At 38.1% G+C, this 63,026-nt stretch overlaps 6 protein-coding genes across 11 annotated transcripts; 2 read left to right on the top strand and 4 right to left on the bottom strand.

The window, feature by feature from the left end:
- Positions 1 to 2,433: 2,433 nt before the first annotated feature.
- LOC116245727 (transcription factor bHLH87-like) lies at positions 2,434 to 4,715 on the bottom strand. Its single transcript, XM_031617240.2, has 2 exons — positions 4,317 to 4,715; positions 2,434 to 4,001 (listed from the first exon to the last, which is right to left on the bottom strand). The coding sequence occupies exon 2, from the start codon at positions 3,911 to 3,913 to the stop codon at positions 2,708 to 2,710; it is 1,206 nt and encodes a 401-aa protein (XP_031473100.1). The 5' UTR covers positions 3,914 to 4,001; positions 4,317 to 4,715; the 3' UTR covers positions 2,434 to 2,707.
- Positions 4,716 to 9,094: 4,379 nt separating this feature from the next.
- On the bottom strand, positions 9,095 to 17,499 carry LOC116246041 (uncharacterized). Its single transcript, XM_031617725.2, has 10 exons — positions 17,292 to 17,499; positions 15,517 to 15,692; positions 14,804 to 14,935; positions 14,674 to 14,724; positions 14,117 to 14,213; positions 11,832 to 11,878; positions 10,966 to 11,182; positions 9,917 to 10,046; positions 9,763 to 9,805; positions 9,095 to 9,301 (listed from the first exon to the last, which is right to left on the bottom strand). Exons 1-10 carry the CDS (start codon positions 17,350 to 17,352, stop codon positions 9,230 to 9,232), a joined length of 1,026 nt encoding a protein of 341 aa, XP_031473585.1. The 5' UTR covers positions 17,353 to 17,499; the 3' UTR covers positions 9,095 to 9,229.
- A 2,955-nt stretch (positions 17,500 to 20,454) lies between these two features.
- LOC116245537 (mitochondrial dicarboxylate/tricarboxylate transporter DTC-like) lies at positions 20,455 to 25,508 on the bottom strand. Its single transcript, XM_031617027.2, has 6 exons — positions 25,239 to 25,508; positions 24,666 to 24,749; positions 24,275 to 24,336; positions 22,191 to 22,552; positions 20,890 to 21,104; positions 20,455 to 20,797 (listed from the first exon to the last, which is right to left on the bottom strand). Exons 1-6 carry the CDS (start codon positions 25,350 to 25,352, stop codon positions 20,741 to 20,743), a joined length of 894 nt encoding a protein of 297 aa, XP_031472887.1. The 5' UTR covers positions 25,353 to 25,508; the 3' UTR covers positions 20,455 to 20,740.
- Positions 25,509 to 30,399: 4,891 nt separating this feature from the next.
- On the top strand, positions 30,400 to 36,125 carry LOC116257508 (single myb histone 4). Of its 2 annotated transcripts, none has more exons than XM_031634348.2 (6): positions 30,400 to 30,792; positions 32,351 to 32,541; positions 33,372 to 33,456; positions 34,787 to 34,870; positions 35,545 to 35,821; positions 35,892 to 36,125. In XM_031634348.2, exons 1-6 carry the CDS (start codon positions 30,643 to 30,645, stop codon positions 35,921 to 35,923), a joined length of 819 nt encoding a protein of 272 aa, XP_031490208.1. In that variant the 5' UTR covers positions 30,400 to 30,642; the 3' UTR covers positions 35,924 to 36,125. The 2 variants fall into 2 exon arrangements, with proteins under 2 accessions (XP_031490208.1, XP_031490200.1); XM_031634340.2 differs by having other exon boundaries at positions 35,545 to 35,826.
- Positions 36,126 to 37,054: 929 nt separating this feature from the next.
- Positions 37,055 to 52,509, bottom strand: LOC116257499 (THO complex subunit 6). The gene is made up of 13 exons (XM_031634326.2): positions 52,248 to 52,509; positions 52,117 to 52,148; positions 51,884 to 51,988; positions 51,230 to 51,306; positions 49,502 to 49,547; positions 49,102 to 49,162; positions 46,469 to 46,522; positions 41,929 to 42,009; positions 41,167 to 41,206; positions 40,329 to 40,453; positions 39,744 to 39,854; positions 38,805 to 38,921; positions 37,055 to 37,630 (listed from the first exon to the last, which is right to left on the bottom strand). Exons 1-13 carry the CDS (start codon positions 52,440 to 52,442, stop codon positions 37,541 to 37,543), a joined length of 1,134 nt encoding a protein of 377 aa, XP_031490186.1. The 5' UTR covers positions 52,443 to 52,509; the 3' UTR covers positions 37,055 to 37,540.
- Positions 52,510 to 53,878: 1,369 nt separating this feature from the next.
- On the top strand, positions 53,879 to 56,051 carry LOC116246256 (glycylpeptide N-tetradecanoyltransferase 1). Of its 5 annotated transcripts, none has more exons than XM_050075706.1 (3): positions 53,882 to 54,039; positions 54,115 to 54,330; positions 54,480 to 56,051. In XM_050075706.1, the coding sequence occupies exon 3, from the start codon at positions 54,502 to 54,504 to the stop codon at positions 55,801 to 55,803; it is 1,302 nt and encodes a 433-aa protein (XP_049931663.1). In that variant the 5' UTR covers positions 53,882 to 54,039; positions 54,115 to 54,330; positions 54,480 to 54,501; the 3' UTR covers positions 55,804 to 56,051. The 5 variants fall into 5 exon arrangements, with proteins under 5 accessions (XP_031473885.1, XP_031473886.1, XP_049931663.1 ...); XM_050075707.1 differs by having other exon boundaries at positions 54,115 to 54,336; XM_050075708.1 differs by having other exon boundaries at positions 53,899 to 54,032.
- The last annotated feature ends 6,975 nt before the right edge of the window (positions 56,052 to 63,026 follow it).

Below are 63,026 nucleotides of genomic sequence, written 5' to 3'. Positions count from 1 at the left end.
ACAAATTTCAAGCTCTTGTCTAAAACTACCATCTGTCGGCTCCAATTTCAAACATACTAAAGGTTTAAATAGCTCCAAGTTGGAATTGATCAGTCGTCTGTCCTGCCGAAGGTACCATATCGGTTCAAATACTTCCCTGGTATACATATGAGATATCTTAAACTAATTATAACTAGCTGATTTAGAATATGACCAAGATCAGTATGCAACCACATCAATGTTCAATCTTGGATCATTAAGAATTTTATTAGTTTCGTTAGTTAAAATCGAAAAGAAAAGGCAGCGTTAATCAGTTGGTGGGGGCCGGGACCGACTCTAGAGATTGGAACTTTACAGCATTTGATCCATTTAATTTACACACAACTTTTCCGTTCAATAGTTCCAATCTGGATAACGATTCCCCTCCGCCGCGAATTGCTAAACACAGACCAGGTTAGTTTTCTTCATGTCTTCCCATTTGTTGCCGGAATAAATGATATAGATTTTTGGCGGGTTCAGTGCCCACTACAATATATGCAACGAAACCGGCAACCATTTTCATCCTTTGCTTAAAACAACAACAAATTGAACCGATAAATTAAACTCTCTCTCTCTCTCTCTCTCTATCTCTATCTAGCTAGAGAGAGAGAGAGGGGGGGAGAGAGAGTTTTCAGATGTATTTAAGTTGTTGGTGCTCTCTCTCTCTCTCTCTCTCTCTTTTGTTCTTAAGATGTATTTAATTCAGCTATTTGCTGAAAACTTCAAACATTAGCAGACATTCACCCACTAATCTGTGTCTGAGGAATGGTCAGCCTCCAGTTCATAAATTTTTGTCCTTTCCTTTTTCAATTGACAAGTTGGAGTTAGGCGGACCTGTAGAATCTTCTGTATTAGTTCTACTTTTTTTATCTGTTCTTTCTTGAATCTTAGTTACTCTGGTTGAATAATTCCCTTTTCCTCATAGAATACTGTGTGTACGGCATTGTTAAACCAGCAAAATTAGGTCTCTCGCTCCAAAGACTTTCCTCCATTCTCGAAAAACTCTCCACTATAAAAAAAACCTTAAATTAATTAATTAATTAATATTCTCTGCCAGACAATGTTAAAATATTGAAGTAGTAGTTTTTTAGTTTTCACCTTTTGATATGAATTCTCTCCAACCAGGTGCACGTGTGAAAGGACTCCTGATGCAACTCTCTCATGCCCAACTCTGATTGAATTGTTAAGATGGGAGTTTAAAAGAACACATAAAATAAGCACCAAAAACTACCGAAAAAAGGAAAAAAAAAACCGTGAACTCAGTTTACCATCCCATGGGCACCAATTCCAACTGCACTTCATAGAGAAGCGTGTCAATGTCTAGAGCCACACGTTTGATTCCACACGTGCCATCCTCTGGTCTTACCAAAATTCCCTCACATGCTCCCCTCCCTTCAATGGGACTCAACAGATTTAAGGGTTTTAAGGGCACGCCTGGTTGCCCTAGTGAGAGACAGACACTGGGACACTTGTCCCTCAGTACGAAGGGAATGTCTCCTTTGCATTGGATAGTGAAAAAATGTCAGGCCATAAAAGTAATGCTAAACAGATAACATGGTAACATAAACTAAACACAATTTGCATGCACCATGGAGCTAAAGAAATTGTTAACGTTCATTTGGGAAAAGTCTTCATCGTAAAGGTAATTATGAAAACTTTTGAATGCCAGCCGTAGTTAGGTATACGAACTAAAGTCTGGCAATCATAGTTTGATTATACACATTTTGCTTTTGATGTTTGGCTTTTCTTGATTGATGGTGAAATGATGATGATGGAAATAGTGGTCGTAATTCCTTATTCCCTTATGACAAACAAGGAAATAAGTTCAAAAAGTTTTACGCATCAAGAAAAAGTTTAAAGCAAAAGTGTAACAGTACAAAAGATGTGGAAACTTTCAGATGTTGGTAATTTTGTCTACTATGAAGTTTTACATAATCTTTTCGCTCACCCTTCTGAGGAACGGAAAAATTACCATGATCGATCATTTTCAATCTCATCGATTCACTGTGACTAACCGGCCATGTTTTTGTAACGCAGGCATGCGTGGATATGAACATTAGCGGATATGTGACTATTTTTAGTGTTTTTACTGTTGCCTTAAAAGTGTAAAAAAATTGTTTTCAAGGTTAAAGACTATCAAAAGCATTGTCACTGAAAAGTTTGAGGTGCTCGCTTGGTCACACTTCCGAAATAACTTTTCTGATCTCTTGTCGTGTCGTTGTGCCTCTGTGACACGCCAATGGCGACAATGAGAGTGGCTTTTTGCTGAATTCTCTTAAAGCAGTTACAGGAATGGCCTCATGACGGCCCAACAAAGAAATTCCAACAAACAAAGAACAGAAGCGAAAAGAATGAGAAGATGTTGTCACCTTTAATCACTAAAATAACTACTTCTTGAATTGAAGCGAACAAGAACAAGAATTTCAAATCTTATGCACCGTTGATGATACTCGGGCTGAAGTAAAAAGGAAAAAAAAATAATAATTCATATCTTTGGATGGTCTGCATTTCTTGTCACTGAAAGTGAAAAGCTGCAGATCACCAACAATGGAAATGTACATATCCTAGGGACAACATACACCAAAAGAACAAGCGTGCTTCCTGCTGTTTGCATCACATTAGTAATGATGAACCTAATTATTCAAATTTCTTCCTCATATTCAGCAACATGATCAGTGAACCACATGGATTAAGGCCTGTTAATGGTGAACGATGTCGATTGGTGTTGATAATTCATGTTGTTTGTGACTGTTCCTAGTGATTGAAGAGCAGAAACATGGGATTTAAGAAACTTGAGATAATTTGCAGCTTCGTCAAGCATAGTTGCCGTGTCCATCTTGGTACCTCCAGGGACCAACCTCTGCAGTGTCCTGATTCTATCACTGATCCTTTCTCTCCTGTGCCTTGCCGCTACCGTCTGTGGATCACTTGAGATCCTCACATTCTTCCTCTTGGGCTTCTCCATCGTTCCCTCCGTGGCCAGATTGATAGGTCTCAGTGCTGCTGCGATATATATCATTTCCTTCATGCTAGCAATTGCTTCCGTGTCAGGCTCCATGAAGGGTGAATTTGGGTCCAGGAAATTGATGCTGGATGATTTCTCTTGCTTGTCCGGTCTGGGTTTCTTTTGCTTGTGTGAGTTCTCGGTGATGAGCCGGAAACCGCCGTCTTGAGCTGGCGGCGAAGTGGAGTTGAAGGCGTCGAACCGTAGATAATTCTCACCTCCAAGGCTGAAGCTGCAACTCGCTCCTTCCGGGGATTTTCTTTTCTTGCTTTGTTGAGAAGATGATCGAGAAACTGATTCATCCTGCTCAGCAGAATCAGACGAAATTGCACCACTAGCGCCAGCTCCCCAACTCACTGTCCAAAAGCTATTCTTATTCGGCGAGAATAAAGAGTTTTCTGGAACGAGAGTCTGAATTTGAGAAGAGACACCATCGTGCTCAACCGGCGCAGTTCTGCTCCCATTTGCTAAAGCAATGATGCAATTCAGAGAGTCCGCCGACAACCCAAGCCGTGGATCGAGATCTGTTTCTTGCTGAACTGAAGGCTTGTTGAAGCAATGCCCACCTGGTGGTAGTTTCAGCTGATCTTCCTGCTGAACTTTGTCGACGAATCCAACACCATAAAACTTCATATGATCAATTTCTGGGCTCGAGTAAAAGAATTTGCTGTCCAAGGCCACAGTTTGGTCTACCGTTCTCTCCTCCATACCGGATTCAATTGATGAGTTGTTGGTGAGAGCTTGTTGTCGATGATAATCACCAACACCAGAAAACTGCGACAACGTTGGGAGGTCATAAGAACTCTCACCCGTGAAACTCCAAGGAATTAGGCCTATTGCATTCAAGAGAGTAGCAGCAGAAGGCTGATCCTCCCAGCCGGATCCTTCCATTTCCCAAGCTGTAGAACTCCTGGGATCGATGACTTTGCTCTGTGTATCAGTTCTTTGCTATTAGCAGCTAATTTCAAACCTGCAAAATCTATTGCAGAAAAAGCATAAAATGACCACTGAGCTGAAAACCATAACCACTTAAAAAGGAGAAAAAAAATAGAAAGAGAAATGAATGATTGGAGGGCCGGTTGAAAACTTTGATGTGGCGAGATAAACGAGGTAAGATGGAAAAGAGAATCTCTCTGCATAAAAAGTGAGGAACGTCTAGTTTTATGACTTCAAAACATTCTTCTCTACAAATCTATTTTCTCATGGAATAGCAAGTGGCTGATGACCTCAACAGCTTCTATACAAAAGATGTAATCCACGAAGATGAGAAAATTGTGCAAGACTAGAAGCATACCAAGTATACGTTCTGGTTGTGTAGATCACTGGGATTTTTCTGCACCACCTTTTTGCAGGAAAAGCTCAACGAGTACCACAGTGAGATCTGCAGAAGCCAGCTTCTGAAACCATCATTTTTGTCATCAGAGGTAGTACAGGACAAGAATGATGGATCCCAGAGGATTTTGAACCGCAGATGACATAAATTTTGGTCATGTGAGTAGGCAGAAAAGCTTAACTATCCAAAAGGAAAACATGGGTCTTGCTGCACTCAACACCACCTTCAGATCTCTCTCTCTCTCTCGCAGCCTCGCTCTCGCTTTCTCTCTCTCTGTGCCCCCTTGGTTTGATAAGCATCGCAAAAAGAGAGAAAAAGGTTGGCTTTTAAAGGAGAAGGGACGTCTATACCTGGACTGCTAGGACACATGCTTCCTAAATTACTTTTGGAAAGAAACAAATTAATAAAGTATACGATAACTTAGAACCTTGGGATAAGTATTTGAATAGAAGCGTGTATTTTACTGCTGGGGAGGGTAGTAGAGGCACTTGAATAATCTGGAAAAAGGTCCTTCATCTCTTTTGGTCGCTTCTGGCATTCCATGCGCTCTGCCATGGTTACAGTCATATTACAGATATAAAATTCTTCTCAACCTTCCAGCCAGAGTTCTCCATTTCACCACCACCATAACTGGTCCACCACAATCATCACCATCATCCGGATGCATGGATGGCATGTCAGCATGATATAGTAATACATGAAGCACCATTTATGAAATAGTATTAATTTCATAACAGTTATATATGTGCCGCATGGTCATGTTTTGCATCTCCAACATCATACTTAAAGTTAATTATTTAAATGAAAAAAGATGGTAAGCTCGATTATTTCCAAAGTATAATCCGCAGAAGCTAAATGTACTTTTGGGGAATTTAATTTCACTGTAGCAAGGGAAAGAAAAATGTGGTTGTACTTTTTATATAAGCCTCATGCATAGTATCGTACTATTAATAACAGAAATTAAAAATCTGCTTCAGTATTTAGCAGTATAAGGACATGAAAAAGATAGCCTTTGATTTTTAGGATGAGAATCTTAACTAACTTGGTCCATGTATTTAAGAATTATCACCAGAAAGCCTGTCGCTGCAGCCAATGTGAAGCACCTTTTGGAAATTAGTAGTAAAAGGTCTCCCACCAAAGAAATTCTCTCTTTAAAAATGGGCAGATATGTAGGCTCTGGTTTCAGCCACATGCATGTCATGAATACTGTTCAGTGGGTGAGAAGATCTCTCTCTCTCGCATCATTGGTTTATCATTTAGGTCGACATGCATCATTGGTTTATCATTTATGTTGACATATCAATTTGCTCACCATCACCTTCCCCAGCACATTCCCTGGGAGAAACAACTGTAAATCAGGCATTCTTTGGAGCCAATCCTGTTCAAACTTCTGCTATTTACTCTTCACAAGCACACCCAAGTTTCCATTCTCTAAGAAAGAAAAATAAAACCCATTTACCATTGATTATTCTACAATTAAGATGCCCTTCTATTCAATATCCGAGTGACAATGTTCTTGAGTAGCTTACAGGTACTGGAGTGGCTTCTTTCTGCTACTGTTCACCTGATGAACCATGTTGATTGATTGATCATGGGATCTGGAATATGCGGAGAAAAAAGTATAGTCAGATTTCATAAATAAGAGTCCATAGTTTCGTTGGGTGGCTCAGGACTCAGGATGTGACTGTTATAAGATTATTAATTAACCCACCCAATAAAAGACTATATGATCTTCTGAGCAATAAAATATTTTGCAAATTTTTCGAGAAAAATCTGTGCACAGGATAGCAAGAGCTCCATATATCTGGCCGGTGGTTGGGCTTAAGACCCACAGTGAATTACATATATAGGTGCTAGGATAATTGTGTGGTTGTCAGGCCTACCCCACCTTGTCAATAAGGGGATGAAAAAACATTCAAACTTTAAATGTCTCCCTCCCTCTCTCTCTCTCTCTCTCTCTCTCTCTCTCTCTAAAACATGATCGATCAAGGTTCAGGACTGGCCCTGGAGTCAAGCACAGCTAAATTCAGTATAGAACTTCTTATAGCTGTAATATTTGGATTGCACGAGAAGTTGGATGCATCTTTTAAAAGAACTCAAGCTAATCTGATACTGGCTTCCTGGATTGGAAGTCTGTTGGACTTGGATGGAAAGAAAGGTAGTAGTGAATCAGGGGATATAAACACTCCAAAGTTTACTATTTACGCAGAAGTTGGCGTTCGGTCCCTTGCCGTGATCGCGAAGTCCTCTTGATCATCGGCTCAAATCTCAATGGGGGAGAACTTGCATGCCTTTTATAGAGATCGGTTCCCGCCACAGTCAACTTTGTATCAGATAGACAGGTTAACTAGCTTGCCATCAGAGAAAGGTTCTTTCTCATTGAAAAGAAATAACAATAATAATATCGTGGTGCAGGAAAACTTTCTCGAAAAAGAAAAGATCATGGTAATGAAATTCTTTAAAAAGGATGATGTTATTTTATCAGTGAATGGCCTTTCCAGCTCTGGTTTATATCTGGGTATTTGGAAAGAATACAGATTTCATAAGCAAATAAGGATCAAAGTGTAATAAACAAGTAATTGACAGTGACTTGAGGTCTACTGTTGAGGAGTCTGTAAGTAGGGGCTTTCACTTCTTTAAGTGAAGGCAGTTGGCCGCATTCTGCTGACAATAAAAAACCATATCAAAGCTTATTGTCGTTTTCAGCGGTAATCTCTCTCTCTCTCTCTCTCTCTCTCACACACACACACACAACGTTTGGTATGGACCAACAACGATTCTTTGCTCGGGGAAACTGAACCTGGCTCTGCTCGCTTTTCTAGGCAATTTATCTACCCTCCAGTGAAAAAGGCTCCCCGTGCTCATTTCTTTCATCAACACGGTTTCAAGACTGGTAAATTTAAAAATAGAACCCTGAGCTGCAAAACTGAATGCTTTTCTCCAAGTTTTGGGGTTCCTATGGACGACCCAGCTTTTGAAATAGTTGTCTCATATATTTTTGATGTTACAGCTTCGGCTCATCTTCTTTTTTTGTCAGAAGCATGCTCTAGGGATAAATCTAAGCAATGAAATCATGATTTTTAAAAGTGTACAGTTTCGAAGCACTGTCGACTGTTGATCTTTGTTGCTCATTTTGCTTCCTACACATTAAAAGAGAGAGAGAGAGAGAGAGAGAGAGAGAGAGATCCAAAGCTTGTTCTTTGTTCAATAAACTATGTAGGCCAATTACTTTTGTAAGCTCCTCTAAGCTTATCGAGGGAACCCCTGGATATGCAAACTTGTTTTCACGGTCCATAAAAAGCCTGCATGCTAGAAACAAAAGACATAAGAACAAATCCCTTTTAAGTATTTCTTCTACCTTTACTATTACTTACGAAGTGATGCAATAACTTAAACCGAGCCTACTCGCTTCATAATCTTTTGCCAAAGCATAATATATCAGTTGAATAATCAGTTCTTTGAAAGCATAACCATGAGCAGTATTTTCTCGTTTACTATCTTAAACGGGGGAACATGCCCTACAGCCATACAGGCCCATGCTGCACCATCTCCAAGGTGCTTGTTCCCGTCGTGTGGGTATATATATATATATATATATATATATATATATATATATATATATATATATATATATATATATATATATATATATATATATATATATATATATATATATATATATATATATATATATATATATATATATATATTCTCTTTAATATATAAGCTGGAGCCAAGCATACCCAAAACAATATTATGCCAAGAGACTAAGGTGAAGCACTTCTTGCTACAATCCGAGGTCATACCAAGAAAATGTTACTGAATTCTTGATTTTATCGAGTCCAGCCCCGACCCAACAGGACGATGCCTTATTGGCAGAAGAATTGGAGCTTTGAAGTAAGAAAAAGCCTTTATCTTTCGTAGGCTGTACCACCATCCACGAGCACTCGATTGCTCCTTATAAAATGGAGGACACGCAAAGAGCCTAAGCTAGTAAAGACAGCTAAACTGGCAGCAGATCTCACAATCTTGTGTCAAAATATGCCTTTGGCGCATCACATGACTCTTCCTAAATAACTTATATGGAAAAACATATGGTGAATTTATGAGAGAAAGGGTTCCGAGGAGCATAACTCTGGCGAACTTAAGCGAATGGGTTGTATATGTAAGTTGAAACTTAAAGATATCTCGCCACCTATTACCAACGTAGCCTGTAAAGTAAGGGCAAGGAGAAAAAGAAGAGCTTTGGCTCTCACCCAGGCAGTGAGACAAACCTTAAAGCTCACCCGAACTTCAGAGGAAAAGGACGATCATAAGTCCATTCCCATTAACCATATTCGACCCACGAAGGGACAGAAGCCTTGGTTTTAGCAGCACCACTTTGAAGAAGAAATCTGGAATTCAACATCCCATTGAGGATATTGACTTGGCTAATACAGCGTCATTTTCAAATTATAATATTTGTTAGACGGGTTCCCTTGCTGTGACAGAATAATATATGCACCAGCGTCTACTAGATAACAAATGTAACGGTAAGGCTTGGTCTGGCTTTGCACGTCAAAGCTGGTTGGTTATTAAAGGACCTTTTTGCAAGATGACGAGCCAAAAGTAGCCTCATTCATTAAAAACAACCTCAAAGTCTCTTTCCTAGTGCGTGCGCAACTGAGAATGATTCCCCAATTTCATGGACTCTCTCTCTCTCTCCCTCTCAAACACACACACGCACAAAATTTGGAAGCTGTAGCAGAATGATCCTGGTGCAAATGCACTATTGATGGGTAGAATGTAGCCTTACATGGAGGGAAACCACACATCAAGCCTGAGTTAGTCAAAACATGCACAAGTAAAGCAGATTGGGCAATATAAGTTCGCCATTAGTCCAACATCCGGCCACGAATGATGGCTTCTGCTTTCCGCACCTCCTTCACAGACCCTATCACAAAAATCTGCTCCACATAATGGGGAAAAAAATTACCATATAAGTATCATGCGAACCCAATATGTGTCTGTGAAATCCACATATTATAAGCATCATTTATATCTATAAACAAAGCTAAAAATTTTGACCAGACTCGTTAGAGAGACCTCTGACTCGACATATTGCTACCATATGATGATGCAATATCATGTACTGTGGTTCACATATTTTAGCTTTTTTGTGTATTTTCCTTGATCTCTAATGAAGCTTTCTTTTCGATACTCTAATGGAGTTTTCTTCTTTTTTGGGGGGTACAATCTCCTTGCTCTCTATGAAGCTTTCTGATGTGTCGATAGTTTTTCAGATTTTATAACCCAAAAGAATTCGAACATTTGAGGGCAGTCAACTATTCACTTTACCACTATAGTAAGTTGAAAAGGTTCAGATCAAAGAAGCAAAAAGTAGGAAAGTTAGGAGTTTAATAACTACCTTGTCTGGCGGCCCTTTGTCACCTCCAATTAAAATCTCCGCACTGTTGTGAATGAAGGGGGGAAATTAAAGTTTCAGGAGCTTGTTGCCACCTATTGAATTGAGAAACTTTACATAATATAAAGTTCTGGCTCATTAAAAATGAGCAACTTACTTGCAACACTGTTTGATAGAGAGAATAGATGCCCCTCGTCTTCCAATAATCCGCCCCATTTTGCCGAAAGGTACACTTATAACAGAGAGAATCTCGCCCTCAGGAACATTGCCCTCAGTAAGTAGGTTATCTGTCAAGGAAAAAGAGATGGACAAATTCAGAAAAACATTCCTGATATGCATGTAGACATTTCACATCATTTGGCCAGGAAGAAAATAAAAAGATAGTATGGGGAAAAGAGAAAGAAAAGTGATTTGTTGTCCAACCTAATGGATATTATATCTACCAACTATGAAACACTTGACAAGAAAATCACTCTAGTAGTCCAATCAGAAAAAAGGCAGCTGTGGCTCTTCTTCCTTAATTGTATCATGGTATGCCACAGAATTTGCAATTAGGCATCATTAAAGAATGAACAAGGCATTGAAAATACACATAGACAAAACAAGGGAAATAAAGTTGATAGTTTCTCAACTACACACGTCTATGTAGAATATGGATGTCTCTAGACTCTCGATGTTGGGGCTGGCCATTCCAATCGTTTGGCACAACCCTTAGTAGTAAGATGGATAGGCCAGGAACTCGATATCATAGTGATGCCATAAACAACAACATAGATTATCTTAATCTTTACTGGAAGGAATCAGGTAAAGTTACAGTGTTAGCACCCCCACTTGGATATAACTAAATATGATCCAAAATTCTTTTGATTTCTTATGGACTTTGATAGTAAGCCTTGGAAAAATATGGATTGATTACTCCCAATCAAGCTGATATTGTTTGTTGATTTTGGGGTCTTCATTCCTAATGAATTTCAGGTAAGATTATCGAAAAGGGGAGTTGGGTAAAGCAAATTTCTTCCTTGGATGAACACTTCAGGCATTGAACTGGATCGTGCAACAAAAGCAAAGCCTGATATTAAAAGAATCTCAAGAATTTCTTATGGCCAGTCAAGCCATAGTGAACACTAAAGGATCATCAGTTTCAATTCTTAGAAAAGAGCAAACTGGCTAAATCAATTCAACATAGAAATTTAAAAATGTGAACACCTGGAATAGAAGGAAGAGCTGGCCAATCTGCAAAATCATTATCGCTGATACAGAAGCAACGGCAATATAGAGCACCACGCACTTCAAGCTGCCATAAGGATTGCTCATTCAACTTTTCCATCATCTTGTGATAGATGTAAAGAAGAAAACGAACATCATCAGCAGCACCACGGATCATCATCTCTGTTAATGGTCTGTAACTCCAGAATGCAGGGTCCTGAAAAGGAAGAAACATAAATTATGTAGGACCAAGAATTGAAATGAAACATGTTCAGGTTTATCTTGTAATCTAGATAAACAAATGAACTATGCATTATATGAAAGTATACTAGTATAGGTGATATAAATTTTTCTCCAGATCTGTATTTTGAATAAATCCACCACTTCAGAGAATTACTTTCAGAAAAGTCCTTTAACCAGATACCACCTGCTATATATGGATACCATTGGTCCCGCATTCCAAAACAAGGTCAATTTTTGGTGTGCTACTCAGAACCTAGTAGATGATACCTACTCAATTATAGTTTTGTGTATCTGCAAGGCTGCGGATCATGTCACATATTTATGAAGTATATTACATATTCAAACATTCAGGGCAGGATATTGGGAAAAATCTTACTTGATGATCTAATACCAAACCAATGAGCATTATGATTAAAGATATATAATAGTTAGAAACTACTTGTAATTCAAAATCAAGAGTGCACAAGAAAACAACAAGACATTTCTCTCATTTTCTCTTTTTATTGATGGCACTGATGCTTTATGAGCATGTGTCAGTGTAATGCATATATATTTTGATAAGCAGACCAGAGGAATTGTTCAACAATGTAATTATCAATAATAACGATGTTCAGAAAACTAACCTTTCGAAGAAGGTTGCGCACTTCTTGTTTCTCATGGTATGATATACCTACAATCATACCATCAAAAGAGGACAAGCGTATCAATCTGGAGACATGTGTATCAAAAGCCAAACCCATATGAGTTGAAAATGCCACATTACTCAATCAGTGGAAAGCAAAACTAAAGTCAAACTAAGATACATCTAATGAAGATCACAAGGTCCATTGTAGAAAAAGTCATGCTCAACATTATCCAGCAGAGGTGCAAGTCCAACTAAAGGATAAAAGGACTAATGCTAGATGTCAAACACAAAAATGTGAGAAAAGAGCAGGAGACGAGACCTATGTTGTATAAGGTCATGTTCTACAAGATAAGTTGTTGCCAGATAATAACTCATGTCTGACAGAAACAAGTTAGAAATGCTACCACAATCAACATTTACATCACTACGAACCAATGTTGCAAGTATTGGGATGTACCGAAAGACAATTGATGATTGGTGTAGTAACTATGGGGAAACCCATACTGTGTTCCAATTTAGAGATGTAAGTGTACTTATCACATGCAACCAATGATACAACCAATGGGTGAGATTATGGTATGATATGCACGTCGCTTGACCTTCAAGACACATAAAGGTGAAGTTACGTAAATCCCTTAAGCCTGAATTTAGGTTTGTTGTGGGGTATACTGTATACCTTTAAGGTAAACATAATGCTAAAGTTGATTTCATAAATCAAAATTAGGGTTATTTATATAATCGACAAGTACAATGTATACACATGAAAGCTCATTTACTTCATAGTTCATACTTCATACCCATTTAAGTACTAGAAGTAATTTAAGTTATTAATTTGGTTTATTTCTAATGAAAACGTGCATGTCAATTTCATTGATACTCATGCAATTTCCTGGCCATTTGAAGGTGAAATTGTAGCTTCACTGTGTAGGTAACATAAATTTTTGATGAGATGTTTCTTTTCAGTTAATTTATAAGCAATTTGTTGATTTGTTGGATTAAAAATGTTTTTTATCAAAAATTGTGACGGCAATATGTTACCTTATGGTACATATCTTATCTTGGATGCAACTTATAGAGGTTATGCTACACATTTGACAACATTGCTATGAACACCGAACTCACTTTACCTCTGGACTCTTAGATCTAAACTCATGAAGAATTATACAGGATGAAAATGATTACAAGAATTTTAATGCCCCAATCTTACAAGCACCAATCATAAGGATAACCTCCACATTAAAATGTCATAATGCACAGACCAACATAAACATAACTAGACACAGCAAGACATGAACTAGGTCTCCCTATTTTGTGTTCCAGTCCACTAACTAACAGACTAACAGAAGGAATCATCTGAACAATCACAAGAATATCCAACCTGATATGTTGTACTTTAACGGCAAGACAATGTTGACAATTATCCAACTAAATACACCATAACCAATCAAACCCAGACTTCCTGCAAAAGACAAATTTTACCCACTCCTGAACCTTTTTATTACATTACACTAGAACAAGCGACAATGTGGATTTCAATGGTTGACCTTCCGGTGAGGAAAAAAATGCTAACAAGACTCACTGAAATGTATATGCCATTTTATAGTGATGAACAAATGAATGTGTATGGCCCTACCCTCTTTTACCTAGGAAGATCAGGATATTCACCTTTAAGTTATGCCTGGTTATCCAATCTAGGGTATACAACCAGACAAAGGAACAAACACTCAATAGCTTACCAAACCACTGACAATTTGCCAATCGGAAGTCACTAATACTGATTGACAAAGGATGACCAACTTAACCTTCAGTCAGCATTTCCTTGTGCCATAGACTTTTTACCCTTATAAGCAATCATATACATTGCCATTATCTTCACGCTAACTTAAAGCAGCTTTCTTGCTCTTGCAATTCTACATGCTAGTTGCACCATTGCTATTTCATTTGGACAAAAAGCCAATTGGATTTAGCAAATTGAAAATAGTTCACATTAACTAAAATGGCTTTGGATATGGATCTTCGTTGCAAGTTCTGGAGTTGGACCTAAAATGCATAACACCATTCAAAAGTTGGACCAAGGATCAGGTTCTATTCTCACCCAACCCATCAACTGTTATTCTCAGCGTACAAAGAACATTAGAAAAATTGAAAGAAGGCATGTATATGTATTTGTACACATGATACTTAATCAACTTCTCTTCTCAACCAACTCATCATTCTACAACATAGTAATGACATAATCCAGGATAAATAAAATGAAAAGCAAAAGGAAAGAAAGGTAAATACCACAATAGCGGGGATCTGCAAGCAAGCTCACAAAGGAAATGTAGTCATCAGGGGACCGCTTCCTTCCTTCTTGTTCCTCTATCAGGGTATAGGCAATCTGCAAATAGGAAAAAATTTTGCTGACCATGTCAGCATATGAAAAAGCGTGCCAAATAGCCATTATACTTGAGACCAAGTAAGGCATTATTAGCCTGAAAACGTTGACAAGTTTTCTGGTGGATGAAGAAGTATTCAGCTTTCCAGTATGCCAAAAAGTAAAAATCAAAACTTTAAGATTTGTGTACTTTGTGATAACTATGTGTTTAATCTGGTGCCTCCCCACTGACCATCAAGACCAGCACAGGTGACTACTTCATTAAAATCATAGTCAGAAATTGAATAAAGAGCATACAGAAGCCTCCACTATAAGTGGTCAAAGGAAAATTTACATAGATTATTTGCAAAAAAAAGAAAATGTTAAGAATAATTTGTGAAACTGCTGTGCATATGTAATTGTAAGAACATTTTTTGGAAACTGACATGGATACATACCTTATGCAACAACAATGAATGCTCACCTGGGTATCCATCACATTTTGCAATTTAATGCCAAACTGAAAATACAGTGCCTGCAAGTAGGCAGTGTTTTGTTAATTAACCAAACACTAAATGACTAATGGACTACAACATAATGCAGGTAAAGCAAACCTCACTATCCCGTTTGCAGTCATGAACAACTTTTTTGACATAACTTGATTCAAGAGCAGGCTTACAAGCTTGAATAAGCAGCTCCCCTCCTTCAATAGCATCCACCAAGTATATAGCATCTTTAAATGCAAGCTGCACAGTGCACATATATTACTAAAAGAGGTTAGCCGTTTCAGAATACCTTCTAGTTACTCTCATGCAAGAATCATCCAAAATAATGCATTAATTAATGGATAGGTGGTTCGTTCCTTCCAAAAGGCCGCATCCGTTCTGATGATAGGATAGCTCATATTATTTGATTGTTAATGTCAAGATGGCTCATACTACTTATGAATGGATCGAACAATATATGATCAACATCTCAAATATGGGAATTAGCATAAAGGACAACCGTCCAAGTATATAAAGTGCATACCTGCAGTTGCTTTTGTTTTTTGCTTTTATTTATATTTACACAAAGTGTATTTCTAAATCAATAATATGATTAAACAACAAAATTACATTGGTTATTTCATATTTATATTTTTTTTTCAACTATGATAAGGAATATTCAATTTTGAAGGCTTCTTCCACTCTATGATGTCACGTGTTTCTCTTCTAAACCAAGAAAACGAATATGAATAGTGTGAAAAATGCGCACAATAACATGCAGCAAAAAATAAGTGACTATAAAATTATTTAATGCAATAAAGCCAGGTTAACATAAGCATTACCTGCATGACACAAAGAGCACCAGTCCGACAAAGATCAGCACCCTCACAGTCAAAGCCAATGATCAGTTGACTATCCACGCAGGGCTCCAAAAACGCAGAAGGGAGTTGAGACGCATGAGTAACTATGTAAATGGGAGCTTGTGGGAAATCAGCCTCATTGATTGGACTGCTGATACCTAGCAAATTTTAAGCAAATGATCACACATCCAAGAAGTGAACCATTACCAACAAGCATAATCAACATGTAATGTAACTTGAATTGCATAAAAAACATATATCATAAGAGAACTTAAGAATTAGAAGGATTTGAAAGAATCAAACATGACATGTCAAGACCAAGAAAGAATTGTGTGCCACCAAATAAGACCAGCCTGGTAAATCAGCAATAATATTTTAAAATAACAAAAGAAACCAAACATGCAGAACGACATTTTTGGCCCATAACAGCTTCATTGATTTGAGATTGTCACGGGCTGTGAGATAACATTCATAGTCCCCAAGCATAACTGCAGCCTATGGAGTTGGACAAGAAGTACCTTGTTTTCCAATAAAACATTGTAGCAATATCCAAACTACGGAACTATTTGTGAGAAAAACAAGAACGGAAAACCCCAAACAAAAATAAGTAAAAAGTTAAAATTTTAACAAAAATAGATGCGTCTATGCAGTAAAATTTAGTTGCCTTCCAATATGATGCTCTAGGAGACCATTTTCTTATCTAGTTGCAATCAGAAAGATGGACGGCAACAGAGCATCTTTAAAATCTGGCAGTTTCTTGACAGCGATCAATAGCCCCTGGCCAACAAGACGAACAAAAATAACAACATCTTCCTCAATTAGAAAAAGGATGCGAAAAATGCCAATATAGATCTTTGTTGTCATGAAGATAGCATAAATAATATAAGCCAAGCTACATGCTGACACGGCAATTGGAGTGAAGGCTCAGCATTCCCGCAGCATGGTCATAACCTATTCAAGCCAAAAAATAACTAAAGAAAACTAAAAAAAAATGAGATGAAACCATCTAAATGCAATTTTCGTAAAGATCGATCAGGTTAAGATCTTCCGTAATCTGTTATTAGCGGAAGATGATAAGAGCGCACCAAGGTTGCTGGTGCCCGTAAAAGTTTTTGTTTTAAGTCCCGAAAACAAACTGAGGAAATAACACAAATGAACTGCTTAAGAAAGAAAGAGAACGAAGCAGTCCCGGAAGACAAACACGACAGGTTCATAATTCGATCAAATAATTCCTAAAATGATTCCTCACCGGGATATCCCTTCCCGCCAAATTCGGTTCAGCGCGGTAAAAGCAAACGCGAGGGAAGAAGAATAATTAGAAGAATGCAAGCTCACTCAATAATCACCAAAATATCGACGAAACCTCATAAGACCAACGAAATCATGAAAAGGAAAATGGAACAAAGTCGCAAAGTCGATCACGCAATCCATGCGACGATTTCTTTCCCGAGAAACAGGAGGTGAACCAAGCAGAAATATAACCCCAAGAAAGAAAAAGGTTGAAGATCACACGCTCTATTAGTATCCCCCTTCGAAAATTTCACGATGAAATCCACCAACAAAAGAGCTTCTGAACATAAAAAGAGAAACGACAAAACTGAACAATCCCGCAAAACCCAAAGAAAAAGCTCTCGAATTTCATCTTCCATCCAACGAATCAGGAAGATCTCCACAAACAAAAAACACCACCAAAAAAGGAATAAAAGAACTCTTCGAAGAGCAGATCAAATCAACGACAACAAGCAATGAAGCAATACCAGATTTTGCAGGAAGAGGGATACAAGTATGGTGGTCGGAGGAGGGAGCTCCGGAAGACATTTTTCTCGATCGACCAACTTCTCTTCTCCTATGCCTCCTCAAATTCTCATCGTCCACACTCTCCCTCGCAGGAAAAGGAAGAAATGAAATATGAAGAGGCCACTGAGTACAGAAAGGGGACCAAAAAGCGCAAAATGGAATCTACTGGAGTCAAAGGCCTCGCTTCTCATTTAATTAACCCATTCTGATTTGTGGGGTGTCTCCTTCATCGATCCGTACAGCTGGATCAAGTTTTCTGGGTTTGAGTTTGAGCAATGGCCACTTGGTTCGAGCCCACTCCTATTATGAGACATCCCACAAAATTGGAACGATACAGAGCCCACGCCTATTGAAAAGGTTTATAAACACCCAAGCGTTCATTCTTTTATTAACTAATACCATATGCTTAAATTTGCGCAAAGACTTAGATAATTATCATAAGTTTCAGTAAGCATATTATTAATCTCCAATACTTTGTCAAAGCAAGATCAATTTCGTGAAAGATACGAGATCTGGAACTTGAGAAATAATAATACATAATCTTTGGTGAGCTCATCAATATTGTACCGAGGGTGCAATTAGAGTATATTGAATCAATATAGTCATCCTTCCTCTAACGCAGCAACGTTGTTATGATCTTCATCAGAAAAGATAGCATATGAATAGCTGAAGCTAATTTGAGTAAATCAAAGGGCGAGAGAGAAATAATTGATTCAAAGTAGAGGCTATCAATGTTATTTTGCAGTAGCTGATTCTCATAATCCATAAAAATAAAAAGGTTCTGTTGATACATTATATAGAACTTTACACAATCAAGTATAATCTATTGACTAAGCAGGACGGAAATAAGCGAAACATGCAAAATCGGTCAAGGAAATCTGGGTAGGAAGACCTTATTAGGTGCCATTCATAGACTGGTATCCAATTCATTCATGCCTACCATTGGAACTGCACCAATGACATGTAAGAAAGATAAATTTTAACCACTGGATTAAGTAGGTCATTTATCATTACAAAGAGAAAGAATGTATATTGTATCAATATGGCTTCTAAGCAATACTAATCATTCCCAAGAAATTAATCATTGGCAGAAAAATTATTAGGATACCATGTTAAATCATGCAATGTCTTTGTTGACCAAAAAAAAATTATTTGTAAGATAAGATATATATGGCCAGGTCTATACCTCAATTGGTAGAGCACCTTGTTTACAAGTGTGTCGATGATTTTTGTAATGCAATCAAAGAAATTGTCCTTCTCTTGTTGAAATGAAGAATCTATCTCTTACTCCGCTAATTCAATAGAATTGGGTCCGATTCAGTTTCAATAGGAATGAAATTGAGCCAACCATTGTATCATTGATGAGGTGAATATCCTATTAGCTCAGTGTTAGGCCTATGGGTATAACAGGGAATTTAAAATAACCTCCTCTCATTGTTTGAACTTTAAGGTGCATGAATATCGTATTTTACACTTAAAGCAAAAGAATAGGTACCATATTGACTTTGTCCTAGGCCTAATTCAAACCTACGCTAAGATAAAATACTTTGAAAGACTTTGGTATTACTCCTCAATCAGAATATAAATAAACAATCGAGTGCATGGAGTCGTCTTGTTATATTTATATAAAGATAAAATGTGGTCCATCGATTGAATGAAGAATCTTTTTCTAGTTGATATGGAACAATTATGGAATTAGGATGAACGTGAGATAGGGTATTTTAGCATGCGCTTCGAACAAATATTTAAGAATGGCAAATTTTGCTAACAATCTACTTTTTTATTTAAATTTCTAATATTTCCCCCACTTTTTTCATTTTATTTTCGGATGAGCCAAAGAAACTCACCAGCCAACTGAAGGCCAAAGCCTCATCCAACCTCTCACCCCCCTAAGGTACAATGTCTACTTTTAGTGTCTTGAGGTGCCACTCTAACCGCATTTTAATTTGTGCATCGATGGCCTTCTTTTTACAGCAAAGAGAGTTGATACCTTAGGAGTTTAAAATGAAAACTCAGCCCCACTCCGTCCATTGCTCTGATCTCTTCAGGCACATAACTCTTGTTTTATTTTGCCGGTACAAACAACACCCATGCCAAAAGAAACCCATAAAACCTACTCTGCTATCCCTCAAGTGAGAACTTCGTCAGCTTGAATGATATAGCAGTACCACCATTATGCAGACTACAAAACTTCTGAAGTTTTCCAAGAGGCCAGACTTCACCTTCATGCCCCTGCTTGACCATTTTTGACGAAAAAACCGGCCATATAAAAGAAACTACGACAATGCTCAAGTTTGTTCTATAGTCAAGCATTAAATGAAACAAAAGCTCATCTTTTTGTCCTCTTTTGGATGGTTTTAGGTCAATGTCATCAGCATGCTTTTATGAGTATGATATCTCTGAACATCATAAGCCAACAGTAACGATGACGTAATCCGTGACAACCTTATGACATTAAAGGACACTCCAAGTGAATATAATAGCATTATGTGTGGAAATCCACTATCTATGTCCTTAAAGGGAACCCAAGCCCAAAAGTTCACTTTAAGGTCAGAGCTTTCCTCAGTCCAAAGATAAGTCTATTGTTCCTGTTGCAATCTGGCTAAATGGATTTCCCTCAACGTTACAACTGAAAGAGTAAATTTTGGCTTTCGAAAGAAAAAGGAGTACCTTATTTTAGGCCCAAATGAGAGAAAGACCTGAACATACAACCGCAAGGATACAGAAACTAATCTGTGAGCATTGGTCATTAAATTAGATCAAAGCACAGTGATGATGGGGCTCAATAGGACCGGAATTAATTGGACCATCATCTTCATAACCACTCTAAAGAGGCCTCTAACGTGGAAATCCAGTAGGAAAACGGCATATTCAATTCTGAATGTTTTTGGATTATACTTAAATTAACATCACACCAAAGTGGAAAAAGAAACCGAGTACTTCAAGCACACAATCCAGTAGTACTGCAGGAAAATGTCAGTCGCTCCTCGACTGAATCTCATTCACAAGAAAGACAATCTTCAAGCAATCCTAACTATTCACCTAGCAAATCGATGACCAGAAGCTTATTACACCATACACAAAGCTTGAATTATAGTAGCCACAGGAAAAAGATACATCAAATGAAAAACCAACAGCCTAAATCACAGTGCCGCTCTTCATTCTTGAAAACTTATTCAAAATCTCTTCTCAGTGCTATTGCAGACTACTGAATAAATATGGTTTACCGAGTGCTAATAGAGATCTGGTTAACCAGTTGCGCACTCCGACGAAGTTCAGTGCCCCAGAGAAGAGAAAATCTGGGCACAGTTAATAACAACAAAAACAAAACAGACTTCCATAAAACTGAAGACGCCCCTCAATTGGAGGAACAAGAATTTGTGAAATACAAACATTGATACGGGCACCCTTACAACCCAATAGTCTTCTCGAATTTCTGGATTTGGTTCAAGAATATCCACGTCATCTGCAATCCCAAACAATAGTACGTCCATCAGTACAACATAAAGTTTTAGCAAATTATGGAGCATCTAACCACAAAGTTCCAGTGCAACATACCATCACATGTGGTGCAATTCGAACACAGTAAACAGGAAATCCAGTGTAAAACTTGAAAGGTCCTCCAGACTTTAAAGTTTTCATTGCACAATCAAAAGAACCAGTATATGGATACTTCCCAGTAGCATCAGGCTGCATTTTCTGTATTTGGGTTTTCACATAGTCAAAAGGCAGACTGCAAGCAGATGCAAAAAACCCAGAAACAGCACTTGCCCCTGCACACCCAAAAATAAATAAATAATAATAAACTGCTAGGATCTTTGCTTAAGGAGCAACCAAATGTGCATGGGCAGCCAGGTTGGTGCACCATAATAAAGAGTTCCAAACACCGGAAAAAGATGTTTCAGAACCCAAAGTCACAGCAATAATAACACCATATTGAATAGCATAAGACAATTGATTGACTCTACCACCTGAAATGCATGTCTACCGACACTGAGATACCCCCAATATACAAAACAAGGGTTCAACTTCAGAATTGTCCATGACAAATAATGTTCACCATCAGAATGTCACTGTATTATCTTCACAGTGAAAATGCTAGCAATGTTCTACTAGATCATGCAAAATCAAGAAACAACTAACTGGTTATATGTTTTCGAAGAATCTTGTTGATGGTATATCACTAACAGGGGCACCCACATAGCAGCCACTGGTAAAGAAACAAATTACTCTGATAGAAAAGACAGCCTCTCCAGATTACATAAATGGTCTCTTACTACCGGCACAAAAACAAAAAGCTTATACTTCAAGCAAGGAGGGTATGACAGTCTTCTCTAGCATCTCAGCTTGCTATCAAAAAAAGGCATGTAGAACTGGAAATTATGCCCCAGCACAAAAAAAGTATTGATTTTACAGGTCTGGAATCATCATTAAGGGATAAGAAAATGGAGAAAGCAGCATCAGTGTTGTAACCATGTGAGAATCAAAGAATTATGCCAAACAGTCAGTGCACACAACAAAAGAGACACCAAAAACATGTTAAACTTGAATAGAGAACTGGCTTTAACCAAACAACAATTTTATATGTCATCAAGTTAAATCAAGAAAAAAGGGCTCTAAACAATGATCTCATAAGTGATGCTTACAAATGGAAAATTGATCATAAAATGTTCAGTATATTCTAGTGTTAGATCAGATGTGATTTCCTTGTTTAGTTTATTAGAAGGATAAACCTATAAGTCCAAACCCATCACTGAAGCATAATAGAAAATTTTAAAAGAATGAACCGATGCCAATCTGCACAACTTCCATAACCAAGACAGAAAATAGAACGCAAATACAAGTATGCTCAATCGTACCAATCACAGTGCTAACTTCTGAGAACCCAAGGTTATCCCTGAAAAATTCAACACTCTGATCATAAGAGGCAAGCATGCCCATATTCAAAGCCATGGCCCTCACAACAGTGGGACCTGCTCCTTTCCAGAGGGCCAGAACACCTTCATCACTAACAATACGGTACAGAGCATGAAAAGCATTTGTGTAGTTTCGGCGTTGAGCAACTGGCAAGGTAGCATCAGCTTGCATGCGGATAAGTGCCAAATCAGCTGGACTGCCAACACATGCACCAATTGCTCCAGCTGTAAGCCCACAAAGAGCTTTTTGATAAAGTGGAAGGGGCTTCCCGTCATTAGCTGCAACAGCTTTGTTTGTCAAAACCCTGTAATCAAAACGAAGGAATGCTTCATTTAACAAGTCATCTAACATAAATCATGTGACCATCGAAGAACAAGCAACTAGATCAAGAAACTCGAGTGAAGTGTGCACCAAAGATGTAATATTGCCACTAAGATAAGTCCACATTTCAAGTGTACTAAGCAATGAGAAACCATCTGCGTCATTATCACACATGCATATATGCGCATACATATATACACCACCAGTAATAACAAATAAACAATTAACATTAGACAGTTGATAGAAACACATTATATTGAGCATAAAACACCATCTCATAATTCTACCTCTGAAATATATATATAAACCATATACATACATATATACATGAAGACTAGATGGTTAAATACTCAAACCACTATTAATTCATTTTCACTACTTAGGTTCAAAAAATGATTAAAGCATTAGTAGCTAATTTTGGCTTGGGTTTGGAATTTGAGCCAAACCTAATCTGAATGATAATAATTTTCAAGCATGCTACAACTTTTCCTCTTTTTCCAATTGGAATAAGAAAAATGCATACTTTTCATTAGCTTGTGAGTAGCAAAAACCAAAGAAATGCCGTACACTACCAATGGAAAAGTTCAGTATGTCACATAGGTACGGGTACAAGCACAGCATTTTTGCCAATGGTCCGGCGGTACGGCAATAATTATATATTTTTAATTCCAAAAAACAAAATTGCTCATCACATCATTAAGACAAGGTTCCTTTCATAGATCCTACATATAATCTCATAACATAAATAGACTAATACAATGTTATTTTGTGGTTTGGATCAGTTCCGACCCATAACCGATCCAAACATACCCAGTCGTACCCCCGTACACTGGTACGGGTACGTGGGCCTCCCCCACGTACCAACTACCATGTGACTTAGGTTCAGTTGGTTTAAAACTTCAAATATGCATCAAATAATATGAAAATCATTAGATCATTCAAATAAACAAACCCTATGTTCGTCCCCATACAAGAAAAAGCAAAGGACAAATTGCATCTTGAAATCCTACCTCTAGCCTAGGAAGACTACCTGTAAGTGAAAAATTCTTCAACCCTTATGGTGTCTGATAGAAAGTATTTGAAGACTGGTGGAACGGAAATGGCTTTGGGGGTGAATGGGTAGGGTAATTAAAAGAAATGCATTTCTGGAAATGAAGGACTATGGTTACCAATTCTTTGGCTACCTCCAGCTGATTAACTTATAAAAGGATTGAAACTATAACCTGACAAATGCTTATCCAAAACTACATATATTTAGGATTCAGCTTCTAAGGTCCAGCAAGCTGTTCAGAGTTTTAGCTTGTCGTTATCCCAATATTGCATTAGAAATAACTCAATTAAAATATAAAAAACAAACAAAGGTTGGCAGCTTGAATACAATGATATTCATGTTTCTTCCCCTATGAAATAAATGCAAAAATTATAAATAAACAAGAAGCTGCAATTCTGACATCCATATTACATACATAAAAGCATAACTAACCACAATAATGGTCAATGCTTTCAAAGAAAGATTTCTTTAGTATAACTACTAAAAGCAGAGCAGATTTTTCATTAAATATTACTCAAATTGTTGTTCCATAGGGAAGAAGATTTTCATATATGCCACAAGCTATGCATCTCAGGACAGTCATCAGAAAAAGTGAAACTCCACTGGACATAATAGGAACGGACTATGGTTCACGTCAAAGCATTCGCAGTATACCTGAAAGAGCCAAGCCGCGCTGTGGTGTAAGTAGCTTGTCTCAGTAATCCTGCTGACAACCCCTGTTACAACAAATCACAAATCATAGGAAGATAATCTCCGCATTTTCTATGCCTCTAACTACTTCCAAATTCATGAAAAGCATTAAAAGGAAAAGGTAGCCTAAGTAATACGCATGTACAGAGATTCAGATGTCTTCAAAATGGTAAAAGAACAAAACTTCTATGACCTACCATGCAAAATCTGTGGTACTTTGCATTCAAATTCAATGATATTATCATCATGACTAACTAACCATGAAATTCAAAGATGCGCATTCCTACAACTACGTAGAATGGAATCAAGAGTTCGGAATCATATTAAACTATTGATCCAAAAATATGCGCCGAACCTTGTAGAAAGCACCCATACCCTCTTCTCGCAGCATAGTCTTCGCAACATGAAGCCCTGATCCTTGACCCAATTGGATTCTGACCTGCAAATCAGAAATATCAAGATAAGAAAGGAAAAGTCATACCCCATGCTACTGGTACATCATACAATAGAAAATAACACATGCCCGAGGGAGGTGGTGGGGGTTGGGGGTGGAGGAAGAGAGAGAGAGAGTTCACACGCCCAACCCAATCAAATTCCCGCCCTTGAAACGGGTTATCCTCGAGAGAAACGTAAATCAAAAGACAGTCTCCGGATCTGAACATCTACAACACACAGACAACGCCAATATCTAGAGCCTAAACACGCAAACGAAAACGCATCACCAAAATATGCAGATCTTTGAAGGAAACCCAAGAAAAGGAAAAAAAAAAAAAAAAAGAACATGGTTGTTATGGATTCACCGCCATAACCCATTTATACACCTAAATCGACGTCATGAAAACGAACCAATCCCCAACTAGCAGCGACCAAAACGACATCCAAAACTTCAAGATGAACTGCAAAACCAAGCATCACCAAAATGGGTCACCTTGATCATATCGATCGGTTGAATGACGCAGGTGGCCAGCATCCCCGACATCCCTCCATTCACGAACGGCTTCACGCCCTGCCAGACTCCGGATTTGGGCTTCGCTTCTCCCATTCTCCCTCTCTCTCTTCTGCGACAAGACGACCCGAGGGAGACTCTAGAGGAGCGCTTAAAGGGAAGAGGAAGAGATCTGAGGAGCGCAAAAAACGCGGCAGTGGCTGGCAAAGCTAGCGAACCCTCCCTCCCCAAAAGAAGAGGAAAGCAAGAGGGAGGAGAGGGTAAATGTAGGGTGACATAATGACCATAAAAGTCCTCGGGAAACTCGCGTTTCACTATAATTTCTTCTTGCCTTGAAGTAGTAATCTTACATTAATGAGGGCATTTTTCTTAACGAAAGCGTTGGTTGCTTGCACGGTGAAGGCAAGGTACATGTGAAAGAATTGACTTTGGGTCGGGTTCCTGGTTTGGTGTAGTGCAGCTGATGGTCCTACTCGGGTTTGGTGGTAGACCATGATATGTGCTCCATTGAACCTACCACCTACCTATTCTATCATATCAATAAATGATGTTAAAACTTACCATCGCTACCTCAAGAGATCTAGGGGTTATAGTAACGTAGGTGGTAAAATAATCTATCTTATAAAAAATAAATATGAGATTTAAATCTTATAGTCGTTATCAACCATTTAAAAGGTCTTTAAGCATGCTCTTGTAGTCTTTCTTCGAAGCAGTAATACACTAGAATGAAAACAAGTAGTCTTTCTTCGAGACAGTAATACACTAGAATGAAGCACAGCAGTGGAATAAACTACTCACCTTAAAATAAAAAAAGAGAAACATACCATCGATATGTACGATGTTTGAATGGTTGAGACCTTGTGAGATGGCTATCTATGCTAGGTGCAATTGGGCATTCATACCATCAACAATGTTTTTTTTTTTTATATAAAAGAAAAAACTCAATGGCTAAGCTTCTTGGGTTGGATAGTATTTAGATTATACTTTAAAACATTTTTTTTAAGGCAAAACAATTTTTTAAGAGTGTTTGTATGACATCAAAATCAGGTTTCATCAGAAATCATTTTTAAGAAAGCCTGGTTCTAAAAAATAGATTAAATAAACTCATCCTTCCCAAGTTATTTACAAAACTAAAAGGAGATATTAGGTTTATGTTTCTATTCAAATCATTTAGTCCCGTGTGAGCCGTTTGGAAATGCATGAAATTGGTTAGATTTATTGGACACTTAAAAAAAAAATTATCATCATGAATCTGTCTTACTTTTTGAGACAGATGCAACCTACATTTAGTAGCACTCAGGCAAGTTCCTGACTGCTAATAAATATGCTCCGCAACTTCTACAACCATCTAAACTCTATATATTAAAGATAGGTATATGGTGTATACCTTACTTCATATATAGCCGATGGCTTGGTTACTCTGACTAGATTCATAAACAAATGCTAATTGAGCATGATAATGAAGCAACAAAGCATGATGAATTAAAGAAGTCTTGGATCCATAACCCACTGCTTACATCTTTCTCTTGGATGCAATGCTCCAGCCATCCAAAAGGCCCCTCAATTTATTCAGCTCAAAGGAACCAATCGGATCCATGGCGACCCAGATGAAGATCATACATATAAAATAGATTAGATCCCAAAGCAGTAGAGCAAAGCTGATATGCATCAGAAACACAGATCCAGATCTAGTCCTAAGATCCATATTTCGGCCATGCAAGTTGGATTTGGATGGGCCATTGTCCTAAAGCAGCTCACACTACAAAATGATTCAGCTTTCCAAAGTCACTGTCTTATGCACATCGTTCCTGTGGTGAGCGTGCTCTGTGATGTCATGAACAAGCGAAGCAGCGTCACGAATGACATTTTATGCTGCAACTGTCTTTTGTTTTATTACCAACCTTAACCAAATTAGATCAGCGGCAGAGTTAGAAATTTTATTTATTCGGAATGTGTCAAATTATATTTTTAAAATTTTCAAAAAGGCCGAATTAAGTTTTCCTAGAATTTTAAAGGAGTTTCCAATGTAATTTTTTCAAAATTTTAACAAAATTTTGTTTTCTTTCAAGTTTGAAGGTTGTTAGAGGGGAGGCTATGGCCCCCTGGGCCTGCCCTTACCTCATATATATAAACGTAGACTTTATATTTCCAAATTCTTCTTTCTCTCTCTTACTTTTCCTCTCTCTTTTTTTTTTTATTTTTTGTTTTTTCGTTTGACAAATGACAACCATCTTTTTTTTTTAATTGGAGAATCCTAAGAAGAAGAAAAAAACTATTTTTTTTTTTAAGTGAGATGTCCATTCCACTGTCCCGAACCCGAAGAACCATTGAAAACTCGTCTTCTTAATCCCTTTTTCCTCTTAAACTCTCGCTTGAAAATCCAGTTTCAATTTAGACTGGTTTTGCTCTCTCTCTCTCTCTCTTACGGGCCAAGAACCAGCTGAATCTTGCAAAAGCCGGCAGTGATATTTTTTCCAAAGGTTTGGGGATTACCTGATGTGAGAGAGTAGATGTACCTTCTGCAAAAGTGAAGGCAAGGCCATAGTCCACCTTCCTACACCAACCCCCACAGGTCTTTACCAACTGAATCTCTACCATCCGTTCAAGTAGACTTCGTACCAGTCATGGAATGGCAGCTCGGGCTGAAGGGTTGTAGATCGTGACTGATAAGCAGGCAGCAGCAGCAGCAGATAGTTTATATTCTTTGTCTATATTTTTCTTTCGACCGTCTATCTATTTTAATGAACAGTTTTGGTTAGATGATTAGAACTATATATATAAAGAGAGAGGAAGAATAGTGACACTAACTCACAGCCTTTACATAGTCACAGGTATCGTTAATAGTGAGATTTTTCTCAGTTATTTGTCAGCAAAGCTGAAACTATTGCAAAATATTCAGCCAGAAAAGAAAAAATCTAAAAGTTAGAAAAAATAAGTAGAGTGAATGAGAAACTAAGAAAAAAACATAACAAAAAAACAACTTGATCAAACGATAAAGAAGATAAAGTGAATCGGCATAGTTAAGGAAGCGTTTGCTTGAGCTCTTTCATTCGAAAATTTGTGAGTCTTAATGGCAAGTGACAAGATTTACAGGACGAGAACATCATATATGAACCACAATCAATCATGGACCAGTGAAAGAAAAGAACAAGAAAATTAGATTAGAATTCCTATGCAATTGTAAAAATATTATGTTCGACTAGAGCACCATATCAATCGCTCATCGAACTCATTGCCAATAAAAAGTGAGAGAGAGAGAGATAGAGAAAGAGCGCAAGAGACTACTGAAAACCCAAATCTAATCAAATATACAGAGGATGAATCTTCATATACTCGCATCAACGAAATCACATCATCAAACAACCGGCAAAGAGACGATTACAGCAACAACGCACATGAAAAAACAAACCAAAATCTACAACGTTGAAACAGACGTAAAACATTCAGAGTCCCAACAAAATCTCCAACCCAGAAATGAAGGAAAATGAAGCGGAAACTCACCACCACCCTGAAGATGGCGGAGTCGAATACCATAAAATTGGAAGTTTGGGAATTGTATCTTCAATAAGGACCCCAAAATGGACGACGTGACGTCCGCTTTGCGGATTCGATGCGCCAGCGGTAGAACCCTTACTGACTGAGGCCTTGTCCCCCAGTTAGGGTTTATCAGCGACCTTCCTATCCTTCCCAGGCCGCGTTCTCACTACTCCAGTGGAGCGCAAATGTATTCCCATTCCGTCTGTTACCTGGTAAAGACGGTCCAACTGTCCGAGGAAGAAAAACGGGTGGAAGAACCTGGATGGTCTGGAGACATTGTGTTCGGATCAGTACCCCTTTTTAGTTGCAAAACCCCATTTTCATCCTCAGTTGGATCCTATCCTGTGATCATACCACTAGTTCTTTCTGCAGAAGTTGTGGACCTGTGGTTAAGAATGGTTCATTTTGAACTTTGATCTCTGTTTTGGAACAAACTTTTTGTATGATCTTTATCTCTCTCAACAGTTTCGATCGAGAATATGAAATGGAAATGGAATTTATGCACATGTCATCATCACAAAAACGTTTTGTTCCACCGGTACGATGCCACTTTCATAATTTTTTAGCATATTCAACAAGGAATTTGTGCTTCTCAATAAATTCTATCTTTTAAGAACATGCCAATTTGAATAAGCTCCTTCAATCATCAATGGCTGAAATTGCTTACAGTGAACTGCCATCTGCTTACAGTACAAAAGAAAAGAAGCGACATGCGGAACATTTGAAGGGGCAGGACTGTTTTCAGCACATCGCCGACTATTTCAATGAATGAGGAATCCTAATTTTTGATGCGTGGAGAGATTCAGTCCTAAAACTATCTTCAAAAGGTCTTCGTCTTACTCTCCTTGAAGTAGTTCTAGTTTCTGCTATAAAGTTCAAAGAAACAACTTGTTGCAATAAAAACATCACAATAGCCTATGCGGTATTGCATTTGAGCAAATGAATTCAAGACTTCACAAGTGATCCCCAATTGGTAAGTTGTCAGTTGTACATATTATCAATTCGCAATGTATAGACAGAATGCCAAACCATATACTGCAGCTTTTCACTTAGAAAATTATTACTTTACCATAAAATATTTGGTGTCGAACAATTAAGAGCATAGATAATAGACAACAATGCTTGTTTCTCAATTGTAAACTCATAAATTTTAAAATATGAGGTTGAGGTGAGTGAATTCAGAAATCCTTTTTTCTTGGGGATCCTTAAGATTTGAGGAGCTTCCATAACAGTTTTTACAAACTCACATAAAACGTAAGTGTAAAATCTAATAAAGCTTCAAACATAAACACAACATCAATGCTATAAATGGGTTCAGTCAATAATTTGTCGATCCAATACTTTCGTAGTGATACCAAGAAAGATTGTGCTATGGGTGAAATTATTGGGAGGGTTCTCAAAAGTTTTCAAAACTGTGAATAAGTGAACCAAAATTAACAGATGCAGTAAGATGAGAAGGCATTGCTTAAGTACTTACAACTGTCAAATAAACAGTTGACACAGGTAATAAAAACCATGTAATTTTCATTTGAATGTAAAGTTTTTTCTTTTTCTTTTTCCTTCCAAATCGTCGGGAAAGATACTCCTATAAGGCTATTAGTCGCCCTAAGAACAGAGGCAGAGAGGGAGAGAGAGACCCCACCAAACCAGTCCCTCCCTCCAAAGCACATCATCATCCACCACGCCAGTCTCCCCTGCGAAGCTACAAAACCCTAATTTTAAAGACCAACTGGAACATGAAACCCTAGCTGTCTCTCTCTCCCTTCAATGTAACCACTCTTTTAATTTTCTTTCTTCCTGGAACATCCTGCCTACAGAGTTTCTGCACGTAAAACTCTCCCTCTCTAGGATGGGGGCCCCCAAGCAGAAATGGACGTCGGAGGAAGAGGAGGCGCTCAGGGCAGGCGTCGACAAGCATGGGCCCGGCAAGTGGCGCACGATCCAGAAGGACCCAGAGTTCGGCCGCTGGCTCTCTGCTCGCTCCAACATCGACCTGAAGGTGCCCAACTTCAGCTTCTCAATTTACTCTCTATCGAGTGTCGTGGCCTCCTTGCTACGTGGTTGTTGGTTTTATGGCGTTTCCCTGCGGCTGTTCAACATGCATGACATCATTATCGGTGGTTATGCCAAATTCTTTTTCTTTTTTCTCTTGTTGGTGATTTGCTGGTTTTCAGATGTCGAAATTCTTTGATCACTGCCAATATATGACACATGATCGTTGATATTTCATTATTCTTTTGTTTTTCGGTTTGAGTAACGGTATATCGCTTTATTCAAAAATACTTTTTGTTAAGTGTGAAAGAATGAGTAGCTTGAGTTTCAGACAGATGGCGCGTAGCCTTTGCTGAAATTAAAGATCATGCATGTTGGAAGCTTGTTGCTCGATTCTTTCACTTCTCATGGCTGTCTGATGTTGCTTTTTAATGTGCTATGGAGGACGAAAAATAATTTTGAGGGATTAGAGGAGTTAATCTAGTGCGCACACGGTCCTAATGTTAATATGTAATTAAGTGGAAAACAGCTGCATCCTCCAAAGCAGGATCTCTCCATTTTCAGGCTGGTTCCATGGATTAGAAGACTACTACAGAGGCTTCTTGTGAATTGCAATAATCAGTTCAATGTGGGCTTTCCTTGTTTAAAGTCCTTGTCTTGTAAGTCAATATTTCACGACCAGAATTATGGCAAACAGTTACGAGCCCCTAGTAGAATGCAAATTGTCATCTTGCTTTTGTAAAATTTTGAAGCATATGCGCATCATATGCTTATATGTGATGCACATGCATGTGTCATTGTGCATATATATAGTTGTGTAACTGTGCCTTTGTGTACATGGTAATTGACTAATTTAAAAATTCAGCTACCAGGTGCTCACGGGACAATATATGCTTAAAACTACTTGAGCGGATCAAAAGATGTGCAGAACATTGGAAATTTGATATTATATCATTTAAATTGGATTGAACCCTGAAATTTTGTTAATTTTGTCAATCCAACTGGAATAAAAAGATCTTCTTATTATCCCAAACATGTTTCGCCCTTAGTTTTGGGCCTGAAATCAAGCCATCCATTCGGAGGCATTGGCAACAAATTTGATTACTTTTTAATGGGCTTATTTTTATTATATTCTGAAGCGACATTGCTTTTAATTTATGATTTTTTTGGCCGAACAAGTTAAAAGCTCTCATCGGAAAGATGATATAGCCATTTCACTGCAATAAAGAGTTCCCACTTTGCATCTTGCTTGGATGCAGTCAGCTTGATGAGTATGACGTGAAATATAAACAAATGAGTACTCAAATAGAGAGGGGTGTTTTGGATAGAGTACAGGTGTACAGAAATTTTTCTTGAAAAGCTAGTTAGGAGGAATTTGGTGAATCTGGTGAAGGTGAAACATTTTCATGGTTTAATTTTTTTTTTTTTTTTTGGTTCCCTTTGGTTGTATCATCATTCATCAGTTTTTCTTGCTGATTTTAGTAATGTATTGGTTAGCAATTTTTCAGCACTTAAATGTCTTTTGTAATAATGTTAAGCACTTACTGAGGTCTTGCCATATTCAGGACAAATGGAGGAATATGAGTGTCAGTGCTAGTGGTCATGGATCAAGAGAAAAATCAAGGACTCCAAAGCTTAAGTTAAATCCTAGCATTCCTTCCTCATCTATTACAGTGAATGTCAAGGCCCCTGCCCCATCAACCACAAAGGTTGCTGATTCAAAAAGCTTGAACGATGGAAAAAACTCAGCCACAAGGTCTGTAGTTCTCTAACAATTGATCTTTATTCTGTTTTTACATGTTTCTTTGTCTTTTCACTCTTTCCCCTTTCCAAGAGCCTCTGTTTTTTGTGATAACATTGTGAATAGGAAAGATCAGGCATCATTTGTTCATTCGGACAGAAAGAGTTCCGACTTCTGTATGTGTCCACAATTTAGAAGCACTGTCAGACCCAAAATATCAGAGTATCCAGGACACCTATTATGGCATATCTGCCTGCTTCCTAGATCAAGCATGCCTTGGTTGTTGCCCACGTGTAGGCTGTTTCCATAAGCTTTCCTTTGTCATTGGTTTTTTTAATACATAGAATGATAGAATACCTGCTGGCAGATACCTTTCTTTTATTACAGCATTTTTTGTATGAGCCTATCCACGAAACTTTACCATATTGTAAGAAAAATTATCCAGTTCTCTGCTGTTAATTATTTGTTACATAGAGAATATCTCTCTGATGGAACTGCCCGTCTTGGAAACCCTCCTTGTTTTGCATCAGATTTTCGAAGATTGCCTTTACCTAAGAGTCATGATGACAAATTCAATCTTTTATCTGATTGAAAATCTTCTTGCGCTGCTACACATGACTATATGTCCTTACTCCAGCCTTTCACCCTTCTTTGTTTGTTACTTTTTCATATTCTCTTAAGTTTTTTCTTTTTTAAATTTACATCTGCTTTCCTTATCATCTGTTGAACAATTACCATTCACATTTTCATTACCTTGAATTTGGTTTGTCTTCAACATATATTTTTTGGAGTACTGATTTTTTCTGTTGGATACATCTACTTTTACCTTTTTTCCAACACTCAAGGTACAGTGCCATGATAATTGAGGCCCTTTCAGCTATCCGTGATCCTAGTGGAACAGATATTGGAGCTATTGCATGCTTTATTGAGGTTGGTTAGTACTTTTATAGTATTTGCATTTGCTTTTCTGTGTTAGACCCGTATGCTACTCCCCGTTTTTGGGTTTAAGACATAATATCATTACTTCTGAGTGTTGTATATATTGTATCACTGAACATTAGTACATTCAGTGAACAGCTGAACATTTAGTACAAGAATACATTGAGCTTCAGTTGTAGTGATTAGCAAGATGAATAATCCTTTTATACATTAAGAACATGGAACAACATTGCTATTAACTTCATTTTATCTATCCTCATCTATTTCATCTAATTGTCATGCTAAAGGAGAAGTTACATTGGCATGTTTCACCCTTCTGGAAAGAATTCATAACTTGTAGAATTCTATTCTGTGCTCAATTACTAAATTGTGCCTGAGTAAATAACTGCAAGAGATGAGCTGAATGTTTTTCGAGTTGTAGCCAACTAGCCGTATATTTCCCCTTCATCTTAGTCAACTATCTGATGGAACAGCTGAATGTTTTTCGAGTTGTAGCCAACTAGCCGTATACCTGTCCAACCTAAGTCTCATTGGCTACAATAATGATTTTGTGTGTAATTTGCTTAGCAATCTTAGTTATACATTTTTTTCTTCAACCTTCATCTTATTTTTCAATGTATATCATCATTAAAACTAGTTTCCAATCTTCATTGAGTTGCAGATTTACCTTTTAGCACATTGGAGTACATCTTTATATAATGTTGGCTACTTCTTTTCCATTTAAACCATGAAAATTTTGGGACTTTTTCATAGGAAAAAGTAAAAACCATAAAATGCTTTTAGTCATTGATGGAGTTATTGTTTGGTCTTAGAGTGACCATTATGCACCAGTCTTTGTTGTTAAATTTGAAGGTGAACATGATATGGAAATAGAGAAAGCTGCACTGTTTTCATTTTTCAATGCTATCCTTTCAGATGTATTATGCGTTTGGCATAGTTGGTTGCTCTACGTGAGCTCTGATACTGGTACATTACCAAGTTCTTCAGGCTATTTACTTATGCTTGCATTGATTTGCTCTTGTCCTTTGTTGATAAGAAACCTATCAATGAATTATTTGCTTTTGTGTTATTTGTGGTAGCATCACTGATCATTTTTAGTGTGAAATTGTTTATTTCACTGAAATTGGTGGGAAATAATGTTGGTAAGGCATTGTGGCTTTGCCAACTTTACTGGCAATCTTTCTGCTAGTTGGTGCCAAGAAGTTTTTGGAAATTTGAAACTTGGATTGGATGTTGATCATTAAAAAATCCTTGTACATGCAGTTCTCTTAGAGATTTTTTTAGTATCTTGATTTCAAATAATTTAATGATGTTAATGCAGCAAAGGCATGAAGTGCCATCAAATTTTAGAAGGCTGTTAGGTCCGAAGTTAAGACGGCTTGCTGGGCAGGAGAAAATTGAAAAGGTAAAGTTTCGATCTGATGACTTAATACAATTTTTGCATCCATAATCTTGTTTTTCTGATTAAAGCATATGCTTTTTGTGTCTGCAACTAATGTTTGCTTCATTTTTTCACTGTGAACTATCTGGCCCCATCTTTACAATGCTTGTAGCACTTTTAAAGTTTTATGGACTACTTGGATGAATCGAAATGAGCTGTTTTGCTTGCTAACACTTTCCGTTTTTCTCCTACTGATTCTCTCAACATGCTCATTTAGTTATCCCCCTTTTTTATAGAAAAAGAGAAACATAATATTATCCTTTGGTGAAAGACGTTATAGGAATGGATCTTAATAGTTTTAGCCCTGAATTTGCCGGTAAATCTTTAATATTTATTGTCACGTGATAAGGGGCTAGAAAACTAGCTATTGAACTTGTGGTTTCTTTCTTTCCTTATCTGTGTCTAAATCTGACTCCATACATTACTATGCCAGGAGCAGATGGCTCTGAGCCTAGCTAATTCTTAACCTTTTACATACCAAGTGACATTTTCTTGGAATCATAAGTCCAAATATGTTCAGAAAGTGCATTGAAACATTGGTTTTGCTCCCGATTCAGGAACTGCTAACTGTTCTTCAAAAGTTTATCCTTCGTGATATGTTTTCGGTTCTTTTATGGTTGAAGTTTCGTGTGATGTAGGTTCACAACGGATACAGACTTACAAGTTCTTCACTTGGTATGAGAACACCCACCCCCAAACAGACAGATCCACATCGGCGTGCAAAACTGCAACAGAGTCTAGGCTCATCGGGCAGTGAGGTCAAGGAGACTGCGATCTCCATAGCCTACAAGATTGCTGATGCTGAAACCAAATCGCTTTTGGCATACCGAGCTATAGTGGAGGCAGAGCGTGTTCAGAGGCTAGCTGAAAAGACAGATGCTATGTTGCAGTTGGCAAAAGAATTCTATGAGCAATGTAGGGTACGAAAAAGCTCATTTACCTTCCTTAACTTATAATTTTGTATTCTTAATTTTCTATGCGGCAGGTTCCCGGGGCAAAGTTGTCGTCATGGCTTGATCCATGTCTCCTCAACTCTTTGCTGTGAATCACTGTGTGGTTGGGCGAGAAATTGTCCTCCTACCTTCAGCACCGGGGGCTTTCTTCGGCTATGTTATGATTTGCAGCGCAACGGGTGCAAATTTGCTTATATGTCTGTAAAAGGTACTGCACCACATGCTTTGTGAAATAAAAATCCGTAATCTAGCAGAAGATTTGGTTCCTTCCCTCTCTCGCATTTGTAATCGTTGAACAGACCTCCTATGACGCCTGCTGCTGGATTGCCTGTATAGCATTTGATGAGTCGCCATATGGATCCAACCACGTGAATCATGTTTATTTGATGAACCAACTAATGCATCGGGGCGGCCTATTCTTTGAGCTCTCGTACTGCGTTAATGGGCAAGGCCGCTTTTGATGGCATGTAGCGACAAAGTCATACGGTATCGCCCTGTCTCCGCCCGTGTCAATTATGGAAGGCACGGCCTGATCCGGCCCGACCTGATTTTAATAAAAGACAGCTTTTAGAATATATCATTTAATCATATATAACTATATATTTATAATGAAACTATATAAAACATTAATACCTGAATCTGCTGATTCAGCCCAGGCCAAACTTACCCAAGTAAAGGCACGGCCTCAAGCTGATTCGTGCCTGCACACACGGTTCGTTAGATGCCGTCGTTGATTACACTAGCATGTAATGTTTTTTTTTTTTTTTTTTGGTACTTACTCTGGTATCGTGCATTCACCATGGCCACAAGGCGAATGCAACGATATGCGTTCCAGAGTTCAGTACTCAAGCGGGTGCCAACCTGTGCTTGCCTGCTTGTCCAGAGGGAGAGAGGCCTGACTACTTTTTCTGCTTGCCTGACAACAATTTAAATGAAGAAGTATCCCATCGGCTTATGGTTATATATGAACGTCCGCCATTTTGGGGAATGTTAAAATCCAAAACTAAATTCGTTGCATGGGGAGGACCTCTGGTCCGGAAACTTGAACATATCGATAGTTTTGAGCGGTTTGGTGGACGATTAGGATTCTCCAGAAATTTCCTTGTACTGTTTTGTCCACCATCCAAGAACATCAGGATTATTGGGTCCAACTACCAACAAACCTTTGAAGAGAATGTTAAACCAGCTTATCAGAAGAATATGTTAAAACCGTTTGCAATTTAAACAATAAATTATTGGATGTATGGTATGGAACCCCGTCGCCAACCCAACGTGCACAATCAGCAACCAAGAAGGCATAATACTTGCTTTCCAGACTGAATGGAACACGAAAACAGTGTTCTAACTGCGCTAGCCGGAATTTGATATCCCTACTCATTCAAGTCCTGTAACAGAAGCCTGGTTTCTCTCTCATACCTTCTCACAGTTGTCTTCTGCACCACCCCTTTCATTGGATATATGCTTTTATGGCCTGCCGAGTCACTTTCATGAGGTACACTAGATCAGAAAGGAAACCACGACTCTGACACCATACTTATATCATACAATTTCTTCCCAACAGTTGGAACTAGCATTAGTGCTCTCTCTCCTAAGAAGAACCAGTGCTTACTGCAGATGGATTGTCACCTATGATGCTTTTGCCCTTGAAAAGCTAGCGTATAGCTAATTGAAGAAAGCAAAATTAGATAACCTGGCAGCGAAAAGCACATAAATGACTCCCAAACTCTGAAATGATATCCACTAATCCTCCATAGCCTCCAACAGCCACAATCTGTAGCGCACATAAGAAGCCAAAGTGAGTTAAATTACGAAAGAAAGAATGCTAGAAAGAACAATAATATTCCATTTTTCTCTCTTGAATTGGCTATCCTTTAAAATGTATACATGTTTTATGCCAAACATTCTTGTGGAAGACCCATGATTGCATCTATCAAATCCAATAATGATAAAACCTTATGCAGGTGCTAACAATAACTTTACACTGGACAATAACATTCCTTTCAAAACCTCTTTGAGTAAGAAAACACTGGGTACAAGTTTAGATTGCATTTTCAGAAAAAATTTATTGGTTCTTACAGTAATGATGCCATGCAAAACACAAGTATGATTTCTAGTCAGAGTGTGCACCTTAGGCATGCAAACCATAGATCCATGTGATCTGGTTACTTCAGAATCACAAGAACAACATAAAGCTTGCAGCCTATAGTTACCAAAGCCCAGGTTTTTTTTTTTAATCATTCCATTCGCTCGCCAAACACTTACAGCAAGTCATATTACACTCATTTACCTATCTTTACATATTTATGCACGCTTATGCTATAAGCACCAGTTACAACTGCCACATTGCCAATCTACTCCACCTCAACAATAAACAAAGCAAAGCAAGCACAATCTGTATCGAAACGCAAATATGTGTGCATAATTGATCAATTAACTTGAACTCAACCAACATAAGCTCTGTTGAAATTTGACTAACATGAAAAGCCACTCAAGCTCGAACTAATAATTTGAGCTCATTCCCTGAATGATCCAAGCTCAAGTTGCCTCATTTAAACTTGGTTAGACTCATAAAAGGACAAGCACAGACATAACAGACCTATATCTATAAGATCTTATATGCAGCTCGCTCAAGCTTAACCATCCCAAACTTGAGCTGTAAAGACCAAGCTTTAGTCAAGCTCCATCCAAATTCCACGAGTCACATTTCAAGCTTGATTTATGCTCATGGGCTTGCCACTTGCAAGCATCTAGATACATATAATCAGTATCTTCTAAAAGTTACCAAAGCAAAGTTACAAGAAAGGTACATAAACATTGTTAAAGATGATCCTCACCATGAAACACAAATCTTAATATTTAAAAAGAAGAATAATGGCAGATCATAAATAAATACAAGTGCATTATTAAAATGAAATCTTAAAACATGTTAAGATAAGTAAACATACACCCGAAGGATGCAATGAAACAGAAAATGCTGATTGAGGAGCACATTGTATCTGTGAGAGAATCTTCCCATCAATGTTGTAACGAGTTAACAAAGGACTGGCCCCAACTGCCAAAACCTGTTACTTGATACATTAACATAATTAGAAACTCAGAACCATTAAAAAGCATCCTGGAAGGAAAGCAGATGGTGAAACATTTGATGCTATACTGAATTTAGTACTTTGACATATTCTGTATTGTATTTGTTGGCAGCTTGGCCAGCCACTAAAGATATGTCATACCATAGTACAACTGTCTTAATGTAGTTTAGGCATAAATGGCATCACAGATGCACATTTGCATGTACATGTGTGTGGTCTGACACCTGTTTGCTAAGAATAGGCACAACAATATCATAGTTTGTGTCTGATGTAAAAACCCGTTACAGTAGAACAAACCTGTTACAGTAGGACAAGTCAAATGTTGCATGCACTTTACAGCAAATCCAGACATCTCCTTGCCAAAGATCTTTGCTGAGGGATATCTTCCCAATTTTTTGAAAATCTAATCCTATTACAGAAAGTCCCAGGTTGGCAAATATAACATAAAAATAAATTTTAAGACCAGGCTACCTAACCAATGAAGTTGAGACAAGTAGGTTGAGAACATGGACTCAGACAACAATTCCCAAAAATATGCTAACAAAAACAGACACAATGTCGTGGAACATGAAGTAGCATATACTACATGCGTAAATGGATAAGATGTTATAAAATTTACGAGGCAGCATACGGTAAATGATGCATTATTCTTCCTAGCGAAGAATGCAAAGCTAGGTGGTCAACTAGTCAACTAGCTATCACCTGGACTCGATAAAACAAGATGATGAAGGTTTCTTGTTAACTAGGCTTAAGCTAGGCCACCAAACTTTGCTGATGAAGGGAAAATTCAGAAAATACCTGATTATTATCAAATATTGCATCTTGAATTGGGAAATGTGTTTCAAATCTTAAAATACATTCAGAAGATGGAAGGCTCCAAAGGGATAAACAGTCACCACCTCCACAAACCTGAATGACAAAATTAGCGGAACAACAACCATTAAGTTCAACAGCAACTCAAGTGAACAGAGAATGTGCTATAAAATATGGTGGTATGATGGTAGCGGTGGTTGTGCAGCAGGGAAGTGGAGCAGAGAAATCTATTGTGTTAGAGGGGGTTAAGGGCACAAAGATCATGTGCTATAAAATAATAATAGATTGCCTGTGTTGGTACTTTTCTTTTTTGGCCTGGTTGTTTTACATTCATTCTTCACTTTTTTTGGTCATGCCATGAAAAAATGAAGCATCATCTAGATGCAACTACAATGCAATGATGTGTCCATTAAGAGCAACTAAAAGCTCGGATTCCATAGTTACACATGAAGCCAGGCTAAATACAACAGAAGTCATGGCAAATTTTGGAATTCTCATAAAATAAAAGAAAAACATTACTAGGTACTGTTCCATAAGAACCATTAACATATGCAACACTGAGGTACATACCAACCAGTTTTCACTACTATCAATAGCTATGCAGCTAATCCATGAGAAATCTCTCTTAGTTCCCTTCTGTGTGAGCAAGCTTGTCGATGGATCTATGGTTTGTGCACATTTACCACTTCTACAGTCTACAGAACAGGACAATTGTTCAAATAAATGTTCATGGAAAAGGCAGTAAACCATATACAAGTCTAAATTAGACAATTAAAGAATTCACTTTTGCATGCCTTACTGGTATCAAGGAAACTTCCCAACCAAAGTGTATTGGTAAAAGGATTAAAGAAACTAAAATTCCACAAATTCAAGACAAAATGCACAAGGATATAGAAAGGAGTGACCATGACAGGGAAACGGCATAAAATAAACTTCCACAAAAGAAATATGTTATTCATAACTCTCTCTCTCTCTCTCTCTCTCTCTCTCTGTGTGTGTGTGTGTGTGTGTGTGTGTGTGTGTGTGTGTGTCTGTCTGTGTGTATGGGTGTGAAACATAGTTAATCCTGGAAAAAGTTTGGTCCAGAAGACAATCACAAAAAGATGGAAATCACCAGAAAGGAATTACTGGCCAACTAGGGAGGCCCATAAATGGGATTAGATGGATAAAGAAAACCGCAAGCCGGAGACTGGACATGTTGAAAGTTGCAACATGTAACATGAACCATGGACGTTGGTGCAACATTGGATAAACAGAATCATAAATCACCAATAAAAGAGGAAATGTATGCTCTATAGTAAGTTAGTAACTACATACGATCATACTGAAGTTCATGGAATGCAGAGAAAAATGGGAAACAAACTTAGAAGCACAATGCAAATACTGAGGTAATTGAACTAATGCTCACCCCATAGCTTCGCTGTCCCATCTTCAGAACCAGTTATGATCTAAAAAATAGAAAATGAAAAAATAAATAATTGAACAAAAATAGTCAGGCATCAAACATAAGAATCTTGTTAAGAAAAATCTGTAACACAAAATTTATTTTCTTAAGATATCTCAGCAGGGAGTGAGAAAGGCCTATATTGTTTGCATAAACTCACCAAAGGAACTAATCACACTAGATACAAACATGTACTGTCATAAGACAGTGAATAAACATTTAATTCCAACACCCTCAAATATTAAGCAAGATGGAGAAAACTATCTGTGGACTTTTGTGCAATGAAATACTTGTGCAAGTTATGAATTGACCTATATGCAGGTAAGCCTATGGTTGACTATTTTTAGTAGCCAACACAAGTCATGATGGTATCTCACAGCCCATATAAACTGTTGTGCAAGAGTTCAGAATGGTCTAATCAACCCAGTTTTACCATATTACAGAAGGAAACCAAGAAAGTGTCACATAGAACATGAACTACACTTTATTTGTGAAAATTGGTCGAGGACTAAACAAGGAACGGGCTCTAATGAGACTTAATCTGCCCAGAAAAAGGACTCAATGAGCTTCTGCATTATATGTAATCTCCTAGTACAATCTTTCAATAGTATTAGCAGAAAGGAAGCTCTCAAAAGAAAATTTTAGCAGCACGGAACAGAGGCAGGATTTTCCTACAGGTAAGAAAAATGTGTTTGCAATACATAATTCAGTAGGAGAAATTTTTACCTGATTAGTTGTGTTCCGGAAAATGACACAATGCAAATAATCTTTATGACCAGTAAAAGTCATTGTTCTTGTACCTGTTTCCTGGAAAACGAGATGCATATGGATTACAAATAAATTTTGAAATTATTAAAAAAAAAAGGAGCTTTGACATGAAAGTCCAACAGTTTGCCAGCAATGATTAAGATGATAAAAAAAAATATGACCAAGTAAACAGCCCATTGATGAAACATTTCATTCCCCCATGAAAAGAAAACAATCCTAACCAGGAACTTTTGCACCAAAGTCAAGAATGTTAAAACCATGAAACAAGATTGATTTTATGACTTGTGAACCAGCTACATCCAAAATAACTAAGTATGGAAGTGCATCACAAATCCACTATAAAGAGACAATGAAGGGGATTTTATTATCATATACATCATTTGCATTTGTTACATCATCTGCAGGAAAAGAAAACAATCCTAATCAGGAACTTTTGCACCATGAAAAGAATGTTAAAACCATGAAACAAGATTGATTTTATGACTTGTGAACCAGCTACATCCAAAATAACTAAGTATGGAAGTGCATCACAAATCCACTATAAAGAGACAATGAAGGGGATTTTATTATCATATACATCATTTGCATTTGTTACATCATCTGCAGATCCCATATTCAGCCTCTAGGTTTTTGCAACAAAGCTTTTCAGGCTCCAGCAGGGGCATTTTTCAAGCATGATATCTGCAGAAGGCCAAAGGAAGGAAAGGTGCGAGTCTGAGACAGCGACAGGAAAAGAGATATGCTTCACTCATATACCCACATTTTTTCAGTGCTGTCCCATTCCCTAACATTTCTCACTTTTGCCACATTATTCTCTCCAGTGCGACTCTGTTGACCTACAACTGCTCTCTCTCTCTCTCTCTCTCTCAAAAGACATGTACCTTATTTTTAGGGATGTTCAGCACGACTCAAGCTCCGCTCTGTTGTTAAACGAGTCAAACTCAAGCTTACACTAAAACTTGAGTTTATAAGCGAGTCAAACTCGAGTCACACGAACTTGAATCATTAAACTCGAATAAGCTCATGTGTTTCTAGAATTTGCCAAAAGAATTCAAAATCTGCAAAACACGGGGTCGCGAACCCTTTTAAGTTTTATGGAAATATTTTCTTACAAAATGAGGCAACATTAACATTTTGCAATTTTTATAGTTTTTCCAGAAAAATGCAAGAAATTTTGGGGCAACTTTAAAATTTCTTATAAAAGGGAAAAATGCCCTGTTTCACACGAAACCCTAATTTTGTCATTGAGTTTCTCTCTCCTCACTCGACCTTCTCTCCCAAGCTGTTCCATGGCCCTCGGCAGCCATGTCTTTTTGCAAATAGTTTTATGAACAGCCTCTTGCTAATACTCTTTTTTATAAATACTAGTATGACAGATAGAGAACGGTGGTTGAGACCTTTGAATTAAACAGAATGCAAACAACTAAAGGGTTGGTTGAGATTTTGGTCAGTTAGTAAATATGATTTTCGACTTAATTAAATTATTTAAATAAAACTGTTTAGCTGTCTCTACCCATAACAAAAAATTTAATGAGTAATATGTAAATATCTATTTTTTGCTTCATTTTTTTTTCTTTCACTCGTGCACATTTTCCCCCCAAAACTGAAAAACCAGTAGTAGAATAAGATGCCTTTAACTTATTTGCTGTTACAACTTACAAACCATCATATAATTAGGCATAACTGCCGTTGTGTAGAACATGTCATAACCAGAACCATACAAATAAAACTGTTCATATATAATTAACACCACAGGGTGTAGAGCCACTTCCACACAAACTAAGCTGTTCTAAGATACCCTTAAGGTGGCGTTTGTTGCGTTGGAAATATACTGTGCAACGAGAAAAAAAATTCAAATTTTTAAAAAAATTTCCTTTCCATCAAACGAGGAAAGAAAAAAGTAACCGTTGAACCCATTTCTGGAAATATCTTTGCGGAAATTTTTTTCCACCTGAGAGCTGGAAAAAAATTTCCAGAAATATTTTTTTGGCCGTTGGCGCTTCTCCTCGCGTCCAGCCTCTCTCCTCGTCTTGCTCTTCTCATCTTCATCCTCGGCAGTGCCTCACCCTGCTGCTTCCTCAACCCCCACCGCAGCCTCAACACCACTGCCCGTTACTCCTCCTTGTGTCTTTCTCATTCTGCTGAAACGAGTCTCGCTCAAAACCCTCTCACTCTCTCACTCGAAACCCTCGCTCCAAACCCTCGTGTTTTTTTTTTCACCCAACCTGCCTTCGTCACGCCTTTACCCTTCTCTCGCTGCTACTGCCTCAAACGCATCCGTCGCCAGCACAGCGTTCTTCCTCCTGCACAGCGTTCTCACCAGCGGCTTGATTTGGGCATCTCCTCACCAGCATAGCGTCTAGTAGCGGTGAATTCATTTTACATCAAGCAGGGCTTTCAGGTCTCTCTCTCTTTTTACATCCATTGTTTCGTTGGAATGAATTTATTTTCAGTTCTCTCTCTCTTTCTCTTCCCACCCCGATTCACGTTGGGGGAGATTGGAGGCTTGCTTGCTTGTTTCCTGGTAAATTCGAGTTTTTATAATCTCATGTTTCTTCGTTATTGTATTAGTCCTCTTTTCAAGCTCGTACATTGAGCTTCGAACTACCACCTTTATTCTCGTGATGGTTAGGTTGCTGAAGTTGGTAAATTTCTATAAAATGTTGCTGCAGAGATCAAAATCCCAAAGAAAAGCGATGACGAACTCGACCTAGGTTTTCTTCTCCACCCTCCTTTGCATCATCTTTTTATCCTCCAAGTGTAGTTCTGCTTGGTTCATACCTCACCTAGTAGAAAATTTTCTTGGATTGTTCTACTTGGAGGATTTTTGTATTTGCGGCAGTCTAGTGGGATTGGTCATAGGATTAGTATTGTCTAATTCCTAGTGAAATTCCCATTTATTTTTTCGTCTGATGCTTTCTATCTGCCGCTTTGTGGCATAACGCCTTTTTCTTCTGTGAGTTTTTTCAAGCATTTTTTTTTTCGTCTGATGAGGAAGAGCGTGCGGATCTTAAGTAAGATGTTTTTATTGTAGTGTTGATCTTTTGAGAATTTTTTTGGTGGATTTGTAGATTTTCTTACGACTGTCTGTTCTTCCTTTGGGCATTATACAGTTTAGAATCGTGCTTCTAGCTACCTTTTCCCTAGTCTTTGTGGCATTGATATTAAGAATTATACAGCTAATTCGAGCTTCTGTGGCTAACGCTCGCATTCACTGCTCTTGAGGGACTGTTTGCTACCTCCTCCTTTCCCCTTCCACAAGGTTTACACGGTGACGGTGGATGAAGAGATGATTTGAGGGCATTGGTAGATCATTTATTATTTATCCGTGTGTTTAAGAAACTATATCAAAAGATTATGTAAATCTAGAAATATGTTCCCTTATTATCAAACTAAGAAATTATTTTCTAAAAATCTGGAAATATATTTCTTTATCATCAAACACAGAAATATATTTCTGGAAATATATTTCTCAGTTATCACACACACACATCAAAATAGGAATTGGAAAAAAAATTTCATTCCTTTTTTTCAGGAAATATATTTCCAATTCCAGATTTCCAGGCCATCAAACACTACCTAATATAAAAAAAAATTAACTTTGTGTTATTCGTTACACACTCATTTCTACGCACCATATTAATGTCTTGCCAAAAGTAAGCAGAAATATTTTTTAAGTAGCCATGAAAAAAAATAGGAATAACATAAAAAATCATAGGTGTGCATCTGATTAATGTTGATTCTTTAGGTTTGCTTTAAAAAAAAAATCTTTCGTCTAATAAGAAGCAATGAAGAGCTTGTTGAGTACTTCACCAGAGCAGCTGGGCTATGAAGAAAGAGGAAGCCGCCATCCTTGTACGGCCACAATTAAACACCCAGCAGTTTTATTCCGCAATTGTTGTGGTATTGTACTTTCTTGTGGATATAACATTTTAGTTCCACTGCCACAGTGAAACACCAGCATTCAGACGCCTGTTAATTTCATCTTCGTGACTACATTATCCTTCCCAACTAGACTTGCTTGTCCTACAACCATCCTTCTGTCATCCCTAACCATTTCACAGTCTGCAAAAAGGTATCTGCCACTCAGAAATCTTCACCATTATTGTAGGAGCTCATGTGACCAAAAAAACTACATCTTTAAGGCAATCAATGCAACACCACTGGCACATACAGGAATCTTGTTTTGAAGTGATAAAAACTGCAACTTTTTAGTTAAATTAACAGACCTTTGTTACTGGTATGTGTTATTCCAAACCTGACTATCCTATCACAATCAATATAACTCAATCTAGTTGGACCCAGTCGAATTTAGCTTTCCTTGCCATCTTAAGTAGACAAGTTCCAGTGTCCAAGGAGTGGAATGGTGCCTAGAGATAACACCCTCAAGACTACTGTTAGTTGTGTTCAATATTACCAACAGCTGGGAATGCAGCTTAAAAAATTGAATGGAGCAAAAAGAAAAAATATGAAGTTGCAAGTAAGCACAAATTCCTACCACGTCCCAACAATAGGCACATGAATCACCAGCTGCTGCAAAAAGGCGCCCACCCTGTAAAAAAAACAACATAGTAACACTTTACATGACATAAATGTCACCATCTGAAAGATGGACATGCATACAACATAACTGAAACAAAGCATGCTGAAGATTTTTTTGACTTGTCAATTGACATGGAAAAAGGAACTTTAGGTAAATAGTTCAAGTTCCAAATATAATACAATTAAATGAATATTATCAATACCAGTTCACATCTGCTAAAATGCAGCTGCTCATTGAAACAAGACAGGTTTTTTTACCTTTTCGATCCATTGATATTAACTTGTAAAAGTATTTTAAATGTCAAAATGAAAAAAAGAAGAAGCTAATTCACCTCAAATCAATATGGCCAATCCTCTCAAAATGATTCACCTTCAATACCAATATTGACAACATCATAGTAGCTAATAGGCTAAGTCACACGGACGCTGCACATTGACTGCCGCACCCATGTTGACACGGTTCGAGTGCAGGTGTGGGTGTGGATACAGCTCGCATTCTCACCCGACTCGAGCCAACAAGAGTCCGGTGCAGCTGACCGCACACGACCATTTTCGTCCATTTGGACACGCACCCGACTAGCGTTTGACTCGAGTCGGGTGCAGTCAAACCGCGTCAAGCCTGTTTTCGTCTTTTTTGATAATTTTTTATTTAAAAAAAAATTAGCGTTAAAAAGAGGGTTTAGCATTTTTTTCCATTTTTGTGTTCTATTCTGGTTTTGTTGTTTTTTGTTTACTTGTTTAATGTTTGTACTTTGTAAGCATGTTAATGCTTAATATGTTACATTCATATACACAAATACATTATAACTTATAAGTATGTAATATATAATATTCATATGTAATTTATCCATAAAGTGTGTAATGTAGAGTGTATAGACTATAGTGTATACTCTAAATTTCTTAATTCCTATATATATATATATAATAAATTAGTAAGAACAATATATATTATTATAATAAATTAATAATAACAAATAAATATTCTCGCCCGCATCTAAATTTTTGGGGATGTGCCGCTCCGACACCTGCACCCCACACCTATGTGACGTAGCTTCCAAGCAACAAAAATTCCAATGGCATTTGAATCCTATGACTAAAAAAAGCCATCACGGAATGCAGGTAAGAGTAATGGCATTTTCCTCTTCAAATGCTGGTGACCATGCCTCAATATCAAATAGATCTACTATGATCTATAGTTGCCAATAGTTTTTTCTTTCTCACGGCCCATCATGATTAGGCCTGGGCATCAGGCCGGCCTGGCCCGAGACCCGAAACCCGAGCCCGGGCCCGGCCCGATTAAAATTAAAAAAATATTTTTCAAATATAAAATAAAATGTTTTCAATATAAAATATATATTTTAATAATATATATATATATATCATTATTAAAATAAAAATAATATTAAATAACGTGCCGAGCCGAATCAGGCCCCGTTTGTCTGACCTGGGCCTGCCTAGGCCGTTTTTTCAGGCCCGAACCCGGGCCCAATCGGGACGGGTACCCAGCCCAATGCCCAGCCCTAATCATGATTGAGGATATGCTTCCAAGGATACTCCACATCACAAACATGGGCATAGGGAGTAGTTAGAAATACAGATAGAAGCACAGGCTTAAAGAGATAGTGTCATACGTAGAGCACTTCAAGATCTAAGACTAGATCAAAAGCACAGCATCAAAAGTTCAGTAAGACAAATTATAGTGACCAGGATACAAAATGGATATAGGAAGCAATACAGGAAGCGGAGGCAAACAACTAAGCCACAAAATTTGCCACGGAGCAGGAACTAAGATACATTTACAGAACAATCATAGAAGCAAAAAAAATATAAATGAGAATAGTAATAAAAATATTAAATAAAAAAATATGAAAAATGAGTAGAAAGTAAGGTAAAAGTTAACAAAAAATTGAGTGTACAATCTGTCATTTATATTATTGCAACAAACACAAAATGCATCAAGAGAAAAGTAAGAATGAGTCAATGAAAAAAATTGGAAGATCAACTATGAAGCGAAAATAGATCATTTGAGATATGAATTTTCCTTTCTAAATAGAAAAAGCATTCCAGCATCCACAAATGAAAAACGAGTTTCTTCAAGCCTCCCCTGGTCAGGAGAAGCATCAAGCTTCTGGTCAGAAATGTGCTTATCAGAAGTGAGGTTCCCCTTAAAAGATTTTGTCTATGACATGAACTACTTCGCTCCTCTATAGATAGTCAATTTTAATCCGACCCACATAAATTTCTTCTCTGGACAGCATTATGGTAGTAAGTATATTTACTAAATCAATAGAAAACATGTCCACGTTTTTATAGTAAATGGTACATACATGTGTACGTACATATGCATCCATGCACCCACGGACATGCATGTATGCATGCAAGAGAGGTATCAGGTGACACAGGCAATGAGAAACAACTCTCTTGTCGATCAAATTAGGGAGAGAAAAAAAGTACTTTAAAAGAAACTGAAAACAAACATGTTTCAACATTTATGATACAAATTCATACAAAACTGAAGACCCTAAATGCAAACTGCAAGCAATGTAAATATCCTGTTGAAAATAAAAGGGAGGAAGAAAACCCACTTACTTGTATATCAGTAGCAACAGAATTGACTTCTGGAATTGGTGAAAGTGCATTCCAGGGCCCTCTATAAATCATCAAGAAAAATAGCACAAAAAGAAAATCTAATTGAGCACTATCACGCTGTCATTAGAAAGAAGGGTTGATGATAGAAAAAGTTTAGAAGAAAAATAGTTAATGACATGGAAAAAGGATCAATTGACACTTAAAAAGGTATGTGGCTCTTCCCATCCATATCAAACTAGTCACTCTCATACTATATAATAAGAAGACAATTAATGAAATGTCTCTCACGATATGATACCACAATCGTGACAAGCAAAACCAAAATGCCTCAGAAAACAGTTCAGATCATCAAATCAATTATTAGGAAAAAAAGAAAAAACTTGAATCTTTAAGAACTTACCTGTGTTGAGGGCTCACCAAATCAAATGAAGGGCTCAAATGGTGCCCTGCAGTAAAGCATCAGGTTATTAATGGTACACAAGACACATTTACATATATTCCCATATGGATAGGCATAGACACATAGCCACTAAGTATTAGATTGATGTTCCATTACAACAAGCAAAGAGAAACATTTGATGACCATGAACCTAGAATTAGCCAACAAATAAAAAACAAACCAAAGGTCACAAAGTGCACTATCTTGATTGATGGCATATTTATCCATGTAAAACCTGGAAGGTTTCAGATTTTGCATTAAAATATTGAAACTATGCGTTGTTCATAACCTTAACAAACTTGCAATTTAACCGCCATGGCTAGCATAGATTCATTGTCAAACTAAAGTCTCGATCCAATTCGTTAACTTATCAGAGATAATGTCCACGTGAGTAGATCAAGCACATGCCAACGGGCAAACACAACTGGTAAGATCCTGGTTAATATGCAGCAGGTCATGAGTTTGAACCTCATCATATCCTTTTACAACACGCAACTCCACTATACTTGCCTGGCTGAAGGTTGCTGCCTGCCGGGGTTTATGAGGCATTTATCTCAGAGTATTATTTTGTTATGGAGGTGATTGCAGGTACGAGTTCAACTAACATGACCAGGGCTCCTACACCAAACGTGGTTTATTTGTTCCCAGAGAGGGCAAGTAAACAATAAATGACAAATTATAATTTGTGATATGTTATTATTTTGAATCCTTATGAAACCTTGCCCATAGAGTATGACTGTTTCCTTCACTTAATATGATGAATATGTTTTACAACAGGACTGCCTAAGAACCTTCTACAAATCCTCAAACTACTTTATGCTCCATAATATGCATCTAGAGAACATTCAGCTACATGAACAGTAACATCACCTACATCTAACACTTCTAAATTTTGGTAATCTTGAAGAGTTTAAATTAGACAAATTGTTCTATAAATATGGAGAATTTTTGGACAAGCAACTGAACTAAAATGCTAGAAGAACCTGTCACTTAACCATTATCATCAGGATGGATCTCAAAAGGCACTTTGACAGGGTTTGGATCTTCAGCTTCCATGGCTGATGATTATGGACCTTTTTTATTCGCGACTAAAAACTTACAAACTTATGACAATGTTTTGCATGTGCTGTGTGTCAACAAAATACCAAAAAGTGATAGAAGTTATCTCTACCTCTCCATGTTATACAGCCAATTGACCTATTAAAAATTATTCTCCATAACTGACATTCACTTTAGTCAGCAGCAGAACATCTGATAGTAAAGCTCAGAAGTGACACCATCCACTTCTTAACCAAAATCAACTTCCTGCCTATAAACAAGACAATGAGACATGCTGTAGATCCTGGTACCAATCTTAACAACTTCTATATCAGAAAAAAGAGAAATAGAAATGGGTCTCTAATTGTAAATGGTTCGTCAGAGATTTATCCCGCGTCTGTGACTGCCAAAATTAGTTGTTGTAACAAGGTAAAGCATAAGGAAATTGAGTGAATATTTCGGGAGCACTACATAGAACATACAAGTTCCCATGACAAAATATAAAAAATAACAGTAACACGTATACATAGCTCACTGCAAGCTGCATCATTATCATGAATCACAAACAAGAGGATTGCACAGGAAGGAATGGATTACAGTTAGGAATATTACCATGCAATAGCTAGCAAAATAACTCCAGGTACAAATTACCTTTCATAGACAAAGGAGCCTCAACATTTAGAATTTTCTTCCACTTCCACCCTCTTATGTGTCCATCATCTCCACAACTACAAGAATACAACTGTAGGTCACACAATCTGAGGCAAGCATATGTTGCGACAGAAATTTCCAATCAATGGCTACAAAGCATAACGGATAAGGATGCAGTCTATCAAGTGCCGCACATAAACTAGAAGAAACGTTCCAACACAAACTGTCAGCAACCTAACAGCTGAACATACATGGGATAGGAAGTGGAGTTCCACGTGCACCAGATATTTCTCTTTTAATCCTTTACCATGCACATAACGTACTAGTTTCACCAGCAATACTGTTCGATACAGCGACATGGTTCTAATTTCTAAGCATCATTCGGCCGACAAATGGCCGGGGCACTGAGCATGAAACCAAAGACCAACAGCCGCTTTTTCTTAGCGACGGTCAGAAACATTACATTATTTTAGCTACATATCCATAAAACACCAGACGTATGACAGCTGAATGCCTCATTTTATTATGCTACGCAATTCCAAACCTTATAAAGCACGAATCTAACTGTAGACCATTCAAATACGCTCCTCGGAGAAAAAATACAAAAGAAAAAAATAAAAATAAAAAGCAATCAACTACGGAGAGCAAGCTTACCTCAGCAACAACGAATCCTCGTTATCGCCGAAGAATTTGACATCGTACACGGGTCCGTTATGGGCCTTGATGAATGACTGTGGCTCTGAGACTATGAATTCGTCACTGGAGAATCACGACAACAAATCATATGCATCAAGCGCATAAGATATCGCAGTAAATAATTAAAGCATCAGAAGCCCCAAGACTTTGGCCAGGTAGTAAAAAATAAAAGGAGAGACAAAAGATCATACAGCCGATAATCGGTCACGTTGGAATGCATCGACTACGACACAGAATGCAAGAAACAAAAGTGAGTACAAGTGAACCATAAGTCGAAAACACGGTCTGAGGACCCATAGCGAAAGGAACGAAGAGAACTCACGTGTCCGGAGATAGCGGAAGCGACGGAGTAGGTGGCGAGGGAACCATCGCTAGAGGCGGCGACGAGGACGTCTGGATCGGAAGAGAGCCTGGACGGAGGGAAGATTGAGCGGAAGAGCGTCAGGGTTAAGGCTTGCCTCTCGCGCAGGATGGCTTCTCTGTATCCTTCCTCGTCCCAATCCGTCAGATCGCCCATTTTCTTGTTCTCCCTCTCTCCCTCGGTGAGCGGGAAGAGGGAGGGAGGAATATAAAGCTTGGCGGGTGATTTCTAAAGGGGAGGAATATAATTGCAAGGAACTTCTGGTTTTTTGCTTTATCGGGATTTTTTCGGATAATCGTAGGGACATAGAAAGGCGCGTTTGAATGCGAAAAAAGATACTTTCCTGGGAAGAGTTTTCCCACGAACTTTTGTTCTGCCAACGGCCACATGGAGACGGTTAAACTATTGAGAATATTTCTCATAAACAAGTAAGAAAATATTTCAAATGTCCGGATGGCCTTTGTGTCAACTTCAATTATCAAGGCACATTCATGAAACACTATAACATATAACATACTGTTCTACTTTCTCATTACCAAGCAACTGTTTTTCATTTGTGTTATTACTTGGGCAACCATAATTGATTACAAACGCAGCATTTGAATGATTGGTTTTATCTAAGAGTGATCTTAGATCTTAAATTTTCATATTTTTTTACTCTAGAAGATGCAATCATTAATCGATAGGTTTGTAGATCCCACGTTCTGAAATTAATGGATACATGTAAAGTTTCTTATTCGAGTAATATAAGATCCATGAATCTGAAGATCAATGCACGGTTTCTAGATTTACAAATTGTTACGATATATGTACTTAAAGCAAGTCTCATGTCAAATTAAACTGTTAGGTCCAATACTCAAGGTAACTCAACACCCAATTAGAGAACATTCAAATTCACTTTTACTGGAGACATTCGATGAATACATCAATAATACATGAATCAAATAATTTATTTTGAATAGTTGGTTATATCTTAATGTTGAATACGATTCATCAACAGGAAACTGCTGCCATCATACATCTCTTTCTTCTTTTACACAATGTAAGCAATATATGGGAATCAATTTTGTTGAAGTGACTTGAACCCACTTTCAAGTATACATCAGCACGCGAACTATATTAATTTTGCTGGTTACACTGGTGAGTTGCTACAGTGGATTAAAGTAACCGTTTCATTCCCCTTTATCGACTTATACAGAACATTTGTATTTTACTGCTTGTAAGATCCAACATCGTATAAATGCACCTAAATTATGGAATATCATTAAAGCAATGCAGGAGCTTGCAACTATTAAAAACATTTAAAAAATCAACCTGTTAACAAAACAGACTTTTAAGATTTTAGAATTAGTTTTACTGATACAATTCCATGATCATTGAAGCTCAATTTACAACTTGAAACTAAAGCAGGATTCAGAGTCGAAGTTTGGGTTGTTGTACAGAGAGAACAGTTCACACTACAAATCCGAGCTAAATCCGAATTTGCATCAGTGAATTGAGCCTGATCATGCCAAATTTGGTCATTTTGGGTTCGTAGTGATACGTAAAATGCGGAACAGGAAGACATTCCTCTCTTCGTTTTGACCGAGAGAAGGCTAGCGACGTCCTCACGGTAAAGTGGGGACTTTTGTAGCAACGCGTTCTTCTCCCGACGGCTTTCCCCAACAGACAAAACCCTAGAATAAAGTCATTATTCCTTCCTCCCCTTCGTCACTCATTCCCGTGATCGGCCAGCCGGCAGCTCTGGTAAGTGGTAAGCTCTACTTCTCTCGCTCTCACACTCATGATCTCTCGATCGATTGAAAGTTCCTTATGGGGAGTCTTGCAGACAGAAAGCCCATAGCCGATTGAGATACTGCGCCAAGACATCGAATTGGACGAAATCTCAATGGAGATCTCAGGATGAACGATTGAGATATCCGACAAAAAAGATCGATTTCTTTGATACCCAGTTGAGCTTTCGTTCTAAAAATAGATTTTTTTGAATTCCCACCTGATTTTCCGGGCGGCAATTGCAGATTGTGTCGAGAATCACAATATCCTGGTAAAGGTTGGATTTTCCATAACTTTGGTGCGAATGCTCGGCTAGGAAACTTGATAACGGGAATCTGGGTTGATTTTGATTTTCCTCTCATAGATCCGGTGAGCAAGTGTTCGTCATGTTTTTGTTCTCTTTTTCATTATTTGGTGCAGATCGAGCGCTTCTTCCGACGGAATGAGTGGCGAAAACCCATCGTCTGGACCAGCAGACGAATCAAATGAAGGGAACTCCCCAGCAGTGAACACCACGAGCAACGATCAAATCGATGCCATCAGTAGGAGGGTTCAGGAAGCGCTGTCTATGGGAAGGCGCCACCGGTTCTGGGAGACCCAGCCGGTTGGGCAATTCAAGGATGTCGGCGACACCAGCCTGCCAGAAGGTCCGATCGAGGATCCCTCTCCTCTCTCCGAGGTGAGGCAGGAGCCGTATAATCTCCCTAGCCCCTACGAATGGAGCACCTGCGACATGGACTTGGAAGAGACCTGCACGGAGGTCTACAATCTCCTTATGAACAATTACGTTGAGGACGACGAGAACATGTTCAGGTTCAACTATTCAAAGGAGTTTTTGAGGTGGGCGCTGCGGCCGCCGGGCTATTTCAGGAGTTGGCATATAGGCGTCAGGGTCAAGGGGTCGAGGAAACTCGTGGCATTCATCACCGGCGTGCCGGCGAAGATTCGTGTTAGGGATCAGGTTGTTCTGATGGCGGAGATCAATTTTCTTTGTGTTCACAAGAAGCTCCGATCGAAACGGCTCGCCCCTGTGATGATTAAGGAGGTCACGAGGCGGGTTCATTTGGAGAATATATGGCAGGCAGCTTATACTGCCGGTGTTGTGCTGCCAACTCCAATCACAACATGCCAATATTGGCATCGCTCGTTGAATCCTAAGAAGCTTATCGATGTTGGTTTTTCTCGACTCGGTGCAAGGATGACAATGAGCAGGACGATTAAGCTGTATAAGCTGCCTGACTCGACAGCGACGCCTGGTTTCAGGGCAATGGAGTTGAGGGATGTGCCAGCGGTTACTCGGCTTCTGAGGAATTATCTTTCCCAATTCATTGTTGCGCCGGATTTTGATGAAGATGATGTGGAGCATTGGCTTCTTCCAAAGGAAAACGTTATTGACAGTTTTGTGGTTGAGAGCCCAGATTCTCGAGAGATAACCGACTTCTGTAGCTTCTACACCCTACCATCTTCGATTCTTGGGAATCAGAATTATTCAGTACTGAAGGCAGCATACTCGTACTACAATGTTGCGTTGCAGACCCCTCTGCTGCAGCTTATGAATGATGCACTTATTATTGCTAAGAAGAAGGAGTACGATGTTTTTAATGCATTGGACATTATGCAGAACGAGACATTCTTGAAGGAACTGAAGTTCGGACCTGGCGATGGACAACTTCACTATTATCTGTACAATTATCGGATAAGGCACACTCTGAAGCCTTCAGAACTTGGACTTGTGCTTTTGTAATTCATGGTAATGTTCTTACATCTCTTCATATATCAGGGACATGCATGAACATTTTGATCTGTTTTGGCTCAATTTTATGTGATCCAAATTTTGTTTCGAGGACTGTTTTTCCTGTCTGTGGTGGAGATAGAATGATTATGTCTTTCATCATTCAAGTGTTTTGTGTAAAAGACCGTATATCATTGAGGAACACATTGAGTGTAACATTGGGCAATTGAATGATGCATCAGAAATGTTTATCTGGTCCAGGAGCTGTTGTTTGTGTTTTACCGAATTGTTACTTTCCTGTACGGTAAGTACATTTCTGCGGATGCTTTGATAAATGGAACAAAACAGAAGCACCAAACCCTGCTGTTATGTGCCTGAAGAATTCTTAATTGTACAACTTGATGAATAGACATGTAGCGAGGTGGTTTTCTTGCCTTGTTTATGAACTTCTTTTTGCCATTTTTCTCATTCATAGACCATTATGGTAATGACAAGAAACCCATTCCCCATTCAGCAGAACTCATTCTAAGGTTAGTGGCTGCCATTGTTGGCAAACTGCAGCTGTTGGGATGGCCTTGGAATGAACTGGCAGCACTTCCAGGTGTATTTTAGCTACATGAACAGTATTATATTCTCTTTTTATTTTGCATGAACTTTAGCTTTGTGCATTTAAGATTTTTGTGCACAATATAAAGGTAAAGTAGAGCCTCCGTTATGAAACTTTGTGCTTGTTTTACAGCTGGTAATGCATTAGAATGAAAAATCAAGTGGTGCATAAAAATGCTGGTTCTTTTGGAACAATGTTCTGCTTTTCAGTGGATGTAGCTTGAGCATAGAAGGAAAGATCGTGTGCTAATGTAGTGAAAGCTTTTTCCATAATAAGTGGCCTTAACTCTAGATGAGAAGATCTTTAGCACCTTTGCACAAGAATAAACTCATATAGTGACATTCTGGTGGCTCTAGGAGTAGCTCCAAATGATATTTAGAAGGAAAAATCTTTATTTCCTTACTGTTGTAGCTCCTCAGGCTGAATAGGGAGGACAAAAATTTAAGAATGTCCTACACGTGAATTTGGTTATTCTAACAGGATATCTTCTACGTCACGAGCCATTGATTTTTGATGAATTATTCGATACTTTTCCCCACTTAATTGACTTAGTCTGCTAAAAATCTGAAAATTTGCACAATTTTAATCCTTATGGCTCTTGTGAAAGAGTGCAGTATCCAGAAAAGTCCTATTTACTCGAGTGTGGAAAACAAAAGGCTCATTGACATTTCACCCTTGCCTTCATGAAGACTGAAATCTGGGTCAAGAGAAAATGTTGCAAATCATAATTTTCATGGAAGATAAAACCAGTGGCAGCAATATTCGATCAGAATTCTTGGCAGCTGGCTGATCTATTTGAAAAAGTAAAATAAAATAAAATAAAAGGATAATAGGTTTCTCCGCAATTGGTCTGCAATGTAAATTTTGCAATTTCATCAGTGGAAGCATGTCTATGTTGCAACCCAATATAAACTGAGCAATAAAAGATTCTTGAGGATCAATCCTAAACTGTGCTCTTTTTAGGCTGTAAGCCTTGCATACAGACATCATTCTGAAGTGTTGTCAAAGCATGTCAAACATGAAATAACAGAATGGTTATAATAGCAACAGATAGTGAAATAAGAGAAAAAATCATTATGGTCTTGGTATCAACTGTAGTCATTGGTTAAGCAAAGCCTGTAAACGGATCCTTCTCTACTTGATAACATCAGCTTTTTGGCAGAGAATCTTGATAAGGTTCCAAGTGAAACACTCTTAGCAAATTGGGTAGAACTGCAGGTATGACAAAAGACTGCTAGAAGTGCTAATAAATTGAGAAGGCTGTTTGAGCTGCCTTCTCCAGTTGATCTCATCTCATGAGCTAGTCATGGCGCCCGACGATTTTCTCAAGAACATTTGTTCTTAAAGTAGCATAGCATAGAGTGCCAACAAGTATAGTGTGAAATATGTGCATGTAATAGAGAATACAGTACACATAGTTTATGTACATGTAAGATAATGTGTTTGTGTGTGTTTATATGTATGTGGAGAATTCCATGGTGCTGTGTCAATGTTGTCAGATGGCCAAAAATTAATAAAAGCACCATGAATCATTGCTACTTGAACCATTGCTTATCATAATCTGCTGCTAATGCTCATGTGATGGCTGTTTTTAGTGACCTATTTTTAATTTTTAGCCATCCAGCACACAACATCATACTCCTTATGTGTGTATAATCTAAAAAGTAATATGCTAGCTCCACATGCCAAGCCAAGCACCTCTGTTTTCGGCTCAGCTTGTGCTTCTTGAACTGCTCATGATTCTAGCTCATTATGCTAGCCGGAAACAGATTTCTCAGCTAAGCCACCTGATCTTACGACCAGCTCATTTGTGTCAGAGTCTTGTTGAGGAACTGCTTCAGGAACATCGGTTTTGTAAAGTAGAATGCAGAAGGGATGTTTAATAGAGGGAAGGTTGGAGGGTCCCTCTTTCAACTACAACTTCATTCCCTGCAACAGAATATTCCTGCTTATGATTTCCATTGGATGGGTGAGCATTTTGTTCTGTGACATCCTAGAAGGAAGCAGGGCTTTGGAACCGGTAGGGAAAACATGGAGAACCAATGAGGTGCATGTTTATATGAAAAAAATAGCGGCTTTGTTAAGATTTAGAAAAGACTCTGGCCTTCTTTTTCACATAATTGAAGAACAGAATTTTTGCCAATGACGTGGCATTGCTTAGGGAGTAGGTAAGGGAAAACTTCATTTCTTTACCTGATATTTTGCAGTTAAGCTAGGAAGCTTGAAGCTGTTTCCAGTTCCTTGCTTATCTTTACGGAATATATTTGAGTCTGTACAGGCAACTTTCCCTATCTTTGCTTCATTCCTGACTACACTGTGATCTATCTCTAGCCTTCTTAACTGGCTGGTTGCTTCGACCCTGCCTCTTCTACTTGATTTATTACACGAGGAAACCGCACCTGGATCGAGGTATACTCAGGATGGAGGTATAGTCTTAGTCACTTGCCTAGGGTGGTAAATCCTCGTGGGTCGTACCTCTACCTCCTAGTTCTGTACATCGTCTCATGTAGAGAGTTCGTGTGAATGGAGCTTTTGGCGCTCATGGAGCTTGAATCACGACTCTGCATCAAACAGCCGAGTCTCCATTCTGCTGCACCAAACTCCATTGGGGTTCTTTCTCTCGTGTTCCTTTTTGCCTGTTTAGATGATATAAAATGACCTTGAATCGTGAGGTTCTCTGAAAATTTATGCCCCGATTGGTGAACCACTTATGCACCATTTGTTTCGTCAGGTGGAAGGGAACCCACTTTCTCTGCACTGAGACCCACAACATTCCGCTTCTCGTGTGAGAGAGAAAGTTTAATCACAGCCCCTTAGTTGCAGAATAGTGGATATGAGAAAATTGTGCCTCCCGTTACTCCATCTGCCCTTGGGGCGTGTTCGAGTGATGGAGGAAGTTGTCTGGAATAAATGTGATCTCTCGTTCATACTCTTCCCATTCAATCATAGTGAAGAACCTCCTCTCTTGCGGACTCCCTCCATTCAAACATGGCCACACTGGTCACCAACATGCCACAAAACATGGTAGTCTTCCATTTTTTCTATCATGTCTTGGAAGTGCGATAGAAATTGAGCATGGAATCATGGTTTGGTGTGCAACGTGCATAATTTACCTAAGGTTAGTCGCGTTTAGTTCAACTTGCTTTATTCTTACAAGAACCTAAAAATCAAGGGTGTGAATTTTTTTTCTTACCCAATTTTATTTGTTCAATGAAAGTTCATAGTTTTCCGTAGGTTTTTCCTTGTTAGATATAGTGGTCACTTTGTGGATGTCTCACGGCTTAAATTAGAATAAGATGTCTTTTACCATATATTGGATGCTTAATGTCTTCCGATTCAGCGACAAATGAACAAAAGTCATATCAAATCCGTCTGATTCTCACAATTGGAATAGGATTTGAATTTTTGGCTTTCATTTTCACATCTGCATGGCTTTTAAATATGCAACGGAATCCAAACCACAGTATGATATGTTAAAAACCGACTTCAAATTATGAATATAAGTTGGATATATGATACTTATTTAAAACTGAATTTGGCTTTGATCAGATCTTTACTTAGAACTAAAACTGCATCTAAATATGAATCCGATCAAATGTCATTCTCTAAATCCGATTTTGATCTAATTTCTTGGTAGGATGATAATTTTTTGTATCCAAGTTTTTTTAGCATTTCAGTCAGATATTGGATCCGAAGTCAATCCATTGACGTCCTTAGATTTGCACTCATGTGGTTAGTATTAAGTAGGTGGTGAGGCCGCGAGGGAGCGCATGATTAGTCACAAAAGGTTCGAACTTATGAAGGATAACAAGCATTTTTACTTAATTTTTCAACGCACACTTATTTGTTTGCACTTCGACATATTACTCTAGTTTCGAGTGAGTATGGAGATTCGAGTGAGTATGGAGAGTATTTCATCCTACCACCCGGCTAAGAGCGGAAGCCTCCATGTTTCCCCACATTCTTCCATGGTGCCAACTCTGCAGTGCTTTTGGGTGATGCCCTCCTATAGTTTAACCTGCATTTTAGTACCACATTTTTGCACCACATGGATATATATTATGTTAACTATTTAATGTAACTTTAAATGATGTCACTTTGTAGGCTCTAGTTGGCAAAAACTCTCGGGGGTGACTCAGGAAGTGCGTAAGTCAGCTCAGATAGCTAAAAATTCGGCCATGAGTCAAGGTTGGCCCTACGCGCCTCTAACTTGCCCTGAACTCAGCCCGACTTGACTCGACTCACCCTTGACTAGGCTTGACTTGGCTTTGACTAGCTCGATTCAGCTGTAGTGATTTACATCATGGTTATTTCAAAACTTGACTGAGTCGACAAGTCAACTCCAACTCGCTGACCTAATGACCCAGCCATCTGCCAATCCGAGTCCAAGTCATGGGTTTGCTAACTATGACGTAGACTTCAAATTTTCTGAATTCTTTTGACTTAATGGAGAGAAACAATTTACCTCAATTATGGCTTGAAAGCACCATGCTAACTAATGTGTTAGTTCTTTTTCTTATGACGCATGTTGATAAGAACAGTTTAAATACTTCCCTCTTGCCCACTAAATGGACTTTTATATCATCATCTTCGAGACAATGCGCACACATTCTCCAAGCCATTTTCTTATTTAGAGGCTCTCGCCTAAGAACGTAGAGCAAACTATTGTCACCGTGCAGTGTTTGCATCTCGTAATTGAAACCTACTTACCAACAGACATCAGCCTGTGCCGGACGTATCAAACACAATCATAAATTAAATGAAAATTAAAAAAATTAGTAACTTTATTAGTATTTTGGGTGAGATGGGCTGATTTATGGGATATCAGTAATGTTTCTTTTTTTCTTTCCAAAAGAATGCAAGAAAAATTTGAACACAATTTCTTTGCCCTCTGAATGTAGGGGGTTGCAAATGGGCCAGATCTGGTTGAGTGATTTTTGTTTTTGTGAAGAGAGAGCCAAAAAAAGGATTTTTCTATACTGTTCCGGTTCTGATAGTGACTTAATTTTTGTTTTACCTTCGAAAAATAGACCAAGCTCGCACTCAACTCCTTATTCTTTTAAGATAAATGATATGCTTTTAGTTAGGAGCGAGCCGACAGTCCAACCTCTAGATCTGAGTAGGGCCAAATTAAATTTAAATAAAAAAAATACATGGCACAATTAAAAAAAATTATTTTTTTCAATGTAATTTTTTTTATTGGCCAGGGTGGGGCCATGGCCTAGCCTCCCCCCCTCCCCTCCCTACGCCCTTGCTTTTAGTGGATGGAGGTGCCGTTTTCATTATGCTTTAATTTGTGCATCGATGACCTCTTTTTTGCAGGTTGACACACGTATGACATTCGAATACTGACCGCCTACCAACTGCCACTCCAAACCATACATCAACCCTTTAGAGATGATCTAATAACGTGTTTAGTTTTCCACGGTACAACCCATTTGCACCTCTATTGGCCTATCACGGAGCTATCACTGAGCTACTTTATTCTCTGTCGTTATCTTAGAGGAATCTAAATATCTCATATAAAAAACCTTGTCCAATCTCTGTTGATTCATTTCCCATTTTGGACTTGAAACCAAATCAAGGATATCATAATGGGGAGCTGCTGGTCTCACCCATTAATTCATCTCCGCATCCGTTATTGATACTTTTGGAAGATGCCAAACCTGTAAGACGAAGAAATCATCAGACTTTTATGTTTAAAAACAAATAAAGATCACGAACTTGAATGCCATAATAGGTCATTGTTAAGATCAAGTGGGAAGCGTCGTAAATTGCACGCAACGCTTTCCAATGATCATTCATCAAGTTGTTGCCTTTTGATGAATGGCTTCTCTCTCTAAGTATATATTTTTATATTTTAGAATATATGTGTTGGGCAACATTTAAAATTGTTTTCTACTTCTAGCCCATTAATTTTTTTGGGTGCACTGATAGTTGATATTGAAATAAAAAGGCATGAATGGGTTTAAATGAGCAAAGCTCGATACCAACTTGAACCTGTTTACACTTTATTCTAACAACTTAAAGTTGCGTTTGATTTTTTTTATAGATCTCAAACCCGAGGGGATCTGAAATCCACAATTTCAACATCCACCCTCAACATAGATCTCAAATCCGCGATATAGTGCAAAAAAACATCAATTCAAGTTTGGATTGAGGGCCAAGTGAATCTAAGATCTGCAGTGATAGATTTGAAATTCATGGTAATCAAACTCAACCTAGAGGACCTGTGATCCTACAATGCATTTGATAAGAACATTGTGTTTTATCTTCTTATTTCAAGAATATTATACGTTTATAATATCAAACATGGTATTATGTAATTATGCAACGCATATGATTGTTTGATCTAGAAACAACATTGGTACTTGCACACACCATATTTCCGAAAAGAATATGGTGCTCTTAAAAGATGTGTTTTGAAATACTATCTTTCCACAACACAATGCTCTTTTTGCTAGTTGCTGTTAAAAACTCTAGTTTATCTCTTTCTCTATGTTGATTATTATGAGAGGAATTTCATAACCTCATATCAACAACAGATTGAATATCTGTTGCATCATGTGACAGGGGCATAACATATCTGGTTGGGCTAGTGGCTAGACAAATGTAACCTTACTAGTTT

Source organism: Nymphaea colorata, chromosome 1 (genome assembly GCF_008831285.2).
Source record: "Nymphaea colorata isolate Beijing-Zhang1983 chromosome 1, ASM883128v2, whole genome shotgun sequence".
Classification (NCBI taxonomy): domain Eukaryota; kingdom Viridiplantae; phylum Streptophyta; class Magnoliopsida; order Nymphaeales; family Nymphaeaceae; genus Nymphaea; species Nymphaea colorata.
Note: the sequence above shows the minus strand (reverse complement) of the source record. Positions and strands in the feature narration are given on the sequence as shown.

Excerpts from the sequence above, each read along its gene's own strand:
- LOC116245537 (XM_031617027.2), bottom strand. The coding sequence starts at position 25,352 with ATGGGAGAAGCGAAGCCCAAATCCGGAGTCTGGCAGGGCGTGAAGCCG. Across the intron at positions 24,337-24,665 it reads GTATGGGTGCTTTCTACAAG|GGGTTGTCAGCAGGATTACT; the intron begins GTTCGGCGCATA and ends TTGTTGTAACAG. Across the intron at positions 21,105-22,190 it reads AGAAGTTAGCACTGTGATTG|GGGCAAGTGCTGTTTCTGGG; the intron begins GTACGATTGAGC and ends TTGGGTGTGCAG.
- LOC116246256 (XM_031618025.2), top strand. The coding sequence starts at position 54,502 with ATGAGTGGCGAAAACCCATCGTCTGGACCAGCAGACGAATCAAATGAA.
- LOC116245727 (XM_031617240.2), bottom strand. The coding sequence starts at position 3,913 with ATGGAAGGATCCGGCTGGGAGGATCAGCCTTCTGCTGCTACTCTCTTG.
- LOC116257508 (XM_031634340.2), top strand. The coding sequence starts at position 30,643 with ATGGGGGCCCCCAAGCAGAAATGGACGTCGGAGGAAGAGGAGGCGCTC. Across the intron at positions 33,457-34,786 it reads CTATTGCATGCTTTATTGAG|CAAAGGCATGAAGTGCCATC; the intron begins GTTGGTTAGTAC and ends ATGTTAATGCAG. Across the intron at positions 34,871-35,544 it reads GGCAGGAGAAAATTGAAAAG|GTTCACAACGGATACAGACT; the intron begins GTAAAGTTTCGA and ends CGTGTGATGTAG.
- LOC116246041 (XM_031617725.2), bottom strand. The coding sequence starts at position 17,352 with ATGTCTTCCGGAGCTCCCTCCTCCGACCACCATACTTGTATCCCTCTT. Across the intron at positions 10,047-10,965 it reads AGCTCTTCCTTCTATTCCAG|ATAACCTACTTACTGAGGGC; the intron begins GTGTTCACATTT and ends TTTCCTTGACAG. Across the intron at positions 9,806-9,916 it reads TCTATCAAACAGTGTTGCAA|TGCGGAGATTTTAATTGGAG; the intron begins GTAAGTTGCTCA and ends CATTCACAACAG.
- LOC116257499 (XM_031634326.2), bottom strand. The coding sequence starts at position 52,442 with ATGGGCGATCTGACGGATTGGGACGAGGAAGGATACAGAGAAGCCATC. Across the intron at positions 51,989-52,116 it reads AACGTGACCGATTATCGGCT|TGACGAATTCATAGTCTCAG; the intron begins GTATGATCTTTT and ends GTGATTCTCCAG. Across the intron at positions 42,010-46,468 it reads GTGCCTATTGTTGGGACGTG|GAAACAGGTACAAGAACAAT; the intron begins GTAGGAATTTGT and ends CTCGTTTTCCAG.